This window comes from Petaurus breviceps, unplaced genomic scaffold (assembly GCF_028583685.1).
Source record: "Petaurus breviceps papuanus isolate PSGF00001 unplaced genomic scaffold, PetGlider_PUasm1.0 220, whole genome shotgun sequence".
NCBI classification, from domain to species: domain Eukaryota; kingdom Metazoa; phylum Chordata; class Mammalia; order Diprotodontia; family Petauridae; genus Petaurus; species Petaurus breviceps.
In genome coordinates, this window is record NW_027185876.1 from 13,490,775 (window position 1) to 13,560,149 (window position 69,375).

The window sequence follows — 69,375 nt, forward strand, 5'->3', positions numbered from 1 at the left end:
GATAGATAGATAGATAGATAGATAGATAGATAGATAGATAGATAGACATCTATACATCTATATCTATAGGTGTAGGGCAGGTAGGTGGTGCAATGCATAGACGCCAAGCCTAGAGTCAGGGAGACACCTTCCTGGGTTCAAATCTAGCCTCAGATACTTATTATGTGTGACCCTGGGCAGGTCACTTAACCTGGTTTACCTCCATTTTCTCATCCGTAAAATGAGCTGGAGAAGGAAATGACAAACCACTCCAGTACCTTCACCAAGAAAACCCCAAATGGGGTCACAAAGAGTCAGACATGACTGAAAACAACTGAACAGCAACAAATAAATGTATAGTATAGAGAAAGAAGAGAATCCAAGATGAAGTTTTGGGTTACATCCAATTGATTGAAGTATATATTGATTACATGATTTGCCCAAGATCACTAAAAAGAATCTGAAGTGGGTTCTGACTCCAAGTTCAGTGCCCTCTCTAAGACCCAAGGTTGCCTCCCTGAAGGTCTGAAAATGGTGCTTTAGATGTGGTTTGATGAGCACAGAGGACATTACAGCTGAGATCTCCCCTATTCTGAACTCTGTGCTTCTAGTAATGGAGGCTAAGGTTCAATTAACTTTTTTGGCATTCACATCGACTCCTATTTAATGTGCAGTGAATTACATGTCTTTAGAATGTTTTCACATAAACTGTAGAGAAGTGGGTTCTCCTTTCCTTCCTTATTTTAACCTAAGCAGGGGATTGTAGACTTATTGCTATCCAATTTCAATTTCTTAGATTAAACCCATTTTCCAAGTCTGTTCAGATCTTTAGGGATCTTGATTCCATTATTTACTGTATTGGGTAAACCTTTCAACTTCACGTCATCTATAAATTTGATGAATAGCATTATATGTTTATTCAAGTTGCTCAATGATCTTAGAAAAACATGGAAAGATTTGCACGAAATAATGAAGAGTAAAATAAGCAGAACCAAGAGAACACTGTATTGGGTAATAGCAATATTGTTTTAAGGACGACTGAGCAAATAAGTCATCTTGACTATTATAAATACCCAAATTAACCAAAAAGGACATATGAAGAAAGAAACTATCTGTGTCCAGAGAAAGAACTGATTAATAGTTGCATGTGTAGGATAATTTTACATATAGATGTGTGTATATATGTGTATACATATATATATATACATCCACACACATATATATTTAAGTCTATTGTAATCATTGCTAAGATGGGGGGGAAGAAATTTACATGATAACTTTATTACATATTTAAAAGGAATAGAAGGGCAGCCACGTAGCACAGCAAGTACGAGCACCGGCTCCAGTGTCGGGATTACTTGGGGATTGAATCCCGGGCTCGGATACTCAGAACCACACCCAGAAATAACCGGCCGTGTAACCTTGAGCAAGTTACTTAACCCTGATTGCTTATAAAAAAAAATTTAAAAATAAAAGGAATAGAAAGTTGTACATAATAGATTTGCAGCTTCATGTGCAATCATCTTTTTATTATACTGTGTTATGAAAATGCTTCTTTTATTCCATAAATTAGAAAAATTATAAAAAATAAAAATAAAAAATTGTTGATAAACATGTTGAACAGGACAAGGTCAAGGACAGAAACCCATGCCCCACCATTAGGGACTTTTACCCATGCTGACATGAATATATGATGAATCTCTGATTTTAGCAGTGTGGAGAATTCCTGCCCCTGATGTGAATTGCTGGGGGCACATGAGGTTCAGTGACTTTCCCAGGGACATGGAGCTAGTAAATGTGAGAGGCAGGATTTGAATCTGGGTTTTACTGACTCCAAGCCTAGTGCTCTACTAACTACACAATGCTACCTCTCTTTGTTGGCATTGACCCATTAAATAACACTTTGGGGGATTAGTTCAACCAATGAGTCATAGTACCCTTCTGGGCTTACTCTTCAGGTTCCATTTCAAATGACAGGTTGGATCCCTAGAAAGTGGCTGATTGTTTCTCCCCTCAAATGTTTTTCATTTTTGTCTTTCATAAGCCCACATCCATTGTGCTCCCTAGTATCAATTAGCTAGCAAAAACTAAGTAGCAATTAAAGGGGCATTTTTCTGAGATGGTGTTGTAAGAAAAATTGATGTGCAAAGACATCCCCCAAAATGTCAGCCACACAAGTATAAACAGAGTCCAGGAAAGTGTGCTCCAACTTTGAGAGTACATTCAGCACAAGCATCACTTATGGGGTAACTCGCAGCTACTAGCAGGGTAAATGTTCATTTCTCTCTTTCCTAGAGTTCTCATGAAGTTCCCCTGAGGTGTGTGTAACTCTTGGCTAGGTGGACCTTTTTAGAGTCCTAAAGTTGCACTTCCCTCTGCCCTCAAAATGTCACGCTCCTCAAGGATGCCTTTCCTCCGTGTGTCTAATTTATCATCTCTCAGTTCCCAACAGGATGCATTGTTTGTTTCTGGTCCAGTCTCTCTGATGACATATATGGTCAATGAAGTGAGAGACTTTCACACAACCTCAGGACCCACTGTCCCTCCCCTACATCCCCATCCCCTCTAGCTGCCCTCTACAGAGCTCTGAATTTGACTATCAAAGCAGTTTCTGGAATGCTCCTGCTAGAAGATTAGATAGATAGATAGATAGATAGATAGATAGATAGATAGATAGATAGATAGATAGATAGATAGATAATTGATAAATAATTGATAGGTAAATAGATGATAGATAGATAGATAGGTTGGTAGGTAGATAGATAATAGATAGTTGATAAATAGGTAGATAGATGATAGATAGATAGATAGATAGATAGATAGATAGATAGATAGATAGATAATAGATGGGTTGATAGATAGATAGATAGATTGGTAGGTAGATAGATAATTGATAGATAGGTAGATAGATGAATATGTGTGTGTCTGTACATATATATATAACATACATATATGTGTGTATATGTGTATATGTATATGCCTGAATGCCCAAAGGTATATATATAATTCTTTCAACTAGTCCCAATATATTTTGCTATCTGATTTCACCCAACAATCTGGAGAACTTCACTCCTCAACCTAGTTTAAACCTTGGATTGGATGATTGATTCAAAAGAGGTACCTAGGAATGATTCACACCTAATTTAGCATTTGAATGATTGATTCTGTTACTCAGAGCAACATTCATATCTGATAAAGGTATCAGATATATTCCTTAGAATTGAGGAAGTGTAAAACATCCCTCTTCCATATTAATCTTCCTAACTCTCCTATTATCCAACACAGAATTCTCTATCTTATTCACGGAAAATAAAAATGACTTGTCAAGCAATTTGCTAAAAATCCAGATCTGCCCATTTATTAACTTGGAGGAGGAGCAGGAGGAGGAGCAGGAGGAGGAGGAGAAGAAGGAGAAGAAGAAGAAGAAGAAGAAGAAGAAGAAGAAGAAGAAGAAGAAGAAGAAGAAGAAGAAGAAGAAGAAGAAGAAGAAGAAGAAGAAGAAGAAGAAAATAGAATTAACCTGGCAAACCACTTGTCTTTGCTTAGCCTATGTTGGCTAATCATGGGCTCAAGATACTAACAGGCCCCCTTTCTGAATTTTCACAAGCTTTTGTTAGGTTTGCACATCAAACTCACAGGTCTGGAGTTTGCTCAACCTCAGTCCTACAGTAGCTCTTCCACTCTCCAGGATTTCTCAAAGACAGCGAGTGACTCAACAATTCCATCCCATCTGCTTACCTTGGCTTCCAAGTACCACTTAACCATTTTTAAGTCTAAAGATCATTCTTCTCACCAAAGAAAATAGAAGAAGAATTGATACCAAGCAATTTCTCTGCAGAGCCTTGTTTCTTCCTTTTATTCCTTGCCCTTAATATAGGTAAAAATTAAAAGAAAAAAAAAACTTTTTAAGTTGTCCTTATCATTTTCCCTAAAATCTTTTCATAGATAAGACCAAGGACTATCATTATAGAGAACCTTATTGAAGTGGATCTGAGATTTCATTGGTGCTGGTGTTTCTCGATGAGGTGATCCCCTTTACCAGTACAGATCAGCAACTTCTGTGTGATTTATCATTTTAGAAAGTTGCCTAGAGTAAATAGCTTCCCAGGGTCCAACAGCCAGTATGAGTCAAAGGCAGGATTTCAACAGAGATTTTCCTGAGTCCAAGGCCAGGCCTTTACCTTAAAATTGCCTCTATTACAGAGTTTGGGGGTCTAGGAAGCCTAATTAACTCAGACTTATACCTAACTTAAATGCCTGTAGTCTCCTGCAGTGAGCCAAGGGATTCAAGCTGGAAAACAGCCTAGACACAGGCTGTGTTGTGTCAATACAACTTCTGAGTGAGTTGTAATTTTCACATGAGAATATATATCTGTAACCAGGCTTCCAACCAAGCCTGGGGCATTCTGCAAGCCTCTGTGTATACTGAAGGAGATGTGACTCTTAATTGTAGAAAATGAATTTTGTGTAAAGAATAGAGTTGGTACCAAAGCTTCAAGGGAGAGAGAGAGAGAGAGAGAGAGAGAGAGAGAGAGAGAGAGAGAGAGAGAGAGAGAGAGAGAGAGAGAGAGAGAGAGAGAAGAGAGTGTGTGTGTGGTAGTGGTTAGACACTCTTTGGAAGAGATATCTAAAAACTTTGGAAGCTTCAGACATTTGGGAGAAGTCACCCCATTATTATATACCTGATTTCCAGCTGGTCTCCCTAGAGACTTCAAGAACTTTCTCCATTGGGTAAGATAAGGGCATCTCTCTTGGTCTGAGCAGAGATTTCATTTCATCCCCAGCAAAGAGCTAATTCACTCTTGTGCATTTTCAACTACATTCTAATTTTTAGAACACCTCTAATTTCTGTTAGATGTTTTGCTTGAATAAATGGATTGACTAAATATTTACTCTTTGCAATGGTCTTTTATGTAACAAGAATTTGGTGAAAATGGAGAAAACTGGGAATAGTAAGCTGAGGGCCACCCTGTCTCAAAAGAAATGGCTTTTGCTTTGAACCCTTAAAAATCATATCCTTAAACTAGCCACAGTTGAGGGGACAGATAGCTATAAATCTAGCTTCATATCCCTCTTGTACATAGGGAAGGAAAGGATCCAGCACCCATCCATGGACCTTCTCCTTTTCCTATCAAGGTAAAAATAGCATTCTCCCTTAGAGAGAGAGGTAGGTCAGATTCCATCTATATCTATCCATGCTCCCCAAGAGCCACATCTATATATTTAAACAATCCATGTGGACATTCATATTTCACATGGGCATAAACATCTTACATATCATTAATATTTTACAGCATAATTATTACTTACCAGCTAAACAACCCTACATAAGGAAGCAAAATTCCTTAAATATTTTTAAAGTTTTATTTATGATTTAAAATCACATACCTTTTCCAAATTATTTCATTCCATCAATTGATTTTGTTTGTATTGAGAATAAAGTTACATCTATATAGGTATATGTATATGTGCACATGTATGTGTGTATATGTGTGTGTGTGTGTTTACAAAAAGAAAGAACTTCAAATGAGTAAAACTCGGGAGAGTCCAACTGCTTGACTTTACATCCAACATCACCATCTAGTGGAAATTTATTTGAATTACAGAGAGAAGTCACAGAAATAATTCTATAATGCATAGATTTAAAGTTTAACACCTTAAGGGTGACTGAGTCTAATGCCCTCATTTTACAGTTGAAGAAACAAAGACACAAAGAGGTTAAGTCTTGCCTGGGGTCATAGAATTAATAAGTATCCAAAGTGGAAATTTAACCCAAGCCTTCCTGACTCCAAGTTTAGTGTTTATTGTACCACTCTCCATATGCCATGACTCAAATGTCACAGGTGTTAGTGAGTGTAAAAACAATTACTTTTGACCAAAACATTTAACTCCATGAAGACACAGTATGTGTATTTAGTAATTCTCAGTTTTGTACCAGAAGGAACTGCCTCAAGGCACAAAATTCATTGACCCTTTCACAACTTCATTGATAGACAAAGCAGACAAGAGGCCTTCCTCAGCCCACACACAGTAGGTAAGGGGCTTAACAAACAGTTGTTGAATGATGAATGAATGCATAAAAGGGCATAATTCGCAGGAACTGGTTCTTCAAGCCTATGTGAGAAACACTCAAAAGAAATGGAAAAGTTTAGAAAGTCTATGTGTACTTGAATGGTTCTGTGTATCTTAGGGCCCTGCCACTAAGTTTTCTGGTGCTTAGTGTCGTATTCTTTAAGTATCATGGGGTGGCTCAGGCCAAGAATTTGAAAATGTTTATCAGGCCCTATAGGTTTTATCAAAAGCACAGTCTTATCTCTGCTTCCTTGACTCCTCCCCCTTCCCAACTTTCTAGGCCAAAGTTTGGGTCAAGGCAACACAGTTGCAGACTTGCCTCCTGGGTGGACCTCCAATAGACAGATGCTGGCCCCAGTCTATCAGTTTGCTGAAAGGCTCTCTGCAAGTTCAGAAAGATAGCATTGTCTTTTTACCAGTGGTTTTTCACCTATGGGTTATCCAAGATCCTGCCCCAGGGCCAAAAAATAGCACAGCAGTTGCTGGCCTACCCCATCCTTAGCCTAGGACTTGAGTCAGAGATCCCACTCTGGTATCAAAGCACCAGTACTGTGGCCTTGTTCTATGCCTAGTGGCTGAGTCAGGTATCCCATTCCATCCCTTTTTCATTGCTCCTGCCTTAGTCACTTGTCTGTGGGTTTAATTTGTGGTCACAGGCTGAAAAAATTATTTTCTGTGGTTTTTCCTCAGATAGTTGTGAGGGGAGCTGGACTGTTCTGGCTTCCTTCTTTCCTCCATATTGGGTGGTCCCACTGGGAGGTGTTATCTTTTATTTTTTAATAGTATTTTATTTTTCCCCAGTTACATGTAAAGAAAATGTTTAGCATTCATTTACACAAGATTTTGAGTTCCAAATATTTCTCCCTCCCCTCTTCTCAAAATGGTAAGCAGTTTGATATAGTTTATACGTATGCTATCATGTAAAAATATTTCCTTATTAGTCACAGTTGTGAAAGAAGAAACAGATAACATAAGAAAGACTAAAGTAAGGGGAAAAAAATGTTTCTATCTGCATTAAGAATCCAACAGTTCTTTGTCTGGACATGGATAGCATTTTACTTCATGAGTCCTTTGTATATACCTTGCATCATTGTGTTGCTGAGAAGAGATAAGTCATTCAAAGTTGATCATCACACAATATTGCAGATACCATGTACAGTGTTTTCCTGGTTTTGTTCATTTCATTTTGCATCAATTCATACAAGTCTTTCCAGGATTTTTTGAAATCTGTTCATCATCATGAAAAGGGCTGCTACAAATATTTTTGCATGTGCAGCTCCTTTTCCCCTTTCTATTATCTCGTTAAAATACAAACCTAGAAATGGTACTACTGAATCAAAGGGTATGCACAGTCAGTTCACAAGAGTTGTTATCTTTTAAATGAAAAGTAAATTGCTGAAAGATAGAAGGCTCCATTTAAGCCTCTGAAGTGATACAAGGGAGAACCTGACAATGGAACCTGAGTAGGAACCCAACATAGGATCCTGACATAAGAACCTAAGGAAAAGAACTGATACAGCAGGGAAATGAAAAGCTACTCCTGATGGAGCTGTGGTAGCTAGAAGCAGTCAGCTAACAGAAGGCTTCAGCTATTTGATTCCTGATTGGTGAGAGAATAATTGATTTCATTGTCTAAGGACTATATCATGTTGATTATTGCCCTTCAGCATCACCTAGAGCTAAAGCAAGGTGAAGCTTTTTACCAGTTACCTGTTGTTCAATACTGTCAACTTGGGTTTGAAAAGGAAAAGTAGAGGGGAATATAGAGTTTACAGTAGCTTTGTATCCTGGTGAGCTAGAACCCAAGTATAAACCAGTCAAGATAGTGGAATGGGAAGAAGCAGCAAAGCCCAGCTGCCACCATAAATACAAAAAGCCAAGAATGCCAGACAGAGCAGTGACTAGGAAATTAAGGAGAAACACCAGTTCATCACCTTTCCAGTACAAGATCAGAAACTAAATATATACGGGAGTGACCGGAGCAGGAACGGAAGAACAGACTTGGGATTGTGGACCCAGAACCCAGGCACAGAATTCAGAGCTATTCCTCTGATCCAGAGACAAGTCTTATATTAAGCCCCCTTTGTAGAATAGGGATTCAGCACTGTTCCTCTGACCTAGGTAGGTGATCATGGATTCAGATCCTGGAACAAGCAGAGGAGATCCCAGACTTCGGGTCCTCAGCACAGTGGCTGAACTTTTTGTCTGACCCCAGAACAGCATTGTGGACTCATTATCTAGGCTCAGAACAGAGGTAAGATGTATCTCTGAATTTGCCAAGCTTTCGAGTTCACTGACAGGGGCTGGGGACAGCAACTATCTACTTGAACACTTGTGGGCAAGCATGTAGCTATGTTGCCTAGACACAAACCAGGATCCTGAAAAGCCCAGGAGGGAGGGCAGGGCCTTTTATCATACCATATAGAATCCACTGAAATTTGTAGTGATTTGGCCTAAGCTAGCCTGTGATCTTTCAAGAATATAGTACATAATGTGTGAAGAGTATAGTGTCAGAAAACCATATGAGACAGACCAGGGCCATACAAAAACACACAACAGTCCTGACAGAATTCTATAGAGCCCAATGCTAACACAAAGTCCAAATTCAGAAAATAAGGCCAAAAGAATAAGTAAACAAAAAAAGTTAAAGAGGGAAATATTACGATTCCAGGGATGCCCAAGATGAAAATCCAAAAGAAAGAAATAACTCCAAAACATCTATACACAAATCCTCATATAAAAACATAGCTTCACCACTAAATTAATTAGAAATTAAGAAAGAAGGGTGGCTAGATGGTGCAGTGAATAGAGCACTGGCTCTGGAGTCAGGAGGACCTGAGTTCAAATTCGGCCTCAGCTCAGACACTTAACGCTTACTAGCTGTGTGACTTTGGGCAAGTCACTTAACCCCAATTACCCTCCCAAAAAGCAAAACAAACAAACAAAAAGAAATGAAGAGAGAAAGAAATTTTTCAAGAAGAAATGAAATAATTTTTTAAATAATTTTAAATGATATAAATAAAATGAGTGTGCTAGAAGAAAGAATCAGGAAAGAAATGAGATCTCTGGAGAAATGACTTAGAAAGAGAATTAAAATTTTAACACAAGAAGTATAAAATGTTACCCAAGAAAAAGACAGACACCCTGAAAATTAGAACAGAACTAATAAAAGTTGATTCCACTAGCCAATAAGAAATATAAAAACAAAGTCAAAAATTGAAAAATAGTAGAAAATGTAAGGTTTCTCAAATCAGAAACAATTTGGAAAAAAAACACATCAGAGATATAATTTATGAATCATTACCTGAAAGTTATGACAAAAAATTAAGAATCTAAACATTATACTTCAAGGAATCATAAAAAAACTACCCAGATCTCTTACAACCCAAGTGAAAATAGGAAACATCCACCAATCACCTCCTGAAAGAGATCCAAAAATGGAGATTCCTGAGAACATCATAAACAAAATCCAGAGCTTCTAGGTCAAAGAAAAAAAAATACTGCTAACACACAGAAAGAGCTAAAATATCTAAGAATTAGGATTCCACAATATTCCACAGCCACCACCAAAAAAAAAAAAGGCAAGGAGAGCACAGAATATGATTTTTAAAAGGCAAAAGATAGCGATTTAGAGCTTTAAACCCATCAGTGAGTTAGGAGGGTGTCTACTCCAAATATATGGAGACCTCACCTGGCAGAATGGGTGGTGAGAATAATTTGTTCCAAAGGCCATGAAGACAAATGAAGCAGACTCTCTGCAACTTGGTCAGATATCAAAGATGCCAAGATCATTCACTTGTCCTGACTTTTGTCTTACTTTAAAGATTCAAGAAGAGTAAGATGGACAACTTTGCACCCCTCTGCCTCACTTAAATCAAATTCATGCACAAGTCAAGACGTCATCCTGTGATGTCATTGATCTTCTTCAAAAAACAAAAGTTGAACAACAATAGCCAAGAATAACTTATTCAGAAAAATTTGGCATAATTCTACAATGAAATAAAGTACTTCCAATTTCTGTTGAAAAGACCAAAGCTGAGTAGAAATTCGGAAATACAAACACAGGAGTCAAGAGAAAAATAAAAAGGTAAGTACAAGTAAGAAACCGGAAAAGATCTTATAAGGATGAACTCTTCAAATTTTAAAGAGGAAAAGAAGGGAGTGATGACACAAGTATCCCCTCAAAACCCTCTCATCAGGTGAAATAAGAGTAAAATAAGAAAGAGGACCTGGGAGTCACTTTGTAGAGAAATCAATACAAATGAGGAAGGGGTTGGGAGACTGAATGCCACTTTATAATGCTCTTTCATATTAATGAATCAAAGGAACATAGGAGAGAAAGAGAGAAAGAGAGAGAGAGAGAGAGAAAGAGAGAGAGAGAGAGAGAGAGAGAGAGAGAGAGAGAGAGAGAGAGAGAGAGAGAGAGAGAGAGAGAGAGAGTTTGGTATAGAAATACATTCAATTCAACTGGAAAACAAGAGGCAACAGGGAGAGAAAGGGGAGAGTGGAACTAAAGAAAGAATGGATTCAGGGAAGGATTAGTCATAAGAAAAATAAATCCTAAGGATGAAGTAGGGAGCATGAAGAGGTGCCTGAAGAGAAAGACAGAAAGGATAAGAGACTGTGATTGGGGTCTGGGCAAAGGGAAAAGGGCAGGGAAGTAGAACCTGATTATAACAAGCACAGAGCATTAGTACTAAGCACACTCCTGACCCATGCCCTTCTTCTTTTTGGAGAGGGTAAAAGAAACAAAGGAGCTGGGGTGGTGGGGGGAGAGAAGTATGTGGAAGAGAATAGGACAGAGAGAGAAATATAAAACTCATTATCATAATTGTGAATAAGATGAACTCATTCATAAAATGGAAGATGATGGCAGAATGAATTAAAAAGCAGAAGGCAAAATACCTTGTTTATATAAAATACACTTGAAACGTAAAGACTCAAATGGGGTTAAAATAAGGGGCTAGAGCAAAATCCATTATGCTTCATCATAACTCAAAAAAGCAGGGGAAGCAAGCACGATCCCAGATAAGACTTTAATAAACTTAGAAAAGATATCACAACAAACACAGCTTGTCACCTGGGCTAGGACTAGAATCCTTTACTTTATTTGAACTTATTAGTATCTTACCCTGGAAGGCAAGGACAAGCAATAAACATTTATTAAGCACTTATGTGTGCCAGAAACTATGCTAGGATCTAGGAATACAAACACAAGCAAAAAGAAAGAAAGTTCCGACCTTCATGGAGCTTACATTCTAATTAGGAAAGACAACACACAAATTGGAGCTAAAAGTGGCGGGGGGGAGAGATGAAAGGGGCAAGAAATCTAGTTCAAAAAGTCCAAAATACAGGCAGGAGGTGAATGAAGTCTGGCCACCCTGGGTGCTTCCCAAAAATGGAGACCCCAGGAGGAACTTACAACTGGGAGAAAGGGGTCAGCTTTATAGAGGGATGTTCTAGGGTGAGCAGGCTCCAGGTATCAAGGTGAATGAGACTGCAACTGAAGTGCTGAAATTCAGCCAGAAGGGGAATTAAAATTTGGTGTTCTGGACCCCTCCCCAAAATGAAAGACCAGGAGGAATTCACTGCGGTTTATGATTTATGAATTTACTAACCTGCAATTCAAAGTCCATTTGCATAAGACTTTCTTCACTGGGGCAGATTCATTTGACTCAGCGCTACAAACCTGTATGATGGGCAAAGCTGGCAAGAAAGAAGAGAGATCCTAGTGTTCTGGCTTCCAGCCTAAGGAAAGAAGACACTCATTTCCAGACTCTCTTCAGGTCCCTGAAAGTGGAAAAAGACTCTCAGACGAAACTAACGTGTTTAAGAACCAATACCTCAATCGCATCCCTATCCTCAGCTTACTAAACTAGAGACTTGAGGGAATTTCTCCTTACGTGAGATCTAGAGCTCTCTCTTTCTCAGTTGAACTGAGATATCTTGCTCCCAATGGAAGAGCTCATTCATCTGTGTATTGTCTGCTACATTCTCATCGGTATACTTTCCTTGATTTCTCTTTGTTATTTGTCTGGACAAATGAGTTTAATTGCTGTGTTCTTTGAGGAATTGGCATTTGGTGGGAAAGGAGTTAAGCCTTGGACATAATAGTTTGGGGTCACTTTTTTCTCAGTGAGGAATAATGATCAGGATTTCAGCTTGAAACTATAAGTCATTTCCCTTACATTAACAATATCTAGGGAGGCAGATAAATGTAATTCAAGTCTGGAACCACCTTTCTCCCAAGAGAACAATATAGCCAGATTCTGACCCTAATCTCTTGCCTCCCCTCTGGGTAGAAATCAAAGTCTCTTTTGGAGAAGAGTGGATTCAGGATGCTTTAGAAATAGCTATTCAGGGGCGACTAGGTGGTGCAGTGAGTAGAGCACGGGCCCTGGAATCAGGAAGACCTGAGTTCAAATTTGGCCTCAGACACTTAACACAAAACTGGCTGCATGACCTTGGGCAAGTCACTTAGTCCCAATTGCCCTACCTTCCCCCCTCCAAAAAGCAAAAGAAAAAAGAAAAAGAAATAGCTATTCATACCTCTCTTCGAACCACAACTAGATAGACCCATGTGAACATATGTAACCTACATGGACAACACATACCACCCCCGTTATATTTGCATTTATCCTTTTCCTAGGTAAATAAACTAGAGGATAGGGAAGACTCAACCTGAGCTGTTTTGCTGTGAGCTCTGTTGTGATTGCACAGAACAATATACAGGTAAGTCAACAGACTGGGTTGGGCTGGGCCCTACAGCCTAGATTAGGTAACTAGCCTGGTGAGCTTTGCAGTTCTTTGGCTTAAAAGGAATTGCTATTCACATAGAAAGGAAACATTTTCTAAATACCCTTTTAAGGTTGTTCGTAAATTCAAAAGAAGAGTAGAAAAGGGGGGGGCCCACAGATAGGCAGTAGGTAGTGATATAGTTTCTTGTGGGGCATATATTCCCCTAGAAACAAAGAGAATCAAAACCTATACTGCAGAGTAGCAAATTTCCCCCAAAGACTGAGCAGAAGGTGGTGCCTGATCTTCATCTTGAAGAAAACACAGTGGGAGGGGTGAGGAAGAAGAGCAGCATATCAAAGCTGAGGGCCAGCCGATGCACCAGCTCAGAGATACAGGAGGGAGTGTTATTTATGAAGACTCATAAAGAAGGCCAGTTTGACTGGATCATAGAGTAAGTTAAGGGAATAATGAATAAGTCTAAAAATGTAGGTTAGGCTCAAGCTGTTAATACATCAACTCTCTAAAGGATGATCTAGGAAATGACTTTGCATTTAAAGAGCAAATTAAATAAAAATAATTATGATCACAATTAGGTGCTAATTGTGCTAAATACTAACACACTTAATTTCACCCAAATTAATCTCGCCCATCCTTAGATTTGAAAATTTCCATAGAACAGAGATTGGAGATTTCAGTTGCTGTATATCAGCTTCAAATGTTGGCCTTTGCCCAGCTAGTCCCTAAATAGTCACAGTCAAAAGCTAAATTCACTGAAGTTTGCAAGATCATATTTGGTCCCATTTGTTGTTCAGAGAGAGACAGAGAGACAGCTACGAGAGACAAAGACAGCAAGAGAGATATGTCTACATAGATATACAAATATATAGTCTATACATATATTTATATGTGTTTTGTGTATTTTTATTGGCTATCCCCTGAATGGAAGTGACCATAGATTTCAAAGATTCTGGCAACAGAATATAATTTATAATGGGACTTACAAGGCTAAAAATGCCTAGAGTATGGATTCTCTGGTGGCCTGTGTGTCTGTCATTTGAGGACCAGCCTAGATAAATTTGGGAAAACTTAGCACCAAGTTGGGTAGAGGGGGATGAATTTTTTTAACACAGCCATTTTCCGATGCACTCTACAGTCATTGAAGTGTTACAATCTGTCAGTGAAGGAAGGGGCCACATGAATTAAATCTCATACCATTGAAATATTAGAGCACTGACCATCAATTAATTCCCTCCTCTTTTATTCTCAACATCTCCAGGTATACGTGTGTATATGTGTGTGTGTTTGTTTTTTTAAAGAAGAGTTGGCGGACGGAAAGAACTGTTAAAACTAATAGTTAAAACTAATAGTACTAAATATACAATTAGGAAAAGCCAGCCACATGTAGTCCCTGTTCAAGACAAATACAAATTAGGCTCAATTCAGTCAATTAATCAACAAGCATTTATTATATTTCAGGTACTATGACACATACTGTGAATTCAAAGCCAACAAAAAAAGTCTTGCTCTCAAGAAGGTTCCATTTTACTAGGAAGATACAAAATGTCCATAGATAAATACAGAACATATAAGTGTAGACAGTCATACATACATATATAAACATATTAATATGTTACATATAACACATTTATATATATATGTGTGTGTGTGTGTGTGAAATACATACATATATACAGAAAATAAACAGGATGATTATGGGAGAGGACCCTAGTTAGAAGGATCAGAAAAGGTTTAATGTAGAAGTTGGTATCTGAGCTGAGAGTCTGCCAAGGACATTAGGAATTCTAAGAGGGAGAGCTAAGGAGGGACTGCATCCCAGGCATGATAGATGGAGAATACAAAAGCATAAAGAGAGGGAATGGCATTTTACTGTAATGGGGCTTTTGTTGTACATGCCTAGATAATGCAAGATGGGAGGGACTTTCTTCTAGGAGTTGATATTCTGAGTTCACTTACCTCCCAGGTAAGAGCAGCCTTTTTCCATTGGCTTTGTGGACAGAACAAGCTTTATCTTTAAAACTGCCAGATAGGACTATCTAACTGCTTCCTGATAGGATGAAGGTCCATGTTCACCCACAGTTTGTGTGCCATGAATTACCTATGTGGGGTAGAAGGGCTACCTTTCTCCTTCTCTCTACTTTTACCCTGTACTCCTAAGAAATTTGGGACTTAGCATTGGAGTTTGGGTTTGATTTGGTTTGTTTGACCTTTTCCGTTCCAGGTAAAAGGGGTGGAATTCCGGCCGAAAATAAAATCAAGCTATGGTAAACTTGAAGGCAAAATTCTAGGCTATGTGGTACAGCCAGCCAACCCAGTAGAGAAGACAGGAATCCTAAGCCTTGAACCCAAGGGGGAATTTGGACTTGAAACTTGTTATTGTGCTATTCAGGTACTGAGCTAAACTGAACTTACTCTTTTTCCCTTCCTTAGAGGATGGGGAGGGGGAGAGAATGGGGATTATGCCCCACATGTTGCAGGGTATGTTTGTATCTTCGTTCTTATTATATCTTTGAAGTAAATCTTCTGGGGCAACTAGGTGGGGCAGTGAATAGAGCGCCAGCCCTGGAGTCAGGAGGACCTGAGTTCAAATTCGACCTCAGACACTTAACACAAAATTGCCCTACCTTTCCCCCTCCAAAAAGCAAAGAATAAAATGAAATGAAGTAAATCTTCCTTTGTAAAAGCTAATCTGACTTTCAAGTAATTAATAGAAGTGGGATGAAGAGGAACACCTAAGATTTGGGGGATACATCAGTAGGGCACTGGAGAACCCTGGGGAGGGGAAAATGTAATACCTCAAGCTTCCAGACAGTACAAACCCAGGTTAATGACTCAATGTGTGACCAAACAGCAAGGACAGATTGACTGAAATACTGACAGTCAAGAACTGTAATGTAAAATAAAGCCAGAAAGATAGATAGGAGCCAAGTTATGAGGACTTTACAAGGCAAGTCAAAGAGTTCATATATAATGATAATGGCAATAGGGAGCCACTGGCGTGTACTGTATATGGGGGAGAGCTACATGGTAAGTTCTGTGCTATAGGAAAATCATGTTGGCAATTATGTAAAGGATCATCCCAAGGAAGAGATGAGGTAGAAGAGAAGTTCTGTGCTTTAGGAAAATCATGTTGGCAGTTATGTGAAGGATCATCCCAAGGAAGAGATGAGGTAAAACAGAAGCTATTACAGGAAACTAGGCCAGAGGTGAGGAGAACCTGAAATAACTAGAAAGAACCTAATGCTGGCTTATCTGTTGTTTATGATTCAGCCTGGCTTAATTCTCAGACATTTGACTGCTTTTAAAACCGGAGCAATCCATAAAGATTGGCTTCCTGCAGAGACAGAATTCCATCTGCATGAAGGGAGACAAGGCCCACACTGAAGCAATTCCGAGTTCTTTAAGTACTGAAACTGGTGCTTTTGCTTTATTCTTTGGGGGTGGGAAGAATCCAAGTGTGCAATTTCTTTGGTGTAGGGCAGTCTTTCTACTAATGAAGATCTTTAGCATATATTATTAGCATAATTTAGCTTCAGAGAGTTGCCTGGAACTGAGAGGCAGAGTGATTTACTCATAGTCATACATCTGGTATGTGTCAGAGGGAGGACTTAAATGAACCCCAGTCTTTCTAATTCCAAGATCTGTTTTCTAAACACTAGACCACACTACCTCTCATATATTGTGTATTAAAGTAGAGTAAGTATAAAATTGCAATAATTCATAATAATACAGTTGCTCTCTTTTTTGGGGGGAGGTATCACTCTGTTTTCAAGAGATACCTATTTTCCAGAGCTAAGGTCCTGTAAGCAGGCTATGTCATAACCTTGACATAACAACAATCCTTTGCTCTCTGGATGACCTCACCCTCTGGCAAAGTGTATTTCTTTGACCAGCACCAGGTCTTCACTGAGGGATTTATGATTTTCATATTAATCAACAACTGTTTATATTTGCTGGAGCTTCCCCTACTTTCCAGGAGAGCCAGCCATCACATCTCTTGACATGCTCACAAACCATTTCTTGTAACTGACCACGCTCCTGTCCCTGCAACACTAACTCTGGTTCTGTACCCCACTGAATAATCACAAGGCTTAATGACCCTGAAACTTAAGACAGTCAACCATTCTCTCAGGACCCAGGAACACCTGCATTGTCCATGCATGAGCCTGTTGTGGGTACTGCTAAGAATGATTGTGTCATGATCAAACCCACTTGTGGTTTTTTATGTGTATAAGACCTGCCTTGGCCCCAGCATGTTAAACCCTCCTTGGGGTAGGGGTGGGGGAGTCAGGAGTGTGGCTTATGCTTGCAAGTGTTTTCCTCACTCTGGAATTAAACTTCTGTTTAATCCCTGACACACCTGCCTCTGGCCTACTCCATTCAGCTCTAGTCATTCCCAGGTTAGAGGCTGGTTCCCGTCTGGTTGACAGAAGCAATCAGGGTTAAGTGACTTGTCCACAGTAACACAACTAGTGTTAGAGGCCTGATTTAAATTCAAATTCTCCTGACTCCAGGACTGGGGTTCTATCCACTGTTCCACCTAGCTACCCCAATCATTCTTCTTTAAAATAATATTAGTTGTCCAGATAAGCTGGTCTACCTAATTCTGTCCATATTTAACATTCCATCCCTAACCACTGTGCCTTTTCAAAAGTTGTCTCTGATGCCTGGAATATTCTCCCTCCCCTCCCCCCCACCTTGCCACTGGAAATTCTATTCAAGTGGCAAACATATATCGTCCTGAGGTCTGGGAAATCAGGGAAAGATAAAGCAGAGAATGAAAGAACTGATAGATCTAATATTAGTGTCAATTAATGAAAAATAAATACTAGAAAAGAGGCTACAGCAACACATTTTGTTTGATTCCATCTTATTATTTTTCTAATTAACAAGCACATGTTTTCTCCCCCTTCTTCTAAACCTCCCCCACTAAACAAAAAAACATTATAAAAATAAAACTCATAACAAATATGCATAGTGAAGTAAAGCAAATATCCTCATTGGTCATTTCCAAAAATGTATGTTTCATTGTGTATAATGAATCTAGGATAGTGGTTACAGAAACATGTAAATGTTTTATTTACTATGACCAAGTTGAATTTATGCCATGATTTCAAGGCTAGTTCTATATTAGTAAACCTATAAACATAATGGACTGCATAATAACAGAAAACAAACTCACATGATGTGACAAAAGCATGTCAATAGATGTAGAAAAAGAGTTCTTAAGCAAAAAGATCCTTTTATTTGTAAAAGAATACTAAAATGCATAGGGACAAATGGAACTTTCCTCAATGGTATCTATCTAACAGTAAATCTAGTGCTATTATAATAGATAACTGCAAAGGACTTTCCAATAAATTCAATCTTAAAGCAAGATATTCACTGTCACTGCTTTCATTGATTATTACTCTAGTAATTACTATATAATGATAACAATAAGATCAGATCAATTAGAGGAATATTCATAAGCAAAGGGTAAAGAAAGTGATTTTTTTTCTCCAATTGGAGAACGGCTGAATAAATTTAGGTATTTGAATTTAACAATATTATTGTGCCCACTGTAAGTAAAAAAAGCAATGGATCCAGAGAATTCTTAGACTTGTGTGAACTAATGCAGAGTAAAGTGAGCAAGGACTGAAGAAAAAAATTTTGTTGTTGTTTAGCAGGTTTTCAGTTATGTCCAACTCTTTGTGACTCCATTTGAGATTTTCTTGGCAAAGATACTGGAGTGTTTTGCCATTTCTTTCTTCAGCTCATTTTATAAATGAGGAAACTGAGGCAAACAGGGTTAAGTAATTTCACTAGGATTACACAGCTAGGGTCTGAGGTAACATTTGAATTCAGGTCTTCCTGGCTCCAGGCCCAACACTCTATCCACTGCACCACCTAGCATAAATTTTTTTTAAATAAAACAAAGACAAAACAGAGAAAGAAAATTACAGACCAATTTCCCTTATTAATATAGATGTAAAAATTCTAAATAAAATATTAGCAAAAAGACTACAGCAATTCATCACAAAAATAATATACTTTTATCAGGTAGGATTTATTCCAGGAATGCAAGGGTGGTTCAATATCAGAAAAACTATCAGTATAATTGATCACATCAACAAAACTAGCAGAAACCATATGATTATCTCAATAGACTCAGAAAAGGCTTTTGACAAAATACAACACCCATTCCTATTAAAAACACTAGAAAATATAGGAATAAATGGAGTCTTCCTTAAAATAATAGGTAGCATCTATCTAAAACCATCAGCAAGTATTATATGTAATGGGGAGAAGCTACAAGCATTTCCAATAAGATCAGGGATAAAATAAGGATGTCCACTATCACCCCTCTTATTCAATTGGGTACTAGGAATGTTAGCAGTAGCAATAAGAGAAGGAAAAGAAATTGAAGGAATCAAATTAGTCAAAGAAGAGACTAAGCTATCACTCTTTGAAGATGATATGATGATATACTTAGAGAATCATAGAGAATCAAGTAAACTACTTGAGATAATAAACAAATTTGGCAAAGTTGCAGGATATAAAATAAACCCACATAAGTCCTCAGCATTCCTATATATGTCTAACAAAATCCAAAAGCAAGAGATAGAAAGAGAAATTCCATTTAAAGTTACTATAGACATTATAAAATATTTGGGAATCTACCTACCAAAACAAACCCAGGACTTATATGAACACAATTACAAAACACTTTTCACACAAAGTCAGATCTAACAATCGCTCATGGCTAGGTGGAGCTAATATAATAAAAATGACAATTTTGCCTAAATTAAATTACATATTTGGTGCCATACCAATCAATCTACCAAAAAATTACTTTGTAGAGCTAGAAAAATAGTAGCAAAATTCATTTGGAAGAACAAAAGGTCCAGAATATCAAGGCAATTAATGAAAAGAAATGCTAAGGAAGGTGACCTAGCTATACCAGATTTAGAATAGAGTAGTGGATCAATGGAACAGGTTGGGTACATGAGACTCAGCAGCCAATGACTATACTAATTTACTGTTTGTTAAACCCAAAGACCCCAGTTTTGGGGATAATAACAAACTATTTGATAAAAACTCTGGGAAAACTGGAACATAGTATGGCAGAAATTGTGCATAGACCAATATCTAACACCATACACCAAAATAAAGTCAAAATGGGTGCATAATCTAGGTATAAAGGCTGATACTGTAAGCCATCTGAGAGAACAAGGGATAGTTTACCTGTCAGATCTATGGAAAGGGGAAGACTTCATGATGAAACAAGGGTTAGAGAGCATTATAAAATGCAAAATGGATAATTTTGATTACATTAAATTGAAAAGCTTCTATACAAATAAAGCCAATGTTACCAAAATTAAGAGGGAAGTGGAAAATTGGGAAAGAATTTTTACAACCAGTGTCTCTGATAAAGGCCTCATTTCTAAAATATACAAAGAATTGAGTCAAATCTATAAGAATACAAGCCACTCCCTAATTGATAAATGGTCAAAGGATATGAACAGGCGGTTCTCAGGAGATGAAATTAAAGATATCTATAAGCATATGCAAATTAGAACAACTCTGATCAACCAGATTGGCTAAGATGACAAAACAGGAAAATGATAAATGCTGGAGAGGATGTGGAAAAATTGGAACACTAATGCATTATTGGTAGATTTGTGAACTGATCCAGCCATTCTGGAGAGCAATCTGGAACTATGCCCAAAGGGCTATAAATAAGTGCATACTCTTTGACCCAGCAATACCACTTCTAGGGTTATATCCCAAAGAGATCAGAGAAGTGGGAAAAGGACCAATATGTAGAAAAATGTTTCTAGTGGCTCTTTTTGTGGTGGCAAAGAATTGGAAATCAAGGAGATGCCCATCAATTGGGGAATGACTGAAGAGTTGCGGTATATGAATGTAATGGAATATTACTGTGCTATAAGAAATGAGGAGCAGACAGACTTCATAATAAACTGGAGAGACTTATGTAAACTGATGCTGAGCAAAAAGAGCAGAACCAGGAGAAATCTGTACACAATCACAGACACAACATATGTGTGACGACTGACTTCAATGGACTGGGCTCCTCTCAACAATGTAAGGTTATAAGACAACTCCAAAAGACCCATGGTGGAAAGACATATTCATATCCAGAGAAAGAGGTGTAGAGTCCAAATATATATTGAAACAAACTACTTGTTTTGTTTCCTTTTCTTGTTTTGTTTTGTTTCCTCTTTCCTACTGATCAATCATTCCATGAGTTATAATCTTTCTTTACAACCTGACTAATGATTAATGTGAAGATATTTGTAGATCCTATATTTGAGTGCATGCTGCCATGATTGGGGGGGGGGGGTGGAAGAGGTAGGAGAAAGAGGAGAAAAAATTTTAGACTCAGGGGACTGTGGAATGGAATGTGGAACTAAAAGTATATAAACAAATCAATTTTTTTAAAAATTATACTTTGATTATAATGAAGGAAAAAAAATTTGCAGAACTCTGATCAATGCAATAACCAGTCATGATTTCAAAAGAAGGACATGCTTCCTTCATGTCAGGAGAGAAGTGATAGACTAGAGATGCTAAATAAGATATATGTATTTGGACATTGCCTATATGTGGGGTTTTGCCTGAATATGACTATTTTTGAGGGAAGATTTTTGTTGAGGGAGGAGATAATTATAGGAGGTGGATATTGATACAAAAAAAGTATAAGGAGCACAAATGAAACATTAAGAAATACATAGAGGGGCGGCCAGGTGGCTCATCGAGTAAGAGCACTGGTTCCAGTGTCGGGATGACCTGGGGATCAAATCTGGGCTCAGATACTTAACACCACACCCAGAAATGACTGGCCGTGTAACCTTGAGCAAGTTACTTAACCCCGATTGCTTAAAAAAAAATACATAGAAATGAGTATAAGGACTTTAAGAAGGGGACAGAGACAAGGAGGCGGCCTTAGATTTACTGGGCAAAATTATGATGTATATTTGAAAATAAGTTGTATATTATAGATATTCAAGGTTTAATATGCAATCTTCTTTTTTCTATTCTTTGTATATGAAAATCTTCATTTTGTTGATTGTCATTAAATTTATAATGAAAATGACTTTTTAAGGAGAGGATTCAAATAGACTTTATGAAACAATTCATGAAATATTGTAATTATCATCCCAGGGAAGAAAAATAAATTTGTTTCGCTGACTTGAAATTTATGGTATGATATCAAAATAAACTTTTGAATGATTGCCTTAGAATTCAGGATGAGAATTAAGAAGGCAACTAGTCAAGTAGTAGGTAGGAAGAGAGGTGTAGTTGTCCCTAAAGCTTTCTACATTCATTATATTCTACAACTCTTCTACTAACCTACATTTGACTATCAGATTGTACCTGAAGAGCAGGCTTCTACTAGTCCCATCAGTGCCTAGTGGTAACCCTGAGGGGCTGGTGGGATGTTTTTCTAATGCTATAACTCACCAGCTCACAATGATTATCAGCTGATAAGAATTAGCTGGAATTAATTAGCTTTTAGAAGTGGATATTACCACAGTGGTATAATTGATAGAAAATATCTCACCAAGTCTGTGACACATTGTCCTATCAATACCCCTCGAATCCAAGGGAAAACACACTCAAACTTAGAGAAAACTTATGGCAAAGGAGTAACACAGATTCTGGGTATCATTTTTCTAGGATCCTCGAGATGTTTCCTTTAGGTGTGGTAGAGCATTTCTCTTTTTTTTAGTAGTATTTTTCCAATTATTTGTAAAGACAATTTTTAGCATTCATCTTTACAAAATTTTGAGTTCCAAATTTTTCTCCCTTCTTCCTAAAACAGTAAGCAATTTGATGTAGATTTATCTATGTGCAATTCCATACAACATATTTCCATATTAGTCATAGCTGTGAAAGAAGAAACAGGCCAAAAGCGGGAGGAGAAGGTGGGACAAGGAAAAAAATAAAGTGAAAATAAGTATGCTTCAATCTGCATTCAGAGTCCTTCAGTTCTTTCTGTGGATGTGAATAGCATTTTCCATCATAAGACCTTTGTAATTGTCTTGATCATTATATCGCTGAGAAGAGCTAAATTCTTTCATATTTGATCTTCACACAATGTAGCTGTTACTGTGCACAATGTTCTCCTGGTTCTGCTCATTTCACTTTGTATCATTTCATATAAGTCTTTCCAGGTTTGAAATACACCTGCTCATTCATTATTTCTTATTACACAATGGTATTCCATTACATTCATATACCACAGCTTGTTCAGTCATTCCCCAATGGCTAGGAATCCCCTCAATTTCCAATTTATTTGCCACCACAAGAAGGGTGGAGCACTTTCTGCTGGGGTCCCTTGTAGAACCCTGAATCTGCTTTTCCTTATCACACCCAATGGGTCTACACTTCCAATGAAGACATTGCTGTCTTGTGATCTAAGAACATTGCTAGAAGGGAAAATTCCTTTAGATTCTTTAAGGTTACAAAGTCCTGAGGGGAAGGAAGAGGAGAGACTGAGTTTAAGGTGGAGAATGATAAGGGTGGCTCTTCTCTATACACTCCCCGAAAGCAATTTGGGGCTTATCTCTCTATCCTCTCTGCTACCAAATGCTCCTTCTCTACAATCATAATTCTGAACTGGCTTGGTTTCTTATACAAAACCTATAAGGAATAGCAATCAATACAAACATATTTTTTGTGTAATATCATTTGGCTTCATCCAATGGCCTTTAATACCTTCCAAACTGAGAAAGAATTTCTTTGAATTTTTTCTGTTTATCCTAAATATTGTTGACTCAATAGAATTATTTAGAACTGTTCACACATGACTTTTACCTCTAATAGACTGATTCATAGTTCTCATCTGACAAAGATATCATCTATTGCAACTTTTAATTTCTTTTTATTGGAGTAATTAGTTCTACCTTTGCATTTATATACAGTATTTATATTTACTTCTCTGTGTGTGTGTTATTTCTATTCCTTAGAATGTATTTTCCTTAAAGGCAAGAGCAGTTTAAGTTTGTATCTTTATATTCCTAGTGCTTTGTGCAATGCCCAACACATAGCAAGCTTTTAATAAATGTTGATTAGATTGAATTGATCTGAACTAAATTGAATTGAAGATACATGTTCATGGTCAGAATCAAATGATCTTCTGTTTGAACTGTTTGTTTCGCACTTTCAAATATACAAGTTTCTGAAATACAAAGCCCTACTTGCTGGCGAATGGGGTAATAATTCTATACTATTTTTAAATGCAACATTTATATTAAGAACTTGAATAAGTTAAATGTAAAATTGGTCTGATGAAGGAAACAAAATACCACTAGATGGCAGACTTTACCAACTGATTTAACAAGTGGCTACTAATTCAAGAAATAGGCTGAATCAATGGGTGAATGAAACTACAATTTCATACCAGCTTTTTCTCCAAGGAATTTGACACTGGCCACATTTCAAGCTTTGTTTTTAATCCCAACATTGTCTAGCAAAAATGAAGCATGTGACTTCAAGTTAGAAAAGACCTCAGAGAGCCTGTGGTTCTACCTTTTCATTTCGCAGCTAAAGAAACTGGGATCTATAGAGGAAAAGTAGATAACACAAAATCAAAAAGGGTGTGAATGAGGAGTCAGAACTCAAACCCAAGACCTCTGATTCTCAATGTATTCTTCCCACTGTACCACATTGTGCTGAGAACAGAGTATATCCTTTCAAAAATCTTCTTTTCATTCATTAAGATACATGATGCTTCGAAGTTTCAAGTGTTAGAAGTTAGAGGTTCTTGGTGTTTAAAAGTATTTGTGTTTGATAAATGACTTCTTTGGATTTTTATAAATTTGTTTGTATTCCAATAATTCCCACTGATCATTGAAAGTTTACACGAATAACTAAGTAGTAATTTTATCCCAGACTGAGAAGTTATATACTCTATGTAAACATTTGTAGATATCACTGAAATACCAAAATAAATTTGTGAGAGACACAAGCTCTGTGACTATCTACTTTTAAAATAAAAAGTAAGCTTATAAAGTGCATTAGAAACATCACTTATTAATAAAGTTATTATTATGTGCCAGGCACTATATTAGAAATTGGGGAAGTATATACCAAAAAAAAAATGAGAGTATGTTCCATATATACATATAAGTAATAAGTTATAAGATCATGGGGGGATGGAATGGGAAGACAATAATTGCTAGTGGGTGGGGTTGTGAATCAGGTAGGAAGTGGCATTTGAGTTGAAATAAGGATTCTAAGAGAGGTAGGAAAGGAGAGAATTCTAGGCAAAAAGAGGATGCTTTTTTCAAAGGCACAAGGAGGAACATGTGACATCATATGTGAGGAAGTCCAGGCTGCTGTCTGGACCTTGAAAGAAATGAAGAGAAGTCTATAACAAGACTAGAAAAAAATGGAACCAGATTGTGAAGAAATTTGAATTCCAAGCAGAAGAGATAGTATTTTGATCTTGGAGTAATTAAACCCTCCTATAATTCACTGAAGAGGAGAGGGACATGATCAGAACTCTACTTTAGTAAAAATCACTTTGGCAGCAGAAGAATGTATTGGAGAACAGAGCTACACTAGGCATGGAGACCAATTATAAGGCTGTTGCAATAAATAATACAGGCAAGAGGCAATGAGGACTAGAATTAGGAAAGTAGCCAAGTGAGTAGAGAGAAAGGTAAAATTCACTTCTGGATGCAAGGTTGAAGTATTTCACAAATAAATCCTAATTAATGCATTTGAATGCTGTAGCAGCAAGCACCCCAGCCTCCCCAGGGTGTCTGCCACCACAGGTTCTTGGATCTGCTTTGATAAAGGAAAGCAACTCAAAATGGGTTAACAAGCTTACTTTAATCAGTCAAATATGTATTGTTTACCTAGTTCAGGTGAAAAAGCTCAGCACCCTGAACTTCAGAGTATACAGACAGAATTATCAAGACAGAGAAACAGATCAAGTAGAAAGTTTCCAAACTGTCCAACCATTACATCCATACCAAATCAACATCTGGGTTTCAACATCTGGGTTTTTCAAAGCCAAGGGGGGGCTCTCAACAACGGCTTCCCAGAATACAGATGAAATCACAGAACACTTCTCAAAGTGAGCCCCAAAACAAAGCTACACATCAGGGCTTATATAGCCTTCTCCTGGCTCAAAGAATGTAACAACCTTATTCACTCACTGGCCAATCAAGAAGTATCTACTGAAAAACAAGCCTCCAACCCCAGGCTCCAGGTTTAGCCTAGGGGCAGGGAAGATTTTAAAAATTTACATTCCCATTACAAATGCATAGGTAGAGAATAAAAACATAATATTTAAAGTGTTATCATCCACCACTCTAGTGAAAAGTTTTGTTTTGTTTTGTTTTTTTCATTCTTGAGGCTGCACTAAGAGACAGAGAATCTGGTTTCTCATATCTATAAAGGTAGTAAGAACCAGGCCACAAAACTATTTACTAAGGGAACTGGGGATTTTTAGTCTAAAGAAGACCTAGGAGAAATATAATAGTTGTCTTCAAGTATTTGAAACTGTATCATTTAGAAACAGAAATAGGCCTCTTCTGATTGACACCAAGACACTGGCTCATTGAATCTTGGTTCTAAAAATGAAAGGGACCTCAAAGGCCATCTAGTCCCAACTAGAGCATTTGACAGTTTAAGAAACTAACTTAGGGTGTTTAAGTGACTTGACAAAGGTCACACAGGTGATAAACAGCAAGCATAGAATGGATTTTCAAAAGCGTACTCTCCAAGGAACTGGAGAGGTTTATTTGGAAGAAAAGATTTGGTGGGAGGGGTGGGACACATGATTACTTTCTTTAAATATTTTAAGGTCATCCCAAAAAGAAAACTCCTAGGAATATTATAGCCAGGTTCCAGAATTCCCAGATTAAGGAGAGAATATTACAAGCAGCCAGGAAGAAATAATTTGAATATTGTGGAAACACAATCAGGATAAAAAAAATATTTTAAGGTCTATTCTGTGGAAATAGAGAGGAAGCCCACTGTAGTTCCAGTTGATAGAACAATGGACTTGGAGTCAGCAAGATCCAGGTTCAAATTCCAAACCCTGTGTGATTCTGGGTAAATCAATTAACCTCCTTCAGCCTCACTTTCTTTATGTGTAACCTGAGGATAACAATATCTATAACACTATATCCCAGACCTATTGTGAGAATAAAATAAAATAATGTATGTAAAGCACTTTGAAAACCTTAAAGTGCTATGTTATTGTCAGTTATTGTTATAATTATTATCAGATGATTTATTCTTCCTCAAATGGCAGACTTAGTAACAGTGAAGTTGATGTTACAGGGACAGGAATTTCAACTCAGTATAGGAAGGAGTCTCCTAACGATTAATGCTGTCCTCAAATGGAAAGAGCTGTCTGAGAAGGTAGGGAATTTCCCTGGACAATCATTTGTCAGAGATACTATAAAGGGAATTCATGCTTCCAGTGAGGTAAAAAACCAAGTGACTTCTGGGGCCCTCTCCAATTCTATAATTCTACAAGTCGATTTTTTTTTTAAATCTAAAGCTAGATGTACTAGGTATGAGATCTAAAGTATCATTATCACCATCATCACCAACTTGAATTTTTCAGAACCTAAATATTTATGGTATTGGAATAGACTTTGTCCAACTAGATCTGAAATGCCAGACTGTTGGGTCCTAAATAATGGTGGTGGGGATATTTTCAACTTCTGAGCAGTTGGTTTAGTGAATAATGTGCTGAAAGCTGAAAGACTTGAGTTAAAATCCCAAGTCATCAGCATAGGGCGACCCCTGGATAAGTTACTTAACTTTTCTCAACCTGAGTTTCCTTTTCTGTAAAATAGAAATTTACCTATCTCACAGGGCTGTTTTAAGGATCAAAATGAACTAATATTTAAAGTACTATGTGCATGCCAGCTATTGCTATTAATTTTATTTGTCTTCAAAATCTCATCAAAATTGAAGGGAAATAATTTTAGGTACCATTAATGAGTTACTCCAAAGATTCCAGGGATATCCCCAACCATCCCATTCTAAAGTGACTTTTCCCTCTTCTGAACTCCTAAAGCAACTGTTATTTGTATGACACACCCTTCTGATTTCATAATGGCTTCCTGTCTTCCTATCCTTGGAAAAATTGTAACTCCCAGGATGTTTAATAACTTAGCTCCTACTTGCAAGGAAACCAATCCAAGCCTTGCCAGAATGGCTATTATTTCTATATCATCATACCACCTTATAAGATCTATAAAAAACAGAAACTCAGAGTTGGAAAGACCTCAGAGACTATCAAGTCCTATTGAATACTGATAAAGTGTCTTCTTTAAAAGTTCCATTCAGTGACACCTAAGTTCAGTCAAATCAAGTTTACCAAACAATTTGTTGAGCTAAGTATATTCCTTCTTGTTTTTCTTTCTATTGAATTTATCTAACACTGAAAGAGGGGTATTATAGTCTCCCACTACTGTTGCTACTATTAATCTCTCACTAAAATTGACCTGCGTTTCCTTTTAATAACTTAGCCTGTATGCAATTCAATGCATATGTATTTAATGTTATTATTTTTACTGTATATGATATAGTTGCTTATTTGTCATTTTTTTTATTATTATTGTTGCCTTATCTGAGATCAAGCTTGGAACTCCTGCTTTTTTTTTATATTTGTCTGAGGTGTGATAAATTTTTTACATCCCTTCATTTTCACTTTGTATGAAAATCCACACATTGAATACAATACTCCTATTCAGCAAATTATTGAGTTTTGGTTTTTTATCCATTGCTTTACTACATTTCTTTTCATTAGGAAATTTAATTCATTCTCATTTTGCATTATAACTTTTAAATTTGTGTTTTCTTTAGTTAATGTTTTATACAGCTACAGAGAGAGAGAGAGACATACTAAATTTACTTCTTCTTTTAAGTTAACTCTTAGTTTCTGATATTTGTGATTTTTTATTATGCAAGTCAAAATCTTATCTCCTACCTTGAGTCCCCTTCTTTCTCACTACCCTATTGAATACCAAGCATCTTGTATTTACTTTTAGTGTTATTCTTTCTCTCTTTTGTTTATCTTAAGTTTTCATCTTTGATAAGTATAAGGTAATTAAACATCTCTCCTCTACTCATCCATTTTTTGCTTCAATGATAGTCATTTGTAATATTCCTTTCCAAGAAATGTTAGTTTTCTCCTACTTCCTTTCTTAATTCTAAATACCCCTCTAGAATTCTTTCCCAGGAATATTCTTCTCAGTGGAGGCAGAAGGGTACAGTAGGAAGTATTCTGTGATCTATGTAGGGGTTCCAACCCTGTTTTTTGTCCTTTTCTTCTCTGACAATACACCATCCTCCTTTGGTTTGCCCATTCTTCCAGCCTATTTCCTAACTTCTGGACCTGATGTTAGGCTGGAGTCTGCCACATTTGTGGAAGGAAAGTCTGGACTGAACTTGTTGTGGCCTTCTTAGGAAAAAAAGTTAGCTAATAACACAACACTTAAGTGTTGCATTATTCCAAGATGTCAGAAACAGACGAGAGGGCTACAGACTTTCAGTATTCTCACAGATGTCTGTTTTAGGGTGAAGTCTGAATGTTGCCCCCCTGATCTGAGCTCTATGAGCTCATGACCTGGATTTGGGTCTGGGCAAGAGTAGATGCTGCTGGATTTCACCCTTATCAGCTACTTGTTAGCAGTTGTCCTTGTCTTAATACCCTGGTATGGGTCTAGGGGTGCCCCAATAAGATACTAGGGAATCCTCTTCTGCTGGTATTCAGCCTCTCCTTGGGCACTGGAGCGATTCTCCCAGAATGCTCTTGACCCAACCTTTTCTCCATTGTCCACAGACCTTCTTGCCTACCTCCATATGCCAAGCAAAGGTGGACAAATTACTCATTGTGACTTTTTCTGGATTTCCCTCTCAGGATTCAATCAGGTACATTTTCTATATCTATTTGGAGTAATTTGTGGAAAATAATCCACCACAATGCTCCCTGTCACTCTGCCATCTTGGCTTTTCTACCCTCCCTCCTTTTAAGCCTATGAACCCTTGTATTCTTCTTGACTGGACTATTCCCAAATACATAACCACTTCCTACCTCTAATGGAAAAAGTGTCCAGACACATGACCCAGTCTTGCCCAAGTTGATCACTTAAAGTGGACAATCAGCTTTCCCCATAAGGATTCATTAACACTGCACAACCTGTCTAATTGTTTCCATCCTGCTAAAACTATACCCAGTTTCCACTCTTCCTCCCCACACATGTCACATGACCTGATATTCCAGCTTTACTCTCCCACAAGTTGAAAGCTTCTCAATTTGCCCTCAACTCAAGTTCTGACCAGTCCCACTCTTGTTTCACACACCCCTCTCCCTATCTCTGAAGCTTTCCAATACATTACTACTATCTATATGTATATTAATCAGATATTATTTTCCCTCAGAAATATTCATTTCCTCTACCGATTCCCCTCCTAATTTTCCTTTTTTTTTTTTTTTTTTTTTTGTTAAGTGACTTACCCAAAGTCATTTCAGTCTGAGGCTAGATTTGAATTCAGGTACTCCTGACTCCAGGGCTGGTGCTCTATTCACTATGCCACCTAGCCACCCTGATATCAGTAGTGGTTAACCTTTTTTTTAATCTCATGGGTTCCTTTGGCAATCTTGGTGAAGCCTATTTGCCCCTTCACAGAAGTTTGGTTGGGTTTTTTTTTTAATTCATGATTAAAGGAAATGCTAACTTTCATTTAGGAATTAGTGAAAATAAAGGTATAATTTTTTTTTTCTCATCCAGGTAAACAGACTCCACTGAATTCTATCATGGAACTCTTGGTTAAGAACCCCTGCCTTAGATTCTCCAACCCGTTGGTGTTCTCTTTGCCTTCACTGTCACTTAAACAATGAATGTATTTTTTAAAAAGAAAATTTAAAAAAAACATAAATTGTCTCTTACACAAAGACTTTCAGTTTCTCCTCTTGTCCTCGACACATGAAAATAAGCATTTCATCTCTTAGTCTTTCATTATTATCTGAAAGTATTTAATCTGCTTTTTGGTCAATTAGCATGTTGATTATCTAGCACATCTCTAAGATCTTTAAGAGTAATTCAAATTTATAAGAATAAGAGTAATTTCCCAATTGATAAATGGTCAAAGAATGGGAATAGTGAGTTTTCAGGGGGAAAAAATCCAAACTATAAATAGCCATGTGAAAAGTGCTCTAAATCACTAATAACTAGTGAAATTCAAATTAAAACACTGTTAGTAGAACTATAAATAGGTCTAGCCACTCTGGAAAGTAATTTGTAACTATGTCCTAAAAGCTATCAAACTGTGCATACCCCCTTGGCCTAGCTATAGTGCTACTATAGTCTATATACCAAAGAGATCAAAGAAAGGGGGAAATGACCCTTATGCACAAAAATATTTATAGTAGCTCTTTCTATGGTGGTGAAGAATTGGAAACTGAGGGTGAGTCCATTAACTGAAGAATGACCGAACAAGTTATGGTATGTATATGTGATGGCATGTTATCGTGCTGTAAGAAATAATGAAGGGGATGATTTTGGAAAAACCTGGGAAGCCTTATATGAACTGATAGAAAGTGAATGAGCAGAACTAGGAAAAGAATGTGTACTATAACAATACTGCAGAGACAAACAATTTTGAAAGAAGCAGAATGACTCCACAATATCTATAAGCAAAGAGAAAGGCACGTCACAGGAGCAAAGGTGCAATGAAGGTGACCCGATAAATTAAATTCGGAAGGTTAACACTAGTAAGGTGTGGAATCAAGAGAGGTTTGACCCAAGAAATGATCATCATCATCATCTACAATGCCAGAGAAACAGGTGTTATTACCCTCATTTTACAGATGAGAAAACTGGAACAAGCGAGAGATTAAGCGACTTGCCCAGGGTCACATAGCTTAAGTAGCTGAGGTTACATTTGAACTCAGGTCTTCATGACTCCGGGTCCAGCATTCTTTCTATTCACGGCTACCTAGATGGAAGGATATGAAGAGGATCTTACTATGTAGGTGATTTGCTCCGTCCAGGTGAGCCCATTGTAGCTTTTAGGGAAATAGCCTAGAGTGTGGGAAAGAGGCAGTTGGAGCTGGAGAGAGTGCAGATAGAACTAAAAGTGAAAGTAAATGGATATTGAGCTGGTGCGACAGGGTGGCTTTGAGGAAGCTCGAGTAAACCAACAGTTTAATTGACAAATATTAGCGAGCAGCAGCCACGTTGCAGCAGAATCCCTGGTGGTCTAGTGGCTAGGATTCGGCGCTTTCACCGCCGCGGCCCGGGTTCGATTCCCGGTTAGGGAAGTTATTTTGTCTTGTTTAAAAGAAAACCACCAAGGAGTTTCCGGTTACTTGCAGTCCTCTTTCCGGGTGCAATCCCTTTAGTTCCCAAGTACGATTCATCTGATTCTGAGCGCAAAAGGAAATCCTTACTGTGCGGGAGGCCCTCCCAAACCGAGGCCAGGCACGATACGCAGGCGCTAAAGGCAGAAAGGACAAGATCACCTTTGGCCTGAGCCTCTGCATCAACCAGAGCTGTATTACAAAGAACAAAGGGCCCTGATGCCTAGGCACCAGGGGTGAGGCGAAGATGCGTGTGCTCTAAAGAGCTGCCCAGAAAAGGAAAGAACTGCTTTCACTGGGCGTCCAGCCTCCTTCAGGAAATAGGAGAAAGCAAGGCTTCGCCAAGGAGAGGGTCTCTGGGGAGATGTCGGGCAAGATGCACCCAGGATCCCCCAGGAAACGAGTGTGCTAGCGTGTTGTGGATTTTGCGGGCTGTGGGATAAGTTTTAAACCTGTAGGGTTTAAGGACGCTGGGTAGATAGAGCCGGGAGGCGGGGCAGAGAGAGGAATGAAAGAGGGGAGAGACTGAGAGGGACGGAGAACAAAAATCGTGCGAGGCTGTGGGTAAAAAGGAGGCTGGAGTAGGAAGAACAGCGGCGCACAAGGGAGCATAGAGCCGCAGGGAAGACGAGAAACCGAGGGCGTCCAGGAATATCCCTCGGCTCTGCCAACTAACTCCCACACTAATCTCCAGGCGCTGCTTCCTCGCAGCACCACGCTTCTCAGCCACCTCTCCCTGCCTATTGCCTTTCCTCAACTCCTTCCTTTCCAGCCTCCCCTAACTTGTGTTGTGACTCTTCCCATCCCCCATTTCCTCCTCCGACTTTCCCATTTCCTTCTCTCACCTGGATTGAAAACAGTCACACGGGCGTGGAGGACAATAAATGACAAAAAAAAAAAAAATGTGATGGCTCGGGGGTGGGGTGAGAGAGAAGGAGTATTGAGTCGGGTTACCGAGGCAAGGAAGGAGGAAGGGTTTATGAAACTCGGGAACTGTTCATCTATTTCTATGTTGGCACAGTGGTCGACTTTCTTCACCACTATCACACGGGAGACCCGGGATCCATTCCCAAATGGAGAACACGAGTCTTTTACACGCTGCTATTCTTGAGGCAGCCCCTCCACAGAGGCCTAGCAAAAGGCAGGTTTTTGGAGACTGCCCGAGGGCACTCTGGCCACCCAGAGTCACCCGCTTGAGGGCCCTCCCCGACCTCAGACGCCCAAGAGCCTCTCGGTCTCCCACTAGCTGTACACACAACAACCGGGTCACTCTCCTGGCCAAGCCAGTTCGGTATGTTTCTTGGGTGTGTGGGTGTGTGTACATGTGAGAGGTAGATCAGCAAGAATGTGTAATTAGTCACCTGGTAAGGAATGTGATTCAGGAAGATCCAGCTAGCTGTTCACACACTGGATTGGAGAGAAAAGAGATGGCAGGCCAATTATGAGGCTATAGCCATAGACCACCCAAGATATTAGGAGGCCTTGAATGTGATTCAGAGAAGAGACTATGCCTGTGTACAGAAAGGGAAAGATGTTATAGAGGTAAAGTAGGTAAGAGCTGGCAACTGATGGACCCCATGGTATTGAAAGAAAGGGAGGGGTAAAAGATGACCCAGATGTAAATCTTGGTAATTGTAAGGAAAATGGTCCACCTACAGAAATATAGAAGGTTAGAGGCAGAGATTGTGTGCAGGTAAGTGGTTAAAAACTAAAATAAATTTCAGAGAAGTTAGGTCTTGGCTTTTGGATTTAGGATTCATCTGAAATCTTTGTGGAGACGATCATAGGACCCACAAGATGCAGTAAGATCACCAAAAAGAAAAAGACTAAGTATAGGGTTAAAGGGGGGAGGGGAATAAAATGCCCACACTTAAGGGAGAGCCTAGAGGAAAAATATGGCCTAGCAAAACATACTACAAAGGAATGGAGTAGTTATGCCTACAGGGGACAAGATGCAGATATAGAGAGCCCCAGACTAACACACAGAAACAAAGAAAGACACAAGAAACAGACAGAGGAGAGTCAGACTGAGATATAGAAAAACAGAGAGATAGAGAGAAAGGGACAGATACTCTGAAAGAGATGGATCACAGGGTCTCAGGAGAGAATGGAGCAGAATCTCAATACTGTAAATAAGTCCCCATTGGAAGGAGAGTAAATAAATGCCTTCATTCAATTGAGCAGTCAATTAAGAGGTCTTTGGTGACCCTAGAAAGGGCAATTTCAATATGAGGTCTGCAATCTGATCGAAAGTAAGTAAACAGAAGCAACTACAACTAGCTAGTATCACCCTGTTTAAGAGTTTGATTATAAAAGGGAAAAGAAATACAATTCCATAGATTGATGGCATGGCAGGGGCAAGAGAAGTTTGCTTGACAGTGAGGGAGGCCTGTCAGTGGAAGATCAAAAGTTGTATATGAAAGACATTATATGTGGAGAGAGTGAAGGTGAAAGGAAAGGATGAAGGGGGCAAGCTCCCAGAGGAGACAGCAGAGCATGGGATCAGGAGCACAGGAGGAAGGTGAGCTTTGGTAGGAAGGCCCACCTCATCAATCAGAGAATACAACAAAGTAGAACAGAATGGGAGAAGGCAGGAAGAGGAAGGTTTTTAGGTAAGGAGTGAGGGATTAGAAGGAGCTGGCTGGTGGGCTGATCACTGAAAAGTCAGATTGAGGTCCTCTGTAGAGGAGAGAATGCTTCAAGGGGTGCAGGAAGTCTGAGCAGAAAAGGCTTGGCACAATAAGAGTGAAACTTTTAAGGAATAAAAGGATTGTGAAGCTGCAGTGAAGGACCAATTGAGTTATGGAATATCATAAATTTGTAGTAGAACCAGTGGGGCAGATTCCATAACACTCCCCAGGATCTTTGATAAGCATTTGAAGAGAGTCAGAAAAAAAAAATGCTTGGGGGATAAAGGTGGGGAGTTGTTATATCCTCATGGGAAGAGGGTTTAGAGGGTAGTGGTGATGCAAGGTGTGCTAAACCGGGGATGGGAATAGACAAGGAGAGACTGTCTAGGGAAAAGGAAGTAGAGGAATGATAGAGAAGGATTTAAGGGCAGTTGATGACATACTTTTGAACTGTGCACCCCTGGTATCAAGACAAGGAAGTTAGGTTGAAGATGTGGAAATGGAGATGGAATTGGAAGGGGGGATGAGAAGATAGCCTAGAGGTCTAGGTAGGAATGAAGAAGCATTTTAGATGATTTGGTAATTTTCATGGTCTCCCAGAAGGCCCTCCCTGCTCTTCCTTTTCTGGTGAGCAGTTGGACATGCTATCAGAATGATAGTTCAGTCTCTTTTACCTTAAAGAACCCCCCCCCAAAAAAAAAAAACTTAGGAGATGGAGGATCCCAATGTCTACTCCACCTCAAAAATACCGAGAAAACTTCCCAAATTATCATGGACATGCATAGGTGAAAAGCTACCAAGTGTGTGAAATATGTCCCAGTCTAGAAACAATGGCTTCCTTTTCTGACTATAGGATGTTGTTGTTATTTGTCCTTCATTTTTTTGGTCGTTTTTAATAGTATTTTATTTTTTCAATTATATGTAAAGACTATTTTTAACATTCATTTTTATTTGATTAATTTGTTTATTTACTTTTAGTTTGCAACATTCAGTTCCACAATCCCTTGAGTTTCAAATTTTCTCTCCCTTCCTCACTCCCTCCCCTCTCCCCCAAGGAGGCATGCAGTCAAATATAGGATCTACAAATACCTTCACATTAAACAATAGTCAGGTGGTAAAGGATTATACCCAATGGAATGAACAATGGGAAAGAGGAAACCAAACAAGGAAAAGAAAGAGAGCAAGGAGTTTGCTTCAATCTGCATTCAGACTCTGTAGCTCCTTCTCTGGATGTGGATGTCTCTTTCCATCATGAGTCTTTTGGAGTTGTCTTATAACCTTACATTGCTGAGAGGAGTCCAGTCTATCAAGGTTAGTCATCACACACATATTGTTTCTGTAATTGTATACAAATTTGTCCTGGTTCTGTTCTTCTCACTAAACATCAGTTTTTATAACTCTCTCCAGGTTATCGTGAAGTCTGTCTGCTCCTCATTTCTTACAGAGCACATAGTATTCAATTACATTCATATACCACAACTTGTTCAAATCTATAAGAATACAAGCCATTCCCCCAATGGATGGCCATCCTCTTGATTTCCAATTCTTTGCCACCACAAAAAGAGCTGCTATAAATATTTTTGTACATACAGGTCTTCCTCCCACTTCTATTATCTCTTTGGGATACAACTCTACAAGTGGTATTGCTGGGTCAAAGGGTATACACTTATTTGAGCCCTTTGGGCATAGTTGCAGATTGTTCTCCAGAATGGTTGCATCAGTTCACAACTCCACCAACAATGCATTAGTGTTCCAATTTTTTCACATCCTCTCCAGCATTTATCATTTTACTGTTTTGTCATCTTAGCCAATCTGGCGGGTGAGATGTGGTACCTCAGAGTTGTTTTGATTTGCATTACTCTAATCAATAGTGATTTAGAGCATTCATATGCCTATAGACATCTTTAATTTCATCCTCTGAAATGCCTGTTCATAGCCTTTGACCATTTATCAATTGGGGAATGACTTGTATTCTTATAGATTTGTCATTCATTCTTGAAGAGGACCATGACATCAGGAAGATGATGCTATGACATTCAAATGAATTGGAATTAAGTGAGGCAGGGTTGTGCAAGATCACCAGCCTCACTTTCTCCTCCTGAGCCATCTGGGTCCAGTGGCAAGAGATAGATCAGGACGACTGGAGACCGTCCCCCCATGGGATGGTAGAAGTACAGCTTGGAAGCTATGTTAGGTCTGGAAGAGAAGATCTGAGAATCCCCTGCCTAGAGATGACTCTATAGTTGAAATCTTGGAAGCTGAAGAGACTCCCACATGAACTGTAAAGTGGGAGAAGAGAATGACAATGCCAGGATAGTGCGTTGGGGTTGTGCCCTGAGGCAGGACAAGGCGTGTCCTCCGGGAAGTCCTCCCCGTACTTCAAGGAACCTCTGGGTCTAAGTTTTGCCTTAGAGCTGACACGACGTTTCCATACTCATTCCCGGGTTTGTCTTGGTGACATCTAAGCCAGCATCTTCCCAAGGACCCTTCTGCTTTGAGACGAATTCGTGGCCGAAGTGTTTTCCGAAGGAGTTGGGACGCTTCCATCCCTTGCACCGATATTGTGGGAGCCATTGCAGAACTCTCAGAAGCAAACTCTTGGGACTTGCTCGTTGGAAAGGGGGAGGCTCTGGAGGGGGTAGCTTAGTGTTTGAACTGCGTGTATTCCCCAAAGAAAAAGGCAGGGTCCTAGACAGTTGTGGAAGGCCACAGCAGCTGCGATGCGGCCAAACCCGTCGAATTGGCTGCGGGGGTCGGGGTTGGGAGAAACGAACGTGCTTCGTTTTGGGATGCATAGCAGGGTGTTTGTGCCAGCGTGTGTGGAAGGATGGTTCTAGACATGTGAACTTGCTTGGATAGTGCCCGGACCTGGGGGGGGGGGGGGGGAAGAGGGGGGGGAGCAGGGAAGGTTGGAAGGAACGCAGTAGAGGGGGGGGGGGGGGGGGGGAGCGGAAGAGGGGGGAGAGCAGGGAATGTTGGAAGGAACTCAGTAGAGTGAATCAAGGATCTGAGCTCGAGGTGGTGTTGTGACTGCGGTCACTTGGGTAGAGAGAGGGGACTTGTTGGAATATGGTCAGGATGGGCCAGTGGTCTGACTTCCGGCCTTAATTTCAAACCCTCCCCTAAGGGGGTGGGCTCTGATCTCACCCCATCGACTTTTGCTTCCCACTGCTCTCACCGCCCCACCCTACCTGAACTAGAGTGAGCGACTTGCCTTAGGCCCTGGACTCCAAGAGTACCTACCTTTTCCTTCTTCCTAATCCACGGTCCTTCATAGGCCAAGACTGGACAAGCCTGCGTTTGGATGAAGGGTGTGTGGAGGATCTGGTCCCAAATGTGGGCCATGTTGGGTTTTTGCTGGATGGTAGATTGGAAGAAAAACGCACTTGGATTTCAGGCTTTTTTCGACCCTCCCCACCAAAACAACTTTCAGATACCTAACTTTAACCAGCTTTTCTAGAGGAAGAGGTGTGGCAACAATACGAGGAAAATTGATAGGAGGAGGAGGAGGAAAATTTAGGGGAAGGATCCGGGAGGAAGCTCAAAGCAAAAGGCAAAATTTTAGGTAGGATTCCTCGGATGTGGTGTGAAATTGAAAGCACGGGACCCGGCCCACCAGATAGCTGCATGTATCCCGAAAAATCAGAGACAGAGAAGAAAGAAGTTTATCTGTCTAGCATGGGTGGTTCAGTGGTAGAATTCTCGCCTGCCTCGCGGGAGGCCCGGTTTCGATTCCCGGCCCATGCAAAAGAGCGTTTTGAGCTCAATTTGGGGACGCAGATCGTGACTGCTATGTACACCAGGCGGAAGAACCCCTCCTCGGTTGGATGGCCTGGCAGCGGACCGCAGGAAGACTTGAGTCTGGTTTTCTTGGAGATCCGGCAGAGACTTCTCTGAACTAGATAGTCCTACTGCCTTGTCGATCTTGCCCACCCTGCTGTCTCTCTAACATACCTACTAGTCACTCCCAGGTCAGTTTTTCAGATGGACAGTAAAGGAAAAATTGATGATGTTTGGGATGGGTGCCACTCTGCTTTTCCTTCTGTCCCTGAGACGTGGCGACTAGGCCCGTGGAAATGAAGATAGTGAGTGAGCAGAGCTAGGGAACCATTTGTAGCTGGGGCCAGGCAGTGGAGCTAGGAAGAACAGAGTCTCTTTTTGGTATTAAATGCCCGTAGAAGGGCCTCCAATAACTGCAAAAGGCCTTCCCTGGAGCGGAATTGAAACCCATCACAGAGATGAGAATGTCGAAGTTTAACTACTAAACCATTAGGGAGCACGTCTTTATCTCCCTGAATCCCTTATTCAGCACAACACGACTTCTGCATCCCTCCCGTGTCCTCTTCAGCCTGCGTTGAACCCAACAGCAGTGTCTCCTCGCCCCTCCTCCCCATTCTAACTGTATTCCCAACCGAGCCCCGCTTACTTTCTTCAGCACGCTGACCCATTGCCCTAAATGCTACCACATCCTCCCCTCCCCCCAGTAAAGCACCTTCCAGAATAGGACCTGTAGCTCTCCTGCCTTTCCCTCTCTTCAGGTGCTCTGTGAAATAATGGGTGCCTTTGCACAACTTCTTCCGTTAACTCAGCAACAATATTTGGCTGTACTCTGGCTTTCTGTTCTCTGCTTTTCCACCGTGTCATCTCCATCGCTAGGACAGGCATGACTGTGAGCCCAGGAATGAAGGAGGTTTACACATTCAGAGAGGAGTTTTACTTTCCTGGATGTTTTCAACTAAGAGAGAATTCCCTTCTAAAGCCTCTATGTTCTGCCTTACACGAGCTTCACTCTGGAGCCCCTCCAGAAACAAGCCCGATCTCCGTGGAGGATTGGAGGAAGTAACTTTGAGAACTCACTTTGAGAAGTGAGTGCTGGTGAAGAGTATCCCGAGATGAGTGGAGGGCTGGTGCGAAAGGAGGGGGTTCGCCTAGAGACCAGGTCAACATTTCCGTGGAAGTGAAAATTGCCCAGGAAGAAAGAGACCGGCTCAGTGGGTCAGCAGATGAGGTCTCGGAGCATTCAGCTCCTCGCCCCACCACCCATTCAATCCATCCATTGCCCACCAACCTTCAGGACCTACTTTCTCACATCACCACTTTCTCAGCCACATACTCCCCTCCCCCCCCCCCCCCCCCCCCCCCCCCCCCCCGCCTCCTTCCCCCCTCCCCTCCCCCCCCAGCCATCGCCTTAGTCCCTGTTCCCCAACCTTCTCCTTTTCCTACTCTCCTCCTCCCACCGCATTATTTATCTCCTCCCTTGGACTCTTTGGAAGAGAGAGCGAGGGCTCGCGCGCGCACACACACACACACACACACACACACACACACACACACACACACACACCCTCTCCCACAGGCTCTCGAGAGAAAAAAAGAAAGAATTTTTTTAACCTAAAGTTCCTGAGCTTGGTTTCTATTATTTTTAACATGTTGATAGCTCTATTTCAGTAAAAATGTGTTTCGTGGGTAATTTTTTGGATTTTGTTTTCTACATTCAAAGACGTTATCCTGAGAAGGAAGCAGCAGACATTCAAAGGAATCAAATATCCAGACACCCACGCTCGCACAGACGCGGGAGAGTACGGTGAAGAATCCCTTCCTTTGGAGAGACATCTCTTTAATGACGAGAAAGAAGAAGCTAAAGGACACACGAGGCCACTCCATCCAGGGCCCCCCTCTTTCAAAAAGCGTGTCCCAAGAGTCTGCTGCTGAGAGCCCAGCAATGGACTGATAGGTCCGAAGGCCGCTTGAGGGGTGGAGTTTGAGAGGGGTTTGAGGCATGCAACCTCTGAGGTGACTAAGCAGGAAAAAAGCCTTCCAGGTATGTGAAGCTGGGAAGCTGTGCGGCCTTTAAAAGCCCCAAAGCAGACAGTGACGTGAAAGAGGGAAGGGAGGGGGCTAAAGGGAAAGGATGTGTATGTGTGTGCGTCCCTAGGATGCAGTGTGTGTGTGTGTGTGCGCGCGCGCGCGCGCGCGCGCACGTATTCTGGGGATGCAGGCTGTCTTTATCTCTACATTTCTGGGATGTTGAGAGCTTAAAAGATGTCAGCTCAGTCCTCGTTAGTATAGTGGTGAGTATCCCCGCCTGTCACGCGGGAGACCGGGGTTCGATTCCCCGACGGGGAGGAGCTACAATTTCTGGGTTTTCTGTTTTTAAACAGTACACATCCCAAGTACTCCTCTAACACCGCAGTCCCAACTCAGGACCCCAGCCTTTCCGAGTGCAAAAGACGTTATTGCGGCACTAGGAGAGCAAGAGCCACCCGAGGCACCTCCTGTGCTTTAGCTAGCCAAACCCAGACTTAATGGTGGGCTGACCATCCCCAGATCCAGATGCCCAGGGTGTCTCGCAGTCATTGAAGCCCCAGATACGAATCCGTTTCTTGCCAATACCTCTCCTCCGACAGAAAAGGAAGTTAGAGCAAGAGCCAGGGTTTGTGCCTGATGTCCTCGGAGGAAACTTGTGGGCTGCTCACAACGTGCCTAGAGCTGCCAAGGTCCAAAGGCCCATGCGCCCATCCCAGGCCCGGGCAGCTTCTGACTCCACTGCCCAGTCTCTAACCCCATGCCCTCTAGCCTGTAGGTGATGTGCCGTCTACCCAAACATTCAGTCCCACTCACATCCTAACAATGCAAGGATACAATCCGACAATCAGAAAGTGGGACGGAAAAAAAACTCGTGTCGGGCTACAGGTACTAGACACGAGGGAGGCAAGAGTTGTGGCAACCCAACCTACAGAGGTCACAAGCTGGTTCCAGCGCCGTCTTGAGCTTTCGAACTACGGTTCTTGTTCCGTTCCCAACCCTTAAAAGCTGGCAGTCTCAGGCTGGCCTGCTGGTCGGTTACGTCTACGACGCAGCCAAACGTACCATCAGCCTTGACACCGTCCTTGACCTACTTCACAAATGTGAAGTTGCCGGGGATGTAGAGGCGCTTGGAGATCCGGGCGATGAGCTGTAGCTGAACTTGGGCAGCACCAGGAGACGTCTCTGGCAGACGTGGCAGTAGCTCTGTCTCAGCTGAAAGCTTCGTCCAAAGAGGGAGGTAGCCGAGGAACCAAGAGGAGATCTGGGATGGCCTCCGTTCGTGCATGGAGCTAGGGAACACGCTAGGGAGTACAGCTGCAGACGGGGCTCTTCTGCTGGCTCCAGGCGAATGAGCAGCGGGGAGCAGCTGGAGCTCTGGACCTCAGCAGAGAGAAAACTGGCTGCCATCTGCGTTGGTGGTATAGTGGTGAGCATAGCTGCCTTCCAAGCAGTTGACCCGGGTTCGATTCCCGGCCAACGCAAGCATTTTTTTCAGCATTCTTTCCACTAATGATTTGCCCGTCGCCTGTCCTCTGCCAGTACTATTGATTTCTCTCCTTTGGGCTCTTTGAGCATGTCCTCCACCCTAGGTGTGCTGGTGCCCCTCAATTGCTGTCCTCTATCAACCTCTGGAGCTTTCTCTTTTTCTAGATCTCCAGTCCAGTATTTCACTTCTACTTCAAGACAATGGAGTGCCTACTCTGTGCAAGGGGGCTCTAGGAGGCTGCATCTTTGGAAAATAAACCGGAAAGAGCCCCTGCCTTAGCCCTCAAAGAGCTTTCCTTCTGGATCTCACCGACGGTGGGATAGAATGCATATTCACGAACTCCAATGAACCTGGAATCTCACCAATTAGGACATTTCCTCCAAAGATGGTGATCCAATTTAAGCCAGGTTCCCCCCTCCTCTGATATTCCTGCCGATCACCTCCAATAAAATGTCTACGGACTATCCGGTGCATCCGAATCTTCCTTCGCTTTTCCGTTCTGAATCCAACTTCTCGTGCATTTTCAGTACACTTGGAGTTAAAACAAACAAAATTTGAATGCTTTTTTGTGAACATATATTTATGCAAATGTTGTCCTTTGCGTACTCAACAGACATACACGCAGCCTGATGAATTCATTCTTTTAGTTGTCATCTGTCTATCAGTCAGGAAACTTGTATTAAGCACCTCTTAGCACCCAGCTGAGTTCAGGGGCATACAAAGAAAGACAAAAGGCTCCCAAACACCCAACAATATAATGGGGGAGACAACATGCAACTATGTGCAAACGAGATATAGAGAGGGAATAATAAGCGTGCTTGGAAGTTACAAGAAGTAAGGCAGATAAAAGAAAACCTTCCCATAGGAGGTGGGACTTTACCTGCGCATTCCCTCCAGAGAAATCTCCAGCGGTTGGAGATGAGGAAGGAGAGTCCTTCCAGGCATGGAGGATGGCAAGTGAAAATATCTGGCTGAGAGAGATAGAGTGTCTCCTTCGAGGAACAGCAAGGAAGCCAATGTCACTGGATAGCAGCTTAGACCGAGCGGGCAGGAAGAAAGGCGTAAGACTAGAAAGTGGGTAGGGCAAGTTATGATGGATTTTGACTGACAACTAACGTTCTGTGCCCACTACTCCAGAAACAAAAAAAAAGGGGATGAAGGGGGCGCAAGAGCGCGACACTAGTCCCTGCTCTTAAACAACCAAAGTCTCTCCCAGAGCAAAAGACGCCTTTGTGGCTGCCAAGAGTCACACTCTTTATCTATTCCTTCTCTCTCGCTGCGGGCGGCCCAAGTCCAGGACGACAAAGTCTCTCTCAGCGCAAAAAAAATAAAAAAATAAAAACTGCCTTTGTGGCATTAGACGGCCAAGAGCCACCTTGGGCATCTCCGAAGAGAGCTAGCCAAAGGCAAGCTTTCTGAAGGCCGCCCACTGGCCACCCCAGTTCACCTTTTTGAGGCTCCTCCCTCAACCTCAGGCGCCCAAGGGCTTCTTTGTCCAACAGTCATTGTAGCCCGGCCAGGAGGTTCCTGTCTCTCCCAATCCCTCTCCTCCAACCGAAAAGAAAGCCCATGCCAGAGCTCGGCACCCAACCTACACAGAGGAAACCTGTGGGCCGCTCACTACGTGCTTGCTCCAGTTGGAGAGGGGCTTGGGGATACCCAAATACAGCAGCCCAGCCACTGACTCCAAGGAGATTGCCTGCATGTAGCACTCAGCCTACATCCCCAGACTCAGTTCCACTCACACAAACACAGGCAGACTCTCTATGTGCAAATTATGCAAACAAGTTATGCAGGATTAATAGGGCAAATTTTCAGAGAGAAGGTACTAAGATTTATGAAACTTGAAGTAGGTTTCTGGCAGAGGCTAGAACTTTAGCTAAGACTTGAAGGAAGCCAGAGAAGATAGAAGGCAGAAATGAGAAAGTAGAGAGTTCATAGTATGAGGGAAAGCCAGTGAAAAGGCTGAGTCTAGAGATGGAAAAGCTTACTTAGAGGAACAGTAAGAAGGGCAGTGTCACAGCATGACAGGGTTTGTGGAGGGAAGTGAAGTGCAAGAAAACTGTAAAGGAAAGACGGGACTATGGTGGAATCATATTTGAAGCTGATCATCAGGAGTCATTGATCACCAATCTCAGCAGGTCCCCTAGCATGGGATCTTTGTAACGTTGAGATATGAAAGAGATAAAGTCAAAGGGTCTTTATTTGGCTAATCAGGTAGAGTCTAACATGTGGAAGCATCTATTAGGACCACAAGGTAAAATCATTCCTTTATACTGCTTTTGGGCAGTATTCTGCAGCATTAGCAAGAATAGTTTAAATCAATCACAACAAAGGTCAATTTTTATATCAGCTAGATATCAGGAATGGGTAGATGCAGTTTATTTCAGACATATATTTCCAGAACAAGATACCCTGCCGCATAGAAGGAAAAGGATATATGCATTTTTCAGCTTATGAAATGTAAAATAACAAAAATTATTCTTACATATATGATCTACAATCTTGTATTTTTATCCACAGGGTCAGATGGATTTACAAGTGTATTATATCAAGCACTAAAGAACAATTAATTCCAAAACTATTTAAATTATTTGGGAAAATAGGTAATAAAAAAAAAGGAGTCCAACCAAATTTCTTTGATGACACAAATATAGTGCTGATATCTAAACCAGGAAAAGCCAAAACAGAGAAAGAAAGTTGTAGACCAATTTCCCTAATGAACATTGATGCAAAATTTTTAAATAAAATATTAACAAGGACATCACATCAATATATCACCAGGATCATACCTTATGACCAGGTGGGATCTATACCAGATATGTAGGACTGGTTCAATATTAGATAAACTATAATAGACCATATCAATAACAAAACCAACAGAAATCGTATGATTATCATAATAGATGCAGAAAAGACGTGACAAAATAAGAGTATCCATTCCTACTAAAAACACTAGAGAGCATAGGAATAAATGGAGCTTTCCTTAAAATGACAAGTAATATCTATCAAAAACCTTCAGTAAACTTCTCAAGTGAGGATAAGCTAGAAGTCTTCCCAATATCCCAATATGATCAGGGGTGACACAAGGATACCCATTATCACCACTATTATTCACTGTTGTACTAGAAATGTTTGCTTTAGCAATAAGAGAAGAAAAAGAAATTGAAGGAACTAGAATGGGCAATGAGAAAATTATCACTCTTTGCAGGTAATATACTTAAAGAATCCTAGAGAATCAACTAAAAGAACTATTTGAAATAATTAACAACTTTAGCAAAGTTACAGAATGGAAAATAAACCCACATAAAACATCCACGTTTCTATATATTACCAACAAAGCCCAAAGTAATGGATAAGACAAAGTAAAAAAATAAATTTAAAATAACTGTAGACAATATAAAATACTTGGGAGTCTACCTGCCAAGACAAATGCAGGAACTATATAAACACAATTACAAAACACTTTTCACATAAATAAAGTCAGATCTAAATAACTGTAAAAAATATCAAGTGCTCATGGGTAGGCTGAACCAATATAACTTTTTTTAATGACAATGCAATCTCGTATTCCCCACTTTGATAAACTTCCCTGTAAACATTTTTTGGGCGAAATATAAGTTCTTAGGAGCCAGTAGTCTATGTGAGATAGAATGGTAGGTATGACCATACTAATTGTTTGATCCATTCCTTAGTCTTAGCCAGAAAGCAGTCTGACTCTACGAGGAATACAGTTTTTAATTAGGCAGGGGTAAGAGATAAATTAAGAGAAAAAGACTGTAGAGACAAGACAAAAATACAAGCCAGAGTGAAGAGAAGAAAGAGAATTCCTGCTTACTCATCAAGATGCATCCAGGTCAAGTGTCTTGGGAAGATCTGTCTACTTCTGGGAAACTTTTCCTTTGGAAATTCTGAGTTAAAGATATCTGCCCTTGACCATTGTCTACAAATTGTCCGGTTTAATCTCCTTAAACTGAGAGTTATGAGACTTCAATAAGCATTTCAGTGCCCTTAATAAGACTATTAGTTAACAGTACTTGTTTCTAGAGTTCTTTTCTAGACCAGATTTTCAGAGATATTTTCTTCCACTAGATCTATTTTCCAGGTCTCAAGCCACTTCACTACTACTTAAACCTACTAGTAAATAAACAATATGATTTAGTAGGGTCTTAGAAAAACCTAATCACATTAGTCTTTGGGCAATTATTTCATAACGGTCCGATCTTGAGTCTAATGGGTCACCCGAGAAAGCTGAGAAATTGCTAAGGTTGCAGGAGGCCAGTACTATGTTAAGTATGGAAGGAAAATTAACTCTTACATCTTCCCTGGTAGTCTAGTGGTTAGGATTCGGCGCTCTCACCGCCGCGGCCCGGGTTCGATTCCCGGTCAGGGAAAGCTTTTTTGTTGTGCTTTCAGTGTGGAGAGGAGTCGTATTAGGAGGAGTGCAGATTGAGGGCACAGTTATGTATTTCCTCCTAGTATCATTGAATCCCTGGAGATCATAGTGATTTCTGCTCCGTTTCTTCCAATGTGTGTCTGTGTTTGTGCGGGCGCATTCTACGTGCATCCATACCTGAGAAAATCTGTGTTTGTGTGTATATGTGAGAGACAGAGTGGGCGGGAATATATAATTTATTATTTGGTGAGGTCTGAGTTTTAGAAACATTTTTGAGGCGATGTACAGTGAATTGGAGAAGATGGTTGTTATTTGTCCTTCCTTCTGGAAGAGGACCATGACATAAGGAAGGCTTTGCCATGACTTGCCATATCTACATCCGATGAAAGAATGCAAATCAAAGCATACCATTTTCTTTTTTTTCTTTCTCGTGGTTGTTCTCTTTTGTTCTGATTCTTCTTTCGTAACATGACTAATGTGAAAAATAAGATTAATATGATTATACATGTATGGCCTATATCAGATTGCCTGCCCTCTTGGGAAGGGGGGAGGAGAGTGAAGGAGAAAAAATTTGGAACTCGGAATCTTATAAAAGTGAATGTTGAAAACTATCTTTACATGTAATTGGGGGGGAAAAAAACACTATTAAGGGAAAATGTTATCTGAGAAGGCTGCAGTAGATATCCAGGGGTGTCAAACACCTAGATACACATACACATACGCTCAGTCACATACACGAACACACGAGGTAAAGTATCTCTTCCTTTCGAGAGCAGGCTTTTTAATACTGGAAAACGATCTAAGTCCTAGAGAAGGAGCTCGAGGGCAGAAAAGGTGGCTTATGGGGTGGAGTGAGAGAGTGTGAGGGGTTGGAAGCAGACAACATAGGTAGGGAAAAGAGGGAGGGGTCTTCTAGTTTTCTGAAACTATGAGTTTGTGCGACCCAGAATCCCTCAAATCAGAGAAGGATGTGTAGAGCAAAGAGTGTGTTTGCACAACCCGGGATGCCTGGAGCAGAAAGCCACCACTTGGCGCTTTCCTTGTTCATGTAGTAGTGAATATCCCCGCCTTGTCCACAGGAGACCTGGGTTTGATCCACTACGGGGAGGATCCACTTTCTGTTGCATACCTCACACTCTCGATCCTATTTCTTCTCTCACTGCCGGCTGCCCAGGTCCAAGACGACAAAGTCTCTCCCAGAGCAAAAGATGCCTCTGACATTAGGCGGCCAAGAGTCACCTTGGGCATCTCCGAAGAGAGCTGGCCAAAGGCAAGCTTTCTGGAAGTCGCCCACTGGCATCTGGCCACCCCCATTCGCCAGCTTTCGGATTCTCCCCCAGCCTCAGGCGTCCGAGGATTTCTTCGTCTGGCACTTTTTGTAGCCGCCCCTTCGAGGTTCCCCTCTCGCCCAATACCTCGTCTCTTCCTGAAAAGGAAAACCAAGCCAGGGCTTGGTACCCAACCTCCGCGGAGGAATCAAGTGGGCCGCTCACTACGTGCTTGCTCCATTCCTTGAGCGGCAACAGCCCAGCCCCTGGCTCCAAGTAGCTCACCGCATGTAGCACCGAGTCTACATCGCCACTCAGTCGCGTTCACACGCTAAATTAGAGCAGACGCAACGGGCGAAAGGGGCTGAAGAGAGAGACGGAGGCAGTGGCAAGTAGAGTGCCTCGAGGGTACTAGTGGGGTCTTGGAGGATTGGGGCAGGATACGCGGGAGGCAAAAGCGGTGGCAACCCAAACCGCAGGAGTCGTGGACTGGTTCAAGAGCGATCTTGGGCTTTGGTCCGTCTGGGGAGCCTTCTTCGTTGATTCCGCTTCCCCAGGCTGGCGGCTCTGGCTGCCGTGCCTACAGAGCTGTTTTCAGCAACCATGCCACTTGCCTGGGTGAGTGGGAGCAGTCCTCTAGCTCTGTTCTTTCGCACTCTCTGGTTTGTTTCAGTTGTCTGGCTGGATGCTGGGTCTCCAATCCAAAACTTCACTTTAGCTGAGCTACAGTGGAGCACCTGCTTAATCTGTGCAAGGTCCCTTGCCATGCGGCTGCATCTTTGCAAGTCGAACGTGGAGCCCCTTACTTTGCCTTCAAGGTTCTATCCTGGAGAGGGCCGAAGATGGAACTGAACTTCCAGGCATGGAGAACCTTAGGCCTCAAGGCCACATGCAGCCCTCTAGGTCCTAAAGTTTGGTCCTTTGACTGAATCCAAACTTCACACAACAAATTTGGCCACACTTCAGGAACTAGAGTGTGGCTTCGAGGCCTAAGGTTCCCCTCCTCTGACTGTTAAAAAAAAACTCACTGCATTATAGCACATCTGGAACTTCATCCATTAAGACATTCCCCCCTGATGCCTGTATCAAAATTGGCACAGCTGGAACTAAAGAGTGTGGAATGATGAGACAAGAGCCAGGCACGTTCTGTCACAGCAGTTCCCATTTATTGGTCAGAAAGCATGGTTTATGTAATGAATGCAAAGTAATTATCTCTTAGGTTTCCATGAGAGAATGTTTAATGTCCTTGTACATTTACATACATCCTTATGTTTTAATGTCCTTGTTGCCTTGCATACATCTATATCTGGTTATCCCATCCTAAACTCCTGAGAGTCAGGAAGAGATCGTGAGCCAATCATAAGACATAATATAGCCTTCAGGGGAAGCTGGCTTGGGAGAAATCCTGGACCAGACTCTTCCCATGTATGGACTGGGTCAGAACTGGCCCTCGACACCCTCCAAAGATGCGCATCCAATTTAAGCCAGTTCTGTTAATCTTTTAGCATTTCTGTCCATCTCCTCCAATAAGAATTCGAAAGTGTATCGGATGCAACTGGATCTCCTCTCGATTTTCCATGTCTGTCTCCCTCCTTGTCCATCTTCAGTGGACTAACAGAAAACAAAGGAACAAAATTTGAATTTTTTTTTTTTTTGTATAATGTGTATGTACAAGTCTGGTCCTTTCCACAATCAATAGATACACAGATACTGAGTCCATTCTTTTGGCTGTGAGTTAATCAGTAAATTTGTATTAAGTGTCTACCGTATGTCAGTTACTGTGCTAAAGGAAGAGTATATAAACCAAGGCAAAATACAACCCTTTCTCCAAGGGAGCTAAAAACAGTCATTTGGGGGGAGAGATTACTGGTAAACAATTCTGCACAACCAGGTTGCTTCTGTGTGTCTGTGTGTGTGTGTGTGTGTGAGTGTGAAGTATATATGAGGTACATACACACACACCTCGAGACAATGGGGAATCATGAACTTTTATTGAATGAATAAGACAGAGATAGCTATGGTCAGATCTAGGCCTCAGGTGGATCAATTTGACAGATTAGAGGAAGTTGGATTGGAATGGAGAAAAAATTGAAGGAGATCAATCAGTAGGTCAACAGAGAAATGTTAGGAAGGCAGGAATAACTAAACTGGGCAAGTGATTGCCTATGGTGAGGGTGGCACAGAAAAGAATTAAGGGGCAGAGAATGAAGAGTCTAGGATGGCATGTTACCAGTCTGGTTGCCTGGGAAATTGGTTTTACCCCTCCCTCTATAATTAGGAAGAGAGGGAAAGTTTGAGGGGAAAGATCATGAAATCAGTTTTGGACATGGTGAAACTAAGATTCCTCTAAGACTTCTACTTCAGAGATGTCTAATAGATAGTTGGAGTAACTCCAGTAACTGGAGACTGAAAAACAGCGAGAGGCTAGTGCTGTAGGTAAGTATATCTGAGCGTCATCTGCATGGGAATGGTTATTGAAGCAATGAGAGCCGAAGAGTTCACCGAGGAAATCGTATACAGGGAGACGAGAAAAGAGTCCCCAGCCTTGGAGTTTGTGTAGTGGGACAGAACCCGAGTTTTGCCAATCCTCTCCCATACAGCTTGGAGTTGTTGCAGCAAGTGCTCTGGTATTAAGAACGGTAAAAACAGAACCTAAAACGTTTGGAAGTGAATTCTCTCACGGTTAAGCATATTCATTTGCCATTCATAAAATGCTTCATTTCCCCTTCTCGTTGGCAAGTTCTGAGGGCAGGTGAAAAATTGGGGTAGAATGGTGCTCATCTCAGGGGTGCATTCCGATCCACTTCAATGTCTGTCTGGAAAACTGAGGGTGGAGATGGAGATAGAAGGTTAGAGTCAGATCAAGGTGGCCTAGGTAAACTTTTGCCAGAAGAGCATTTTTCCTAGCTGTCCAAGAGACAAACACCTCTGATGTTCTCTGACCTCCTCCACAGAATGAAGGTTGAATGGTGAAAGTTAAATGGCCAAGGACTGTTTGTCTTTCGCTCTTAAAGAGAACCATAACATCAGGGAGTTGATGTCCTGGCATGCAAGTGAACTGGATTTAAACGAGGAGGACTGTGCAAATCACCAGCTTCACTTTCTCCCTGGAGTCACCTGGGTCCAGTGACGAGATATAGATCGGCAGATCTGAAAATGGCCCTGAATGCAGTGAGAAACCTTGGCCTTTTTAAGTTCTCTTTAACAGGTCTTATTTTGACTGAGAAAGTGTACATTCAACGATTTTATAAGGTAAAGAACGACATCTTATCTAGCAAATGCTGGTTGGAACCAGACATGATGCGCTATCTTGGTGATGCAAGAACGAGCGTTAGCTGTCTAAAAGGAGCCACAGTCCTCTGGAGAGATAGTGAACTTTAAAATATACAAATGCATGGGCCGGGAATCGAACCCGGGCCTCCCGCGTGGCAGGCGAGAATTCTACCACTGAACCACCCATGCTCTACCCCATCCTATCTCTTTTCTGCCTCAGATCTTGGTCAATTCACAGCGTTTGCAGGTAGGTCAGGTTCATCGTAAAAATGAATGGATAGATAGATAGATAGATAGATAGATAGATAGATAGATAGATAGATAGATAGATAGATAGATAGATAGATAGATAGATAGATAGATAGATAGATAGATAGATAGATAGACAGACAGACAGACAGATAGATAGACAAATAAATAAATAGATAGATAGATAGATAGACAAATAAATAAATAGATAGATAGATAGATAGATAGATAGATAGATGGATGAATGAATAAATAAATAGATAAAGAAAATAAATCTCTCATCCTAACCTAAAACTTTTGGTTTCCTTGCCCTCCTCTCTTCTAAGCCTTTTTCTTCATTTTTCTCCTCCTACATATTCCTTCCCTTCTCTTCCTCCTCTTGTTTCTCTCCCCCCCTTCCCCCCTACTGCTCTTACATTTCTTCCTCCTGGAAAGTCCGAGGAATGGCCTGAAGGAAGCTGTAGAAAGAATCGAAGGAGTTATGACGTCCAAGTGTACAATTCTCTTTCAATCTACCCTCCCTCAAAAATCAAACTGGATCCTCAGAACGGGGCGGCTCCTATACACATCGCTCATACAAACATAAGCTTATCCTGTTCCTGCCTATAAGGGCTGGGAGAAAAGGGGTGGTGTCAGTGGAGTCAGGGGCCTGGCAGGTCTCTCTCTCTCTCTGCTTCTTGTAGCTCTCAGGTGGCCGAGGGACTGTGGGACCACAGTGAGAGATGCAAAAGATTGCCCTTAGCAGTGAGATTCGAATCTACATCCTCAGAAGAAACTACGACCTGCACAGACTGCCTTAGCCCACTCGGCCATCCCACTTTGCCGCCTCCCTTTACTCAAGTGACCTCTGCGACTAAATAATCTCCAGCTTAGATTTCATTTCACCCAGATCTTTCCAATAAGGCACCACTTTCCAACATACCCTGCCTTCTCACTTTGGCAAAAGCATTGTCCAAGGAAATCTACCTATCCAGAACCATCCTTCCATACGCTCTGTGCACCTTCCAGTCAGATTCTCAGTGCGGACACACATACCCTCCTGAGGGTCCCAAAGACAAACATCACAACAAACCCTCACTTGTCCCCACCCTTCTCAAGCCTACCAGAACCCGTAAGTTACATGTTCACCTGTTGTGGTCTTCCCCAACCGGGTCCCCGCTCCCACGCAGCTCACTCCCGAGGCCACTCTCTCGAGGGTCGCCATCTTTCCAAAAGCCGTATTCCGAGAGCCTAGTAAAACTTCCTTGACTCTGGGCCTGCGAATGAAGCCGCGGACAGGTAGGCGCCAACTGAGAGAATACCAGGCGAGCGGCTCAGACAGTGAAATAACTGGCGATCTACTTCTCGAACCTCGTCCAGTGTCCTAGAGAAAACAGGATTTTGCGGCACGGGCCTAAATGAGACCAAGGCAAACTGGGGGGGGGGGGGGGGTGCAAGTGTGGGAAGGGCCTAGAAGCAGGTCCCTCCATTTCTACTCTGCAAATAAGTGCCAGAGAAAAGAATTTCAAAAGGGGGAAGGAAGGGGCTGGCAGGTAAGGATGCGGTTGGCATGGAACAAAGAACAGAGCAGCTTTGCAGCTGAAATTAAAATTGTCCAGAAGGGAAGGGTCTGGCTCAAAATGGAGTAACCGAAGTGGTCCAAGGGCTGTTCTGCTTTCTAGCTGCACTGCCCACCTACCCGTAGCCCACCAACCCGCAGGTTGAGGATGCCTCCTCACAGCATCACTTTCAGCTACATTTCCCCATCAGCCGTCTTCATCCACCTCCTCCCGCTTCCATAACACCTCCTGCCCTATCTTCACTCCTACTTTCAGGACCCCACCCGCTGCTCCATTCCACACCTGCTTTGGACGTCTCCAAGATAGAGAACAAAATGCCGGTTACTGAGAAGCTATCAAAAAAAGGAAAGAGGATTTAATCTACAATCCTTGAACTAGGTTTCTTTAAAATAAAAATTTTAAACTGTGTTGATAACTTGTTTCAATACAATTGGTTTCCTTGTTTCCTTATTATTTCATTTTATGTATTAAAAATGCTATCCCAAGAATGGGGTCCATAGCAGGATGCTTTCAGAGGGTTATGACACAGGGGCATCCGCATGCTTACACCTGCCACATACACGAACACAGTATAGAATTCCTTCTTTTAGAGAGAAGTCCAGGGTACTTCCAGGCAGCAGGTCCCCCACTCTCGGCAAAGAACCATTTCCTTAATGTTGGAAAATGACAGGGGTCTTGGAGGAAGATGGAGGAAAGGTGTGACAGTCATGCAGGTAACTTTCGAGGTAAAATTAGAATGAGAGACATTTAAAGTAAGCATAGGAAGTGGGGGTAGTGCTGTCTATCCACCGCTGGGACACAAGGATTCCTAGGAAAGAAGTAGATAAAGCCAGACTGATCTGCCCAAAAGCTTTATTAGGGGATCTAGGAGTCCTTGGAGAAGCATCGAGGGACAGCAAGCAGAACATTCGTCCTTAAATTATCTTTATGTTTTTTACTGAAACTACTCAAGGAGGGAGAGACCTGAAACTTGCGGAATGTAACTAAAACAGTAAGATGTTCAACCAAGACCAAGTCTACAGTTAGCTTTCTACGCATATCATTATTGACTTAGGGAGGACATTTGTGAGTTTCTTTCACCTAATTGCAATGGCAATAAGCTTAAATTATATGCCCCTAACTGCAACCATGATTCATTTAAGCCAGGGGAAGGAGAAAGAAGCTTTCCAGCTATGTGAAACACTGAAGCTGAGGGACACAACAAGCATAAAGCAGAGAATGGCAGATAGAGGGAAGTGTGCATGTGCATCTGGAATAAGGGCAGCAGAAAGTCACACACCATCTTCCTCATTAGTATATTGGTAAGTATGTTAATAAGTGGTAAGTAAACCTGTCACGTGGGAGACCCAGGGTTTGTACACAAACCATATCAACAAACCTGACTTTTCCACTGGCCAAAGCTCAGCTCCAAGCCACCAAAATGTCTCCAAATGTAGAAGAGACCTTTGTGGCAGTAGAATGACTCTTTCCCCCAGACTTAGCCAGAGGCAGAATTTGTGGAGGCCACACAATGGCTACCCCAGTTGCCCACTCACAAACCTTTCCCAATCATAGGCACCCAAGGTCTTTATCTTGAAAGTGTTATAGCTGTGGCCTAGTGTCCCCCTCTTGCCTAGTCCTTCTACTTAAAGAAACCAAGGCCAAAGTCAGGGATCTGCACCGAATGTCCCCAGGGGAAACCTTTGGATAACTAACAGCACGTCTGCTTTAGCCGGAGAGGGGGCTGGAGTACGGAGGCCCAGAGCCCCAGAAGCTTGTATCAAGACCTGGGCGGTCCAGAGCCCTACTCTACTGTCCAGTCTCCGAACCCTCGCCCTCTCGCTTGCAGGTGGTGCATAGCCTTCATCCCCATAGCTCAGTGCCAAGCACAGAGAAACACGTGCAGATACTACCCGACTTAAAAGTAGGAGGAAGAGAACTTCCTGGCAAGGACGGGGTGAGGGTGGGGGGTGGCTCAAAGGCACCTACGCCGACGTAGAAGGTTGGGTCAGGACTTGAGGGAGGCAAACCGACCCACAGAAGTTCCGGGATCGTCCCACTGCGGTTATGCACCCACAACAAAAGAGACTCCAGAGTGCCCTGTCCTAAGGGAGTGTTCTTGGTTCACTTCTATCTCGCCGCCTGTCCCGCGCCTCCCAAAAAGCTGGAGGACTCAAGTGCTCATGCCTGCACGATGTGTGCTGAGTTCTCTTTTCAACTACCATACCACCCACATGAGCTGCTGTCTTGACCCGATGCCAAAGCAACGAAGCGGAGATGCTGGATTATCTGGGTCATGAGAGCTGTGACTGAGTTCCGGCAGCAACAGGCTGAGTCTCCAGCAGAAATAACAAAAGCCCCGCCCAGACTGATGACTATGGCAAGGAGAGTGGCTGCCAGGAGAAGCTCCGGGCTGGCCTCAGCTCAAGGAGAGAGCTAGCCCTGGAGTGAGTGTAGGTACAGGCGTGCCGTTTGTGCTGGCCCCAAGAGATCAGCCCGAGGGCAGCCTGGATCTCTCAGAGCTCCAGCAGAGTAAACCACATAGGGTGTCTGCGTTGTTGGTGTGTTGGTGAGCATAGCTGCCTTCCACGCGCTTGACCTGGTTTCGATTCCCGGCCAAAGTAACTTTCCTACACCACTCTCTTGCCACATATCCTAGCCCTACACACAGACATGAATGACTTCTGCACTTCCCCCCTGCCATGTCCCCTTCTTGATTCCTCGGCTCGTTGGAGGCCCCCGGGCGTGTTTTGTCCTCTCTCATCCTTTTATTCCCGTTGTCAGATGGATGCTACCTCTCCAGCCCAAAACTTCAATTCATTTCACTTGAGCCTAAACCCAGTGCTTAGCCTTTGCAAGGTACCAAGTTAGGTGTCATGGTCTTTGGAAGAACAAGAGAAAAGAGAGACCTTCCAGTTCAAGAAAATTTCATGCTGGAGGGCAGCATGGCATAGAATGCATACTTAAACATTACAAAGGATCTGGGATCTCACCCATTAGAACATTCCCTCCAAAGATGGAGATTCTGGCCTCCCGTTTGGTCTGTTACACACTCAACCGACACAAAGGGACTGGTGAGTTCATGATTTGGGGTATCTATCAGTCTGTCAGTCAATCAATAGACGTGTGCCTACAGTGTACTAAGAGCCTGGGATGCAAAGGAAGGTAAAAGAAAGTCTCTGCTGATAAGGAGCAGTTACTGTCTAATAAGGGAAACCACAATTAAGTACAAATGAGGTAATCTGAGGAGTGATGGGGGGGGGGGGATCCCGTGGCTATCGTCTAATAGGAGTATCACTTGTGAAAGCTTTTCCGTGCCCTTCTAGTGCAACAAAATGTTCAGGAGCGCGGAGGAGTATGTACAAAAAAACAGTGAGTTACTGTCCTAGATAGGCCCCTGAACTTAGAATCAAAAAGCCCTGGGTGGCGATCTTTCCTCGGGCACTTATAACGGAGGTAATCCTAAGCAAAGTAATAACCTAAGTCTTTTTCCTTATTTCCAAAGGGATGGGGCAGGCTGAGGGGAGTGAGAATCGTTGCCGTCTAAGAATGCTTCCAACCTTAAATTTAATATTAGAGCGAACAAGTGGCATCCAAACTGAGCTGTGGAAAGCACGTTGGGATTCTTCCCATCTGAGACAAAGGGGAGTGCGATCCAGACACGGGAGACCTCTGCCGCGCCTCCGGGGAGGAAGGTTGGAGGCAGTAGGGTGGACAAGATTAATTTTTGCCAGAGGCCTTGGCATTTAAATGTTCTGGAAGCCTGTGGGGGACTGCTTTCTTTGCTGTCCTAGGGCCCAAGAGTCAAAATTTTCTCTGGTCTCCTAATCTGAGGGAGGCATAGAGGCTGAGAAGGCAAGGAGTGGAAGGTAGTTTGAAGGAATACGTACTAGTTTATCCTGGAAATGCAATAGTCCAGTGTTCAGGAGTCCAAAAGATGCCCGGGTGGGATAGGGGAGAGTCCTCGGTGGGACTTTAAAAGCTATACTTGCATGGGCCGGGAATCGAACCCGGGCCTCCCGCGTGGCAGGCGAGAATTCTACCACTGAACCACCCATGCAACCTGCAAAAAGTCGTCTTCCACTCCACTTCTGATCTCAATAAATACTCTTTTGGTGGCCCAGGCCCTGAGCCCAAAATTGGAAATAGCATGTGTTCACTCTAATCTAGAAGCATTGCCGTTCACCTTTCCATCCTCATCATCTCTCTCCTAAACTTTCCTCTTCTTTCTCTTCCTCCTCTTACACACTCCTTTCCCTTGTCCTTCTTCCCCATGGCTCCTACACCTCCTCCTTCCCTGGGAAAATCGAGTAGATGGCCCGAAGATTAATATCCGAAGCTGTATTGGTAAGAGAGGATTGAAGAAGGTGTGAAGCCTGTGAATTTCTCTTCCAGTATCCTCTCCGGCAAAAAAAAAAAAAAAAAAAAAAAAAAAATTTAATTTGGTCACAACTCTTATCACACTGTATGTGACTCCTTCAGTGAAGAGCAATGGGTTGTGTCCCAGGAGTCTGGGTCTGGGGAGTTCTCTCTCCCAGGAAGTCAGAGGATACCACAAGCCAGATATTTGTCAGGAGTGGGATTCGAACCCACGCCTCCAGGGGAGACTGCGACCTAAACGCAGCGCCTTAGACCGCTCGGCCATCCTGACTCCACTCTAGCGTAACTCCTCCCTCTATTCTTCGGCCCTGAGCTTCCACAGTACAGAGAGTTCAGACCTGATAGTCCATTTAGCCCAGATCCTTCCAACAGGACTTCGCTTTCTCCAGGCCCTCCTTTTCTCACACCAGCATCAGCAATGTCCAAGTAAGTCCGAAAGTCCAAATCCACTCTTCCATACACTCTGCGCGCCTTCCTGCCGATCTCTCTAGGGCACAGCTTCTCCAACGTCTCACTGCGGGGTCCAAAGAGTCGCATGGTATCCACCCTCACCTGACCGACCCCTCCCGCATCCTCTGCTATCCCCAAAGTCTATCTATGCCTTTTTATTTCACAAACTGCAAGAATGCATGAATAAGAAAAGGGCTGGGAAGTGAGAAGGGAAGATGAGGCTAATAATAACGTGACTTTCTCTATAGGCTCCTGAACTTGGAGTCCCGAAGCACTGACCTCCAATCCTTTGTCAGCCGCTTACTAGGTGCTTCTGGGCAAGGCATTTAACAAGTCGGAGTCTCACTTTCACTATTTCCAAAGGGTGAGGGAGGATGACGATCTTTGGCTTCTAAGGATGTTTCCAGCTCTAAAACTCTAAGTGGCCCCTTGTAGCAAACAGATCGCTCCCGAGGGGAGCTTTGAAGGCACTAAGGGAGTTCTTTCCCATCTGAGTCTAGGAGAGAATGAGATGCAGAAACCCTCCATCTTAGGTGAGAACCACATATACAATGCCTGAGAGACCCAGATATGCATGTGACCCATGGGGAACAATAAGCAAGCCAATTTGACAGCAATGGAGAGATTGAGGATGGAAGGTATAGGACATCGAACCAGAAGGGGAGATAAAGGAATCCTACTAGGAAGGAATTCCAACGCTAGGCTAAGGATTCAGTACTTTATCTTAGCATCAATATGGAGCTCCTGAAGGGCACTGAATAATGTTTGGTATGTTTTTTGGTGTGTGTGTGTGTGTGTGTGTGTGTGTGTGTGTGTGTGTGTGAGAGAGAGAGAGAGAGAGAGAGAGAGAGAGAGAGAGAAGATATAATTCACCGTGTTGAAGTCTGCGTTTTAGCAACATCCGTGAAAAAATATATACAATTGTAGAAGAGAGTGAAGTCAGAGTGACCAGTTTTGAGACTCTTGCTGTAGTCTAGGCAAGATATTAAGAGGCCTTGAATATGAGTCTTGGCAGGGGTTCCTCCATCCATAGAATGGGACAGATGTAATGGGGGTGGGGTAGGTAAGAGCTGGTAAATGGTTGGTGCCATAGGAATTCAGGAAAGGGGAAAGTCAAGGATGATGCCAAGGATGTGAATTTGGATGATCTGAAGGGAAATGATTCCATGGATAGAAATGGAGAAGCTTAGAGGAGGATTGAGACCCAGAGGATATGGCTCAGTTTTGGACGTGTTACCCTTCAGAAGCCTTGGGGAAGTCCAGGCAGAGATTTTGTGCAATAAGTGGCTTAAAAAAAAAAAAAAAACTGACTGGGGGTGGCTAGGCAGTGAAATGAATAGAGCACCAGCCCTGGAGTCAGGAAGACCTGAATTCAAATCTGACCTTAGATGCTTAACACTTACTAGCCAGCCGTGTGACCTTGGGCAAGTCACTTAACCCCAACTGCTCTGAATTCCCCCCTCCAAAAAGGGAAAATAAAAAAAAAAACAGACTGGAGTTTGGAGGAGATTAGATTTAGATTTAGGAGTCATCTGAAATCCTGAAATCACCAAAGAAAGAACACCAAGACTAGAGCCTGGGTAGAGAGCATGCCCAAACTTAGGGGACAAGTTGGAGGAAGAATATGGCCTGGAAAAGCCTACCACAGAGACAGAATGAGAAAGAAGGAGAGTCAGGAAATCAGAGAGAGACAGAGAGAAAGGGACAGATTCTAACAGAGACAGATTACAGTGTCTCTGTCTCTCTAACATTACAATGTCCCAGACAACAATGGAGGAGAACTAGTCTAGATGGATCATGGCAAAGAGAAATCCCCATGTCAGGGAGAATGAGGCAAACACCTTTAGTTGACTGAGTACTCAGTTAAGAGGTCTTTAGTGGCTCCAGAAAGGACAGACTGGGTCCAGATTAGGCATCTGAAACCAGATTACAATGGGATTCCAAAGTGAGTGGGAGATCAGGAAATGGAGGAACCTAACCTAGACCATGCTGGCAAAGAATCTGGCTGTAAGGAAAAGAGGTGTAATCCCACAGATTAAGGGAATGGAAGGTCAAGACAAGTTTAGTTGACAGTGAGGGAGGCTGCTCACTAGAAGGTAAAAAGTTAAAAGAGGAAGAAGTTTGTGGAGAGATTGAAAATGAAAGGGAAAGCTGGAGGGGAAAAGTTCTCAAAGGAGACAGCAGGAGATGGGATCAAATAGGAAGGCCCATGTCATCCATCCAGCAAAATAAGAGAATGGAAGAAGGCAGGAAAAGGAAGCTTTTTTGGTATGGAGTGATGGAGTCAAAGGTGCTGGCTGATGGAATGATCTCCATAAAGTCAGACAGCTCCTCTATAGGGGAGGAAATGCTTCAGGGGGTACAGGAAGTCTGAAGAGAGAGGATCTGGCACAATAAGAGTACACATTGTGATAGAGAAACAATCTTGAAGGAATAGAAGTATGATGGGGCTGCAATAGTCAGGACCAAATTACTTATGCAATATCATAAATTTATTGTGGAACCAGTTTGAGACTCGAAGAGGGACAGAAAAGGATGATACTTGGAGATGGGGGAGGTAGAGATTGTACTCTTTAAAGAAATGGAGTTTAGGGGATAATGGTGGTGCTAAGAAGGACTTGACAAGGAGAAACTAAGACAATAGGAAATGGGGAAATAGGATAAGGATTTAAGGGAAGTTGATGGCATTCTTTTGAATTGTACAATCTTAGTGTTGATTTGGAAGTTACAGAAAAGATATGAGGATGGGGATGGAAGGGAGGGAGTATGGAAAGAGATAATGTGGGTGCAGAGGAAACCTAGAGGTCCAAATAAGAATGAAGAAGAATTTTAGTAAATCTGAAAGTTTTCACAATCTTCTAGAATGCCCTTCCTGCTTTTCCTTTTCTGATGAACAGTTGGAGGAGCAGTCAGAATAATGGTTCAGGTTCATTTGCTTAATAGAAACCCACAAAAACTTGGGAGATGGAGAATTCAAATGTTTTTTCAACCTCAAAAAACCCTTGACTCTTTCCAAGTTATCAAGGACAGGCAAAAAACTATTCTTTGTGAATTGTGAATTCACACACACACACTATATATATGTATATATAGTGTGTGTGTGTGTGTGTGTGTAAACTGTGAAAGATGTTCCATTCAAAAAATCGTGCTTTACTTTTCCTTTTCTGAGAGTAGAATGGTGTAAGTAGCAGTTGCGAAGCTTTAGTCCTAGTGCTAGGCAGAATCTAGCATTTCTAAATGGCTTACTACGTGCCAGGCACTTCGCTAAATAACATTCCAGAAACAAAGAAAGGGAAAACACAAGTCCCTGGTGTCAAAAAGTCAATAGTGCATAGGCAAGATGAGTAAACAAGGACAAGCAAAGAAGTTACAAACAATTAGCAGAAGGAATTCTCCGAGGGAAGAGACTAATAAGATTAATGAGGCCTGAAGATTTCTTGCAGAAGGTGAGACATTAGCTGAGATTTAAAGGAAGCCAGGGAGACTAGGAGGCAGAGAGTTCCAGGCATGAGGGACACTCAGTGAAAAGGATGTGAGTCTGGAGGTAGAATATCTTTACTTAAAGGAACAGCAAGACAGCCAGTGTCACTGCATCTCAGGGTATGTGGAGGAAAGTGAGAATACTGAAATGGGAAGAAGGGGGTCTAGTTTTGAAGAGTTTTAAAAGCCAGGGGACTGTATATGGGATCCTTGAAGCAATAGGAAACTGAAGTTTATTTATATTAAAAAAAACAACAACAAAGATATTGTCAGATTTGGGCTTCAAAATAGATCAATTTGACAACAGAGAGGAGGTTGGAATAGAGTGGAGAGAGGCTTAAAGCTGAGAGACCAACCAGCAGGTATATAAGAGAAATGTTAAGAGGACAGAAATGACTGCAGTTGACAGTTGATTGGCTATGGGAGAGGTGGAAAAAATTGAGAATGAGAGAGAGTAAAGAGTCTAGCATGACACTACCTAGGTACCTGGGAAATTGGTGGTACCCTCTACAGTTTGGGACAAGGGACAGTTTAACTGGAAAGATAATGAGATGAGTTTTGGACAGGACTCACAGAATTTGGAGGTGTATTCTCTATTGATTGATCACATTCAGGACAGAAAAACTCTGAATGTGCAAGCCTCCCTCCTTTTAGGGTTCAGGGCCCGACCTAGTTATTTCTCTGTAATTCTTGCCATACTGGTTGGTGGAGCTGATACTGGCCAGGAAAGAAAAGAAACAGGAAGCCACAGCAGAGCAAATCCATTGGAATCCCAGAAGAGACTGAAGAAATGATGTAAAAGGCCAGCATTGGGCTCAGCCAGTAAGGGAAGCAACCGAACCATCTCTCCCTGGTGGTCTAGTGGTTAGGATTCGGCGCTTTCACCGCCGCGGCCCGGGTTCGATTCCCGGTCAGGGAAAGCATTTTGTCCCGCTTCGCTGCCTGGAAGCCGGTGCCCCCCCCCCACACACACACACACACACACAGCCAAGGAGAGCAGCACCTGTTCTTCGGGGCTCTGCAACCTGCCCCCAACTACAAACCATTCTGCTTCGGCGTTCTGTTACTGTCTTCTCTCATCTCACCTGACCTGGTGGCAGAAAAGAAATAGGAAACATTCGTTCCCCATTCCTTCTGGAACGGGCGGAGCCGATGAGGAAGGTTGCAGTTAGGGCAAGTGTTTGCCAGAGCCGTGACCCAAATTTGCCCCTGGAAACTTATGGACCTAATTTGTACTGAGACCGCTTTCGTCAATCTCAAAGAGCCCCAGAGTTCCCAGCTCCTATGGCCTGTGGTGGGTGGCTAAGGTTAGCTAGCCAAGGTGTATGTGATTGATTGTTAACAGAACAAACTGCTCCTGCCTGTGGATGCCAGAAGGATAGCCTGAATACTCAGGAGCGGACTTGAGCAAAAAAAAAAAGCTCGTCTCTTTGGATAAGGAATCTAATCAAGGAGCTCCTGCATGGCACACAAGAATGTTACCGCTGAATTACTCATTTGGGGAGCAGCACTTAGGTCTCTTCTGCCTCTGATCTCCATGAACATATGGAGAGTTCTAGTGCCACGGGGCCCAGTACCCAAATTTGACACAACACGAAACTACTCTTACCTAGAAATTATACCATTATTTTTGGTTCCTTTGTTTTGCACACCACCCCCACCCCCACTCACTAACAAGCCTTCCCTTTCCCACCTCTCCACTCGTCCCCAAATAGCAATGTATGACTGTGAGAGCTGAACTATAAGGAAAGCTGAGCTCTGCAAAATCAACACTTTCAAACTGTGGTGCCAGAGAGGACTTTTGAAAGTTCCTTGGACAGCAAAAAGATCAAAATTAGTTTATACTTAAAGGCATTCGTTCAGACTGTTCACTGGAAGGTCAAATACTGAAGCTGAAGCTTAAATATTTTGGTCACATAATGAGAAGACAGAACTCAATGGAAAAGACTGACACTGGGAAAAGACTGATGGCAAAAGGAAGAGAGTAGGACAGAAAATGAGATGGACAGTGTCGTGGAAACAACGAAAAAGAAGGCACAACTGAACAACAAAAATGCCCGGATTTACTGTTACCCACTTAAGTTATTGCAGTTTCATGGTGTGTTGTGGGGGTTGTCTGGAAAGAATTCAGACTCAGACCATCTCCAACACAAGCAAAAGCATTTATTGAGAACTTTATTGTCTAGCAGGCTGTGTTCCAAGAAGGCATGTACAACTTATCAGAGAAGGTCAGAGATCTTTATGGGGCAAAGATGCAATTGCATAACAATATATGGATATTTAAAATATAGGAGGGGTTTGTTAAGGGATTAGGTAATAAGAGAGAGGTCCCAGGTTCAGTGAAACAGTGCATGCTTTTATCCACAAAGCATATAGAAAAATCGGGGGGGGGATGTATGTATGATGATGATATTATAATAAGCCTTTCTACATCATAAGTGCACCTGAAGGACAGCTTTTACTATTACTGGGGCAGGTGCCTGTCTAGGGAAAGTTCCTTCTATTGTTTTGGGATCCATATCCTGCTCAGTTGTACTGTTTTCTGATTGGCTGGCTATTGTGGTCCTGTCTCAGATTAGATGGAAGTGGTTGTGTGCATGGACACACCTGCTGTTTCTGTGACAAATATAAGGATTGAGTTCAGGGGCAGTGGCTAGCTAGAGGTTATAACTATGGCAGAGATGACTATGATTCCATCAAATGGACACACCTTCCGTTCAGTAAGGCCCATAAGGAAGTTAGAATATTGGGGTTGGGGGCAGCTTTATTATAATTCCGACAAACTGATGCACAAAGAGCCTGATGAATTCAATCTTTTGAGTGCAGGCAGTCTTTCAGTCAATCAGTAAAATTGTATGAAGTATCCACTATATGCCAGATAATATGCTAATCCCACGGAATACAGCAAGGAGTTAATTGTTTAATGAGGGAGATGACAACCAGACAACTATGTTACAAATCAGGTAATTGGAGGAGTGACTTAAAGGCCCCCCAGAACAAAAAGGTTAGTTACTTCTCCCAAGTATTCCTGTAGAATTGGGAGGTAAGCAGGGGAGCTACCTGGTGAAGGAGAGTCAATGTTTGTGTTCAACCAAGTCAAATGTTGAGCTTCGGTTCTTATCGGAGTTCTCGTAGTTTCGAGATACAATAGACCAGACGAACAGAAGAATCTCATACTCTGTATCTGTCCGTCAACGGTGCAATGATGAAGATATCGTCTAAGGAGGGGTATATAACACTTGCAAAAGCCTATCTGTGCCTTTCTAAAATAACAAAATTTACGGGAACAAGTGAACGAAAAGCATGTGCAAAAACCAGAAGAAAGAAGGCAAGAGGAAGACAATGCTAAGAAATGGTCTCGGAGTGGGTGTCGATGTGAAGACTGGGGATTAGGGAGAAGCAGTAAGGCTTGGAAGCTATGGGACGTAAATAACCCCAAACCAGAGACTAACAAAGATCCAAGTGTGCGCTCAGAGCTGTTGGAGGCTACAAGTGGACAGAGTTTGTAACCTTCCTCGTTAGTATAGTGGTCAATATCCCCGCCTGTCACGCGGGAGGCCGGGGTTCGATTCCCCGACGGGGAGGCTAAATCATCGTTTTGCGCGCCCCCCAACCTTGTCCCTCTAACTCACCTCAGAGCGACCAAAGTCTCTCCAAACGCAAAAAGAAGCTTTTGCTGCATTAGGCTGCCAAGAACCGGCTATAGCATTTTTCCCTCGCCAAACGCAACCTTCTTGTTGTCTCATCCATGGTAGCTAACATAGGGGGGCCCTTTTGCAATTTCAGGTACCCAAGGGCGTCTCTGTCTCATATACATCATAGCCTGGGCCGATGGGTCCCCCTCTTGTCCAGTCAATCCCTCACCTCCAACCCAAAAAGAAGCCAGAGTAACAGCCAGAGTAACAGCCAGAGCTCTTTGAGGCCAGGGAAGCCCCTCGGCCACTCACAGTTGTCCTGATCCAGCTAGGAAAGGGACTCAGGCTGCCACCGTCCAGTACTTCAGTCCCTGACTCCGACCCAAATGCTATGTGAGTCTGAAGGCACTGAGCAAAAGAGAGCTGCCGTCAAGGAGCCAGAAGGAGTTCTGGGCTGGTTTCGGTTCATACGTGGAGCGAAAGAGATGGAAAGCTTCAGGTAGGACCCTTGTGCTGGCCTCAGCAGGCCGATTAACAGTGTAACTGTTGGGGCCCTTATTGGGCTTTGATAGAGGAAAGAGCATCGTGTTAGCGTTGGTGGTATAGTGGTAAGCATAGCTGCCTTCCAAGCAGTTGACCCGGGTTCGATTCCCGGCCAACGCAGCGTTTTACACTGCCACACTACTGAATGCCTACACCCTGGTATGAAGCCTCCTCCTGTATACACCCTCTGCTACACTCCTCCCTTCATTTCACACTTCTTTGGAGCTCTCTGGCCCTATTCCCCAACCTGGACGTAAGAGTGAGCTTCTATATCCCCTCTGATATCCCCTTTATCTTTCCGTTGTCTTGCTAGATGCTGCATCTCCAGCCCAATACTCCACCCCATTTCACTTCACTTCAGTTAAACGACAGTGGAGTTCCTAATATCAGCAAAATCGTCTTTTTTTTTTTTTTTCAGTCGAGTCCGACTCTTCATGACCCCATTTGGGTTTGAAGCAAGGCCTGCCCATAGTCTGGCATTCCAGTCCATCCCCTCCAGTAAAATCTGGACAAGGGATTCCGATGCAGAGAGACCGACCAGAAGGCTAATATATCATTCTAAGTTTGTGGTGATGAGGTCCTACACTAGGGTGGTGGCTATGTTACTGAGAAAGGGAGGCATATGGGAGAAATGTTGGGAAGGAGAATCGACTAGACTCAATAATTATAGGCTATCAGGGGGTGGAGGGAATTTGGGGTAGGGAAAAGTGAAAAGGGCTAGACTGGCACCCGGGTTGCCAGCGTGGGATCCTAGGCCATTGGTGGTACCCTTTCCAGTTAGGGAAAGAGGAGGATGTGAGAGGGAATCCAGATTACGAGATCAGTTTTGGGCACGGTGAGTTTAAGCTTTGTATTGGAACTTCTACATCCAAGATGTCTAATAGGCAGGTGGAGATTATATACTGGAAGTCAGGAGAAAGGTTAGGAAAATCTAGGAGTCGTCTCCACCGAGATGATACTTGAAAGAAAGGAGCCTCCATTTCCTGAGGGTTTGTAAAATGGGACAGGACTTAGGCTTTGCCTAAATTCCTCCATCCCCCTCCCCCCCAAACTATTCTGCCCGTTTGTATTTGTAGTAGTTGCACACCCTCCAGGTGAGACAATTTGGAAGATTTGCAGAGGAATTCTCTCTCATTCGAGCACGTCCAGGAGAATTTTTCCCTTCTGGGGTTCAGGACCAACCAAGCCAGGAGAGATCCAGTAGGTAGAGGTTTGGGATTCGAATTGTGTGTGTGTGTGTGTGTGTGTGTGTGTGTGTGTTTAGGTTTTTTCTACGTTCGAAGCAGGGGGTGGCACCATTTAGGGGAATGACTAGAGTGTAAGAGAGGAGCAGATGTATTGATCTGCGGGGTTGGTAATAACAGTGGAACCACGAGGGGTTCGAAGGGAAGTTAGAAGTGGGTCAGATGGATCCCCAGAGGGAAATGGGCAGACATGGGAGTAATGTGGAAGGCCAGTGTTGTGCTAAGCAAGGAAGGACACAACTTATGTGCTCCCTGGTGGTCTAGTGGTTAGGATTCGGAAAGCACCGCGGCCGGGGTTCGATTCCCAGTCAGGGAATATAATTTTTCGCCGACTTCCAGCTTGTGATCTTTCCTCTTCTGCCGCTTACTTACTTACTTACTTACCACAGCTGCAAATGGTTGCCACGCTCTGCTCTGTTGCTCATTTCCCTTAACCAACTCGCCTAGTGCCGAGTAAGAAAGGAAAACAAAGCAATGAAGTGCCAATCCCAAGCATCTCTTCAGTCCGTCCAAAGTGTCTAAGCTGGCAAAATGGCGCGGGGAAAGTAGTGGTGAGGGCCAGGGAAGGGTTCAGCGAGTAAGGTGAGGCAGAACAAGAGTGGCAAAGAACTTTTGCTAGAAGCCTGGTCCCTTAGGCACCAAGCAAGGAGGGCTTTTCTTGATGTCCAGGAGTGAGTCACAGGCTTCTTTGGCCTCCGCAAGGTAATGACCATGGTGGGAGAAGCTGGGGTTGATGGTTGTGACCATGAAAGGCTTTCCTTCCTGGAGATACAATGTTCCGAAGTTGGGTAGGAACGGGACACCTCGGTATAGAATTTATGCTAAAATGCATGGGCCGGGAATCGAACCCGGGCCTCCCGCGTGGCAGGCGAGAATTCTACCACTGAACCACCCATGCAGAACAGTTAGTATGTTCTCTGTGATGTAGTTGATCTCAGCAAATTCACAGGTCAAAACTCGTTACCAAAATTTGACACAAGATGTATTCACCCTAACCTAGGACACATCCTTCTTGACTTCCTCGCCCTCCTCCTGCCTAACCTTCCCTCTTCTTTCTTTTCGTCTTCCTCCTCCTACGTACTTCTTCATTCTCCTTCTCCTTTCTTCCTCCCTTCTTCCTCCTCCCCATCTTCCCTCTCTTCCTCCTCCTTTTCTCCATTCTCTTTTTCCCTCTCCTCCCCCGCCCCCATTTCCCCTCTTCCTCCTGGTTCTCCTATTTTTGCTACACTACCTCCTCCGGGAAAGTCCTATGATTCCCTCGAAAGTATCTGAAGCTTTATTGTAGAGAAGTGTCAACAGGTCTGTTGTCCATGTCTGCATTACTCTTTCTCCAAATATATCTACGCTCTGGCAAAAGTTTGGTCCTTAGATGGACCGCGGTTCCTCTACACGCTCTTCATTCAAACTCATGCACTTGGAGGTTCGTCCTATAAAGGTCAGTGAGCTGGGTAGAAGGTATCGATCGATGTCCGTGGAGTCAGAAACCTGGGCAAGTCGCTCCTACTTCTTCAAGACGCGCCGAGGAAACGGCGAGACAGTGTGACAACAGTGAGAGGCAAAAGAATAGCGTAAGGAGTGAAATTCAAACTCAACCTCCAGGGGAAACTGCGACCAGCACCTTAGACCCCTCGGTCATCCAGACTTGGCACCACAGCACCTTCTCCCCCCACTCTGGCGATAACAATAACAAAACAACCACAGGCCCAGACGTTCACCTCATTCAGCTCCTTCCACGAGCTCTAACCTCTCCCTCCGGCACTAGCATTGTGTAAGAAAGTCCACGTGTCCAGAACCAACCTTCCACATCTCCATCCGGCCTGCCCCTGTAGGCTAACACATACACGCTCTGGAGGGCCCCAAAAGACCCGCACCACAAACTAGCCTCGCCTTATCCGACTCCTCCTGCGCCTCCCTTTCACCTAATCGCTGCTGTCCCGAAGTCCTTCAAACGAGTCACCAACCCCTCTGCCTCGTCTCTTTGGGAAAACACACAGCTCAGCCCCGAGACCATTCTTCTAGTGCCTCCCTTTTTGCAAGAAGCAGGTCCGCGGCGGCCGCTGGGAACCAAGTAATGGTTCTCCCAACACTGGAACCGGGGGATACAAGTAGAAATGGAGACTTGATCTCATGCTCTGTCCAATCTCCCAGGAAAAACCCGACTTCGCCTCATACACATTTCCAAATCGGGAGAGCCTCTGTGAAGGCGCCAGCCTAGGGCACACCTGGAAATTGTTGTGCAAGCGTCATGTAGACTGTGAGGGCTGTGAGGCAAAGCTCACAGAACTCGGAGGGGCCTAGAAGCTCTGAGAGGATTTCCACCTGTGGATCAAGTACCGGGGGAAACCGTTCCAAAGAGAGTGGCAGGTTGACCGGTCAAAGGATTGGGTTGGCAGATGAAGTGAAAATTGTACAGGAGGAAGGGGCCGCGGAAGCGGTCTCTGAGCAATCAAATTCCTCTCCCTTCTCGCCCCACCACCCGCCTGCCCATAGCCTACCAACTTCCAGGCGCAGCTCCCCTACAGCACCATTATTTCTTAGACATCTCTCTCCACCCGCCACCTCCGTCCCCCACCTCCTGCGGTATTCCCTCCTTCTCCTCTTCCCTCCCCCAGTTCACCTCCCCCAGAGGTCCCTCTTGATCGAGATTAACTGCCAGCCTCTTAGGGGATATAGTGAAAGGACCAGGGTTTTACTGTAATATCACTGGAAGGGGTCACATTAATTTAAAGTATTTAATGCATAGTTCTATTTCAATGCCATCGGTTTCGTTTGAAATTTATTGGATTTCATTTTATGGAAAGAGAAAGAGAGAGAGAGAGAGAGAGAGAGAGAGAGAGAGAGAG

The 69,375-nt window shown here is 42.4% G+C and overlaps 12 non-coding genes across 12 annotated transcripts; 8 read left to right on the forward strand and 4 right to left on the reverse strand.

Moving 5' to 3' along the window:
• Positions 1-32,041: 32,041 nt before the first annotated feature.
• Positions 32,042-32,113, forward strand: TRNAE-UUC (transfer RNA glutamic acid (anticodon UUC)). The gene has a single exon. It is a non-coding gene; the product is annotated as a tRNA-Glu (tRNA).
• Positions 32,114-38,458: 6,345 nt separating this feature from the next.
• TRNAG-GCC (transfer RNA glycine (anticodon GCC)) lies at positions 38,459-38,529 on the forward strand. The gene has a single exon. It is a non-coding gene; the product is annotated as a tRNA-Gly (tRNA).
• A 2,307-nt stretch (positions 38,530-40,836) lies between these two features.
• On the forward strand, positions 40,837-40,908 carry TRNAD-GUC (transfer RNA aspartic acid (anticodon GUC)). Its single transcript has one exon. It is a non-coding gene; the product is annotated as a tRNA-Asp (tRNA).
• A 1,091-nt stretch (positions 40,909-41,999) lies between these two features.
• TRNAG-UCC (transfer RNA glycine (anticodon UCC)) lies at positions 42,000-42,071 on the forward strand. Its single transcript has one exon. It is a non-coding gene; the product is annotated as a tRNA-Gly (tRNA).
• Positions 42,072-46,398: 4,327 nt separating this feature from the next.
• TRNAE-CUC (transfer RNA glutamic acid (anticodon CUC)) lies at positions 46,399-46,470 on the forward strand. The gene has a single exon. It is a non-coding gene; the product is annotated as a tRNA-Glu (tRNA).
• A 4,661-nt stretch (positions 46,471-51,131) lies between these two features.
• On the reverse strand, positions 51,132-51,202 carry TRNAG-GCC (transfer RNA glycine (anticodon GCC)). The gene has a single exon. It is a non-coding gene; the product is annotated as a tRNA-Gly (tRNA).
• Positions 51,203-56,789: 5,587 nt separating this feature from the next.
• TRNAG-GCC (transfer RNA glycine (anticodon GCC)) lies at positions 56,790-56,860 on the reverse strand. Its single transcript has one exon. It is a non-coding gene; the product is annotated as a tRNA-Gly (tRNA).
• A 508-nt stretch (positions 56,861-57,368) lies between these two features.
• Positions 57,369-57,451, reverse strand: TRNAL-UAG (transfer RNA leucine (anticodon UAG)). The gene has a single exon. It is a non-coding gene; the product is annotated as a tRNA-Leu (tRNA).
• Positions 57,452-61,957: 4,506 nt separating this feature from the next.
• Positions 61,958-62,029, forward strand: TRNAE-UUC (transfer RNA glutamic acid (anticodon UUC)). Its single transcript has one exon. It is a non-coding gene; the product is annotated as a tRNA-Glu (tRNA).
• A 2,593-nt stretch (positions 62,030-64,622) lies between these two features.
• On the forward strand, positions 64,623-64,694 carry TRNAD-GUC (transfer RNA aspartic acid (anticodon GUC)). The gene has a single exon. It is a non-coding gene; the product is annotated as a tRNA-Asp (tRNA).
• A 642-nt stretch (positions 64,695-65,336) lies between these two features.
• TRNAG-UCC (transfer RNA glycine (anticodon UCC)) lies at positions 65,337-65,408 on the forward strand. Its single transcript has one exon. It is a non-coding gene; the product is annotated as a tRNA-Gly (tRNA).
• Positions 65,409-67,359: 1,951 nt separating this feature from the next.
• On the reverse strand, positions 67,360-67,430 carry TRNAG-GCC (transfer RNA glycine (anticodon GCC)). The gene has a single exon. It is a non-coding gene; the product is annotated as a tRNA-Gly (tRNA).
• Between the last annotated feature and the right edge of the window lie 1,945 nt (positions 67,431-69,375).